At 35.1% G+C, this 56,242-nt stretch overlaps 5 protein-coding genes, 1 long non-coding RNA gene and 2 other non-coding genes across 9 annotated transcripts; 7 read left to right on the forward strand and 1 right to left on the reverse strand.

Annotated features, from left to right (window-relative positions):
• Nucleotides 1-17,343: 17,343 nt before the first annotated feature.
• On the forward strand, nucleotides 17,344-18,429 carry LOC131020760 (late embryogenesis abundant protein At1g64065-like). Its single transcript, XM_057949768.1, has 2 exons — nucleotides 17,344-18,124; nucleotides 18,255-18,429. Exon 1 carries the CDS (start codon nucleotides 17,387-17,389, stop codon nucleotides 18,056-18,058), a length of 672 nt encoding a protein of 223 aa, XP_057805751.1. The 5' UTR covers nucleotides 17,344-17,386; the 3' UTR covers nucleotides 18,059-18,124; nucleotides 18,255-18,429.
• Nucleotides 18,430-22,976: 4,547 nt separating this feature from the next.
• Nucleotides 22,977-26,575, forward strand: LOC131020761 (late embryogenesis abundant protein At1g64065-like). The gene is made up of 2 exons (XM_057949769.1): nucleotides 22,977-24,615; nucleotides 26,232-26,575. Exon 1 carries the CDS (start codon nucleotides 23,959-23,961, stop codon nucleotides 24,610-24,612), a length of 654 nt encoding a protein of 217 aa, XP_057805752.1. The 5' UTR covers nucleotides 22,977-23,958; the 3' UTR covers nucleotides 24,613-24,615; nucleotides 26,232-26,575.
• A 4,795-nt stretch (nucleotides 26,576-31,370) lies between these two features.
• On the forward strand, nucleotides 31,371-32,027 carry LOC131023637 (late embryogenesis abundant protein At1g64065-like). The gene has a single exon (XM_057953182.1). The coding sequence runs from the start codon at nucleotides 31,371-31,373 to the stop codon at nucleotides 32,025-32,027; it is 657 nt and encodes a 218-aa protein (XP_057809165.1).
• A 2,086-nt stretch (nucleotides 32,028-34,113) lies between these two features.
• On the forward strand, nucleotides 34,114-35,009 carry LOC131020769 (RING-H2 finger protein ATL67-like). The gene has a single exon (XM_057949777.1). The coding sequence runs from the start codon at nucleotides 34,298-34,300 to the stop codon at nucleotides 34,871-34,873; it is 576 nt and encodes a 191-aa protein (XP_057805760.1). The 5' UTR covers nucleotides 34,114-34,297; the 3' UTR covers nucleotides 34,874-35,009.
• A 1,363-nt stretch (nucleotides 35,010-36,372) lies between these two features.
• Nucleotides 36,373-37,018, forward strand: LOC131020770 (uncharacterized). 2 transcript variants are annotated; one of them, XR_009100763.1, is made up of 2 exons: nucleotides 36,373-36,531; nucleotides 36,637-37,018. It is a non-coding gene; the product is annotated as an uncharacterized LOC131020770 (long non-coding RNA). The 2 variants fall into 2 exon arrangements; XR_009100764.1 differs by having other exon boundaries at nucleotides 36,387-36,531; nucleotides 36,646-37,018.
• LOC131024014 (small nucleolar RNA snoR145) lies at nucleotides 36,840-36,990 on the forward strand. Its single transcript, XR_009101610.1, has one exon. It is a non-coding gene; the product is annotated as a small nucleolar RNA snoR145 (small nucleolar RNA).
• A 1,802-nt stretch (nucleotides 37,019-38,820) lies between the features above and the next one.
• TRNAL-CAA (transfer RNA leucine (anticodon CAA)) lies at nucleotides 38,821-38,904 on the forward strand. The gene has a single exon. It is a non-coding gene; the product is annotated as a tRNA-Leu (tRNA).
• Nucleotides 38,905-44,790: 5,886 nt separating this feature from the next.
• Nucleotides 44,791-46,130, reverse strand: LOC131020768 (uncharacterized). Its single transcript, XM_057949776.1, has 2 exons — nucleotides 45,373-46,130; nucleotides 44,791-45,065 (listed from the first exon to the last, which is right to left on the reverse strand). Exons 1-2 carry the CDS (start codon nucleotides 45,917-45,919, stop codon nucleotides 45,058-45,060), a joined length of 555 nt encoding a protein of 184 aa, XP_057805759.1. The 5' UTR covers nucleotides 45,920-46,130; the 3' UTR covers nucleotides 44,791-45,057.
• Nucleotides 46,131-56,242: the final 10,112 nt, after the last annotated feature.

The raw sequence follows: 56,242 nt of genomic DNA on the forward strand, positions 1-56,242 counted from the left end.
TCTTCTAATATTTGAAAATTTTAATTTCGTAATAAAGTCATAACAAATCGAAAGTTATTATACCAAAATTAAAGTTCACGTCCAATAAATTAACTAAATATTTGTATATTTACGGGCCAATAACCCCAATTCATAATCAATACATCAAATTAAAAATTAATCCTAATTAAGCTAACTTACCCCTAAAAAAAGAAGAAACTAAGCTAACTTTGGGCTTTAACAAAATCAGACAAACACAGAGCACTAAATCGATATGGAAGTTTGCCAAATTAATCGATAAAGATGAATCTAAAAATACGACACGAAATTTAAAAATTCGACGAAATTAAAATATTCGTTGCTATCGCGCTTTAAGCTAAGCCTCACGACTTTAACCACTCAAATAATCGTGAATAAATTCAAACACGTGACGACACTACCGATATAAGCTGTCAATTCACACTAGTGGAAACGGGCCGGGCCGCAGCCGCCCATGGCCCAGTTATTTTACGGGCCGCCGAAATCCAAACCCATTCTACCCGTCATGGGCCCATGGGCCTAGCCCAAGACTGCCAAAGGTTAGGAACACGATGATGTCTGGAAAATTGGCCACACTATTAATGATTCTTTCATCCACACCATTTAATAACACGTGTTTTTCAATTGCATTCTTGTTTTTATTTCAACTTTTTTTTTTGTCATTTTATTTTATTTTAATTTTAATTTATTTGCAAAACACACGTGACAGGAAAATTGTACATGAAAAATCAAATGTGACGTATTCAGAACTATAAAGGGGTTAGTAGATTTCGAACCACAGATTTTTTGACTTCAAGAATACCCACTTTACGCCAACGAGGCCTTGTTCTAATGGCAAAGTTGAGGAAGCAAAAAACTATCATTTATGAGACGTCTTGTATTCAATCCCGTCTGCGTGTGTTGATGTTTTCCCACTTTAGGTGGTGTCGTATTCCCGTCTACGTGCGGTGTTGTATTATTTGGTATTGAGGTCTCACACACAGTCAGAGTTAGAAAATGAGTTAGAAGCTTTACATTCAATCAATAATTCTCCATAATAAACTTAATTTAAGCTTAATAACCTTCACTCCCACACCTCACTCTCCTGATTATCATCCGATATCATTACTCGTATGCCTCATTTCGTCTATTATCTTCTAGCTCCATCCCAAAGGTAAATATTTAAACCTAATTTCATATTCGTATCTTAATTCTCGTTAATTATTCCTAATTTGATGTTAACTTTTGGCGATAATGAACTTCGACGATGCTTTGATAGAGGCACACGACAGTGATAACTTGTAATGCACCGGTTGATACAGAACATCTTTTTTTCTACTTATACTCTTTATAGCAAAAATATATCTTAATTTAGTGTGTCTCAAACCTAAGCTGCATTATATATACATAAGAAATAAGAGATAATGCCAACATCTTAATTACTCTATTATTTAGCGAAGAAGTATTAAATTTTAGTTCAATCGCACTGCAATTAATACAATGATTCAACATGAATAAAAAGTCCATCATAGTGCATTGGGTGAACTCACATTCTCATGCAATAGCTTGCAAATTACGAGATGAAAAATAGACGTTTTTAAATAAAAAATCAAATACGACGAACTTCAATAGCTTGCAAACCCACAAAATGGGTAAAACACATTTGAAAAAATAAGGTATGTCAAACTGAAACTTATAATTAAAGACGTGCAAAATCACGAAATGGATAAAATGGTGGAAGCTGATCAAGGCCATCTGGTCACTGCCGCCGAGTTATGGTGGTGACGTCCGTCAGCAGTGGATGTGGATGTCAAGGAAGGAGGAGAGGAAACTCAAAATGCCACCGCCACGCCCCCTCATAACTCTCAAAGAGTGCCGAAAACCTACTGCAACGACTGTCACCCCACCCCACTATTAATTGTGAATGAGAAATACTTTAATTTCTTGCTTAGTCAAGAAATGCGTTAGTTTTAAATCTTGAACATTACTTGGATAAAGTGTTGATGATTAGTTGTTTTTTCCGCGTAATTTTTTTATATATATATAATAACTATATTTCGTTGCATGTTCATACTTGCATGCTGGGATTTGGGGAATATTACTGATTAGTTTGTAAATTAAGATGAAAGTTAACCTATGACAGAATGGAAACATGTTTATAGTTTATAACTAGTTTTGCACCCGCACGGTAACAATTTTTTTTTTTTTGATCAGAAAAAGGATTTTATAAAAGACCGAAAAAATGGCACCAGAAATGCCAAAGAGTTACAGCGCATGAAGGTCAAAAAACGGTGACATCCAAGATGAGAAGCTAACATCAGCGTTACTCAACTTGAAGGTCTTAATCCAACACCAAAACCTAACCTTAATCTCACTGATTAACGCTTGAACATCCCACGTCTTTCCGTCGAACCGACTTTCGTTGCGGTTCTTCCATATTAACCAAGTAATGCACATCCACATTGCCCGGAGAATCTTCCTGTGCTTCTTCTTTCCCAGATTTGTGAAGGCCTCGAGGTGCTCCGTAATGTCATTTGGTCTTGGTCCGTTGATACCAAGCCACTGTTGGATTCCCGACCACACAGCGTCCGCCTTCGGGCATTCGATGAAGAGATGTTTACAAGTTTCGCTTCTGTGACAGCAAGCGTTGCACCAGGATTCTTCAACGCCAATCTGGATGTTCCTTCTTCTCAAATTGTCGCAGGTTGGCAACCTATTTCTAACAAGACTCCATGTCGTGACTTTTGCCTTATGAGTTGCCGGAGTAGTCCACACTTCCTTGAGGATCTCTGATGTGGGAATGGAGTTGGTGTTTCGAGTCTTTGCGGCTTTGACAATATCGTATGCAGATTTTGTAGAGAAATCACCTCCCTTTGTGGCCTTCCATCTCCAAGCGTCCTTCTTACCTGCAATTGGTGAGGAAGGAGTAATAAAATGAATAAGATCGTTAGCAGCCTCTTTTTCCCTCTCGAGGAGAGCCCGTCTCCACTTTAACTTCCAAAACCAAGAACCTTCTGTCCATTCCCCTTGCTCGCAGACAAAGGCCTCCTTTTTCTCACTCAGTCTGTACAGTCTAGGGAAGATCTCCTTTAGGGGTCTTGTTCCAATCCACCGATGTTCCCAGAATTTGGTATTATTCCCGTCTCCAAGCACCCTCTCGATGTTTTTAGCAAACCAATTTCCCATCTTCTCCCCGACTGTTGACAGTACACTCTGCCACCATCCCCTCCCTCCCCCTCCTTGTGATCTACCCTTTTTTGGCACCCCAATCCCTTCACTATCCCATTCTAACTCCCCGTAAATAGATTTCACAATTCTCACCCACAACTTCCCTTCCCCTCCTATTAAATACCGCCACACCCACTTCGATATTAACGCATGATTGAAGCATTCCATGTCTCTAATCTCCAGACCGCCTTGCTTGAAATCCAAGCTCAAATCTCCCCATTTAACCCACGGTATTGCCCCCGCACTGGCCTTTCCCCCCCAAAGGAACTTACCGAAGATGGAGTTGAGAGCTTTAATGGTAGACTTTGGGATGCAGGTGTAGGAGAATTGATACACCGGAATCGCCACGAGAACGGATTTTATCAGTGTAATGCGCCCAGCAAGGGACAGATTTTTGGACCTCCACCCTTGGATCTTCTTTTTGACCTTATCCACTAAATGATTCCAGTTCACCACCTTGTTTAAACCATTACCGATTTTCAACCCCAGATAATTGAACGGGTTTGAACCCACCTTACATCTCAGTTCGGCGGCCATTCTTTCCACTTTCTCTTTGTCAACACCGAGCCCAACAATGCTACTTTTATCAAAATTAACTGCGAGACCTGAGAGTAACTGAAAGATACCCAGCACATACCGCATTGCCGAAGCGTTGCTTTCACTGTCATCAAGGATGAAAATGGTATCATCCGCGTACTGCAAATGTGAGATCCTAACTTCATCTTTCCCGATAATGGCCGGTTGAACGAGCTTTTTCTCCACTGCTTTTGTCATGAGGGAATGGATGCCTTCGGCTGCAACTAGAAAGAGAAATGGGGGCAGCGGGTCTCCCTGTCTAAGTCCCCTTTCGAGGTGAAACTCCCCAGACGGCGACCCGTTCACCAGAACATTCGCCGATGCCGACTGGAGGCATCCTGAGATCCACTTCCTCCAAACAGGGTCAAAGTTAAAGCGGTCCAACATTGTGTCAAGAAAATCCCATTCGACGGAATCGTAAGCCTTCGCGAAGTCAATCTTAAACACAATTCTGCCCTTTCTATTTCTCTTTGCTTCTCCCACCACTTCATTGAGAATCACGGCGCTATCCAAGATATATCTATCTGTAATGAAGGCACTCTGATTTTCGGCAATGATGGAGTCCATGATCATCCTCATTCTCCCCGCAAGGATCTTAGCGATGATTTTGTAGATGCTTCCGATCAAGGATATAGGCCGGTAGTCTTCAAGTGCCCCTGAATCCTCCTTCTTGGGAATGAGTACAATAAAGGAAGAGTTACCTCCCTTTGGAATTTTCCCATACCTGTGGAATTCTTGCATAACCTTAAGGAAATCGCTCTTAATAGTTTCCCATGAGGATTTCCAAAAATTGATGTTAAATCCATCTGGTCCCGGGCTTTTGCTTCCATCACAACTCCAGATAGCTGTTTTGATCTCTTCTTCGCTGAACTCCCTGATCATCCATCTTTTATTTTCCTCCGTCAGCTTCTTTGCAACAAAGTCGTGTGGTATCTCGGGCATCACTCTATTTTTCTTCTTGTAGAAATTTTCGAAGTAGCATCTGATCTTTTCTTTGAGAGCCACCGGTTCATCTATCCAGACATTGTTAAAAACCATGCCTCCAATCTCATTTTTCCTCCTTCGACCAACGATAGCTTTGTGATAAAATTTTGAGTTGAAATCGCCCTCCTTGATCCATCTCACATTGGCCTTTTGTTGGAGAAGACTAGCCTTGTTTTTTGATTGCAAAAAGATATGAGCTCTAACTTCATTCCTGCGAATAGCCTCGTTTTCCTCCAAGCCAAAGGTATCGTCAATCCGATCCCACCGTTGTAGCTCTTCCTTCAAATCTGTAATCCTCTTGTCCATGTACCCGAAACTGTTCTTGTTCCACTTCTTGAGAGCTTCTTTCAATCGTTTGAGTTTTTCTTTAAGGACGAAGTAGCTCCATCCCTCGACGTCTGCTTCCTCCCACACTTTTTTAACCACGTCTTTGAATTCATGGTGAGAGATCCAAGCATTAATGAACCTAAACGGTTTGGGACCCCAATCTCTAGCTTTGGTGCTAAGCAGGATTGGGCAATGATCCGAAAGAGTTCTCTGTAAACCTCTTCCCATAGTTGTCGGCCAACACCTTCCCCATTCTTCATTCACTAAGAAACGATCAAGTTTGCTTTTGCTCCCGCCGTTGGCTTGATACCATGTGAACTTTCTTCCCTGGATTGGGATCTCCACCAAGTCATTTCCTCGAATGAAACTGTCGAATGCTCTAGCATCCGCCACACCGTAGGTACCACTACTGCCCACCCTCTCCCCCTGTTTTCGGATAGCGTTGAAATCTCCTGCGATACAGAGACACGCCTCCTTATTTTGGTCTGTCACTGTACCAATGACTCCCCAGAGTCTCTCTTTGTCTCTACTGTCAATAGGTGCGTAGATGTTGATGAAGCAGCACTCAACATTTCCATTTTTCCATCTCCCATTCACAATGACAGCTCCCTGAATATCCCAACAGCTTGACGCACAGAAAGCCTCCTTATTCCAAACTGTGATAATCCCACCCGATCTGCCCTCTGCCTTTCTCGCCGCGAAATCCGCATTATCTCTTCCCCACCAATAGCTACAAATGTGCTCATCAAAAGACTCTAGCTTAGATTCTTGAATAAAACACAAATCAACCTTTTCTTTCCTAATAGTGTCCCCAATATCGCGTTGCTTGACCGTGCTCCCAAGCCCTCTTACATTATATGATAAAATAATCATAAATTACCTTTGTTTTCGTCTCCAAGCTTCACACCACCTGTCGATTTTCCTCTCTGGTTCCTGAGGATGATCGCCATTTCTCGATCTGCAACCTTGCTCGAGAGTCCGAGCTCTTTTCCAAAATTCCACATCTTCATTTCGTCTTCCACCTCTTCCTCCGTCTCCGCGGCTTGATGAGTAGGCGAATTTCCTCTCCTTTCTTTGTCAGCTGGCCTTTGTTCTTCCGTCTCTTCTTCAATTTGTGAAATGAACTTGTTCCATCTCTCCTTATCTCTCTTTTTGGCCTTTGCCTTTGTCGTTTTTTTGTGTCTTCTAGAAGGGTCAAAGGACTTAGCAATCCCTCCTCCAGCATCTCCCCTCTTTCCCCCATGTTTCACGTTTAACCCCTGATTCTGGTCTGAAATCTGAATTGTGGGGCTGAAATTGGGGGTGGGCTCCCTATCCCCTTCAAACGTGATTGGGCTACAAGGAGTTGGGCCTGAAAATTCTTGTGTCCCATCTTCTGGGCGCATACTGGAGACCACATGATTACATGGGCCAATAAGGTCCACATTTCCTCTTGCGTCCTTCAAAGAAAATGGGCTCAGCCCAACTTGTGTTGATCCAGACTCGACTTCCACGTGAGCGTCTAAGTAATTAGGAGGCGAACAGTCGGGGCCCGCCTTTGTATGTTTGACATTATGAATGGGGCTTCTCGGGGACAGTGTCGCCGCAAGATCCTTCTTGGGAGACGTTTGGGATTTACCGTTATCATGAATGATTTCTGGGGGTTCGAGAAGGCCGCCTTGGGCATCTGAAACGTCGTCGTCGAGGCTTTCCCCAATCCGGTGAGTGACGGCCTGTGCTTCCGCCGGTGCCCCTAAGGAATCATCCGACGTCCACTGTGAAACTGAAACATCGTCCTCGTCGGACATCTCTTCCAGCGTGGGCGACGGAAAAGGTTTTCGGATTTCTTCTATTCTCACTTGGAAGGAGGCGCCATCAATCCGGCAATGTAACACTCTGTCGATGTTGTTTAAACCGGTGGAGATTTGCACAAGCGCCTCATCAAGTTCCTTTCGCAGCCTTGTGTTTTCATCGATCTTGAGGACCCGCCCTATTTTTGAGCAAGCCAAATTGAAAAATCTCGGGTTCCACGAGTGCATGGGCACTCCGATCCACCTAGTCCAAACGCACCTGTGCACATTAACATCAACGAAACTCCACGGTCTGCACCATTCAAACCAAAAGTGCTTCCATTCGCCTAGCTCATGCAAGATTGTCTCGACTGGCTTCCCAAACGGGCTTTGGATCAAAACCAGATTACCTCCCATTGAAGTAACCTTAAGGGCTTCGTTGCATTCCCACGTGATTTCATCTTTAATTTCTTCCCACAAGAACTCGTTCTTGATGTACCCCGTGAATGCGCCTTTCAGCCATTCTTTCTCCTCTTCGGTTGTCTCGAAGTGGAACACCTCTTCACTCAACGACGGGTCTGCTTTGATTCCGGACAGCGCCTCTTTGAATGAAACTCCCGATCTTCTTTTACTACATTTTGGTGGTGGGGTGCCTTTGCTCTCCTTGATCTGTACTGGTAATCTCCTCTCATCTGTCATGTTTCCATTGTCTGCACTGGGTCTGTCAAATCTTGGCTTATACACCCTCAACTTGTAGCTGCCAATCCACAAGTTATTAAGCTCTGTCAAGAGGTTATCTCCATTTTCGATACCTTCGAAGCGGACGAAACCGAAAGGTTTGCCTTTAAGGTCGCGTTTCTTTGGGCAGAAAATGTCTGTCGGCTTTTTCACCGTGCTGAACTTTCTCCAAAGGAAGTCGAGGCTGCAGTCCTCCGGCAGATTGTTGAAGAAGAAGGTGACCGCATCCTTCTTCCCAATCTGTGAGCAATCAAACCTGACATGATCAACTCTGGAACCACTGTTCTTTGTACAGCTGTACCCTCCATCTGCTCTCCGATATGGAGGTTTAGGTTTTCTACGGTTGGGGTATGTTATATGCCTCGCCGGAAAGCTCTCGGAACGGGATCTTCCTACTCCTCTCTTCCTCACCTCCCTCCACTCACCCTCCATTACTGCCAAACTTGTCCGCACGGTAACAATTATTTAACTAATTTTTTTTAAGTATAAGTAATCTATACTTTTTAAAGTTTAATGCTTTTTTATATTATATAACTATAATAAAATTAGTAATAATTTCATAACTTAAAAGAGAACATTCATAATTTTTTTTAACTTATAGATCACACTAATACTATAATTGTTCAAGGTGACTTTTTATAGTTATATGTGAGTCAAATCAATGACCAATATCTCAATTAACAATATATATATGCTATTAGTACTGTGTATATTTCAGTAGAAATTTTGTATAAGTTATTTTAATATAATGTGTATATATTATATCATCTTTAATTTTGTCATGTATGAACGAAATTAAAATTCAGGGCAAATTTCAGAATGAGCTAAAGTTTATGTATTTATATTGTAATTTTATATAATTAAAAAAAAATAGCAAAATTAACTAATAGTTTGTGAATTTACAGTCAATTAACGCCTCAAAAAAATATATATTATGAAATGCAAATAAGTAAAAAGTAATTAAAAGTTCCAAAAATCCTTTCAAAACTAATAGATAGTTTGAAAGAAAAATATCTAGATATTTGGGTGGAAATTTTTTAAATAGATAATAATAATCGTTAGTTAAAAAAGTTTTTGTCAAGATCTTGATCATTCATTTTATATCCTCCAATTATAAAATGGTTTTATCTTCATTTTAATGCTATTATCTTTATTAGAGCTATTTTATATAATAATATAAGTAACTTATAGAATTTTATTTTCTAAATATAATATTCTAAAAAATATATTTTTTTTACCGTGCATTGCACGGGAGTAATACTAGTTATGTATAGAAAAAGAGATTAAGAGATTTTAGATAACATGCAACTAAAAAAAGTCATTTTTTATAAGTAATGGAAAATTTTATTTTTCAATATATTGAGGGCCTTTTTTATAATTTCCGCCAGGGCCTCATTTTTCTCAAGACCGGCCCTGGATTCAAGAAATGTAATCGTCCTTTAAAATGCGTTTGTTTTTCTCTAATACTTTCTTGATAGTCTTCAATACTTTCTTGATGAATTGTAATGTTGGTGGCAAGTGTGGAATTTGATCCACGAAATGTAATCGTCCTTTAAAATGCGTTGTCTTCAATAATTTTTTTTTTTTTTACATATTTGAAATATTTTTGTGCATTATATAGATATTAACATGTAAATACATAAATTTTTAGTCAATTAAATAACTTGTATATATATAAAGTTTAATTTTGATATGCCAATACATATATTTTCAATTTATTAGGATTTTATCACAAAACTAAAATCCTCAAATTTAAATCCATTTCAAAGTCTATCAAGTTAATTAAAATCCACGACTTTAAGAAACAAGCTAAAACAATCCAAAAAAATGAAATTTTACAAACCATTCTCTTCTAATATTTGAAAATTTTAATTTCGTAATAAAGTCATAACAAATCGAAAGTTATTATACCAAAATTAAAGTTCATGGCCAATAAATTAACTAAAAAATTGTATATTTACTGGCCAATAACCCCAATTCATAATCAATACATTAAATTAAAAATTAATCTTAATTAAGCTAACTTACCCCTTAAAAAAGAAGAAACTAAGCTAACTTTGGGATTTAACAAAATCAGACAAACACAGAGCACTAAATCGATATGGAAGTTTGCCAAATTAATCGATAAAGATGAATCTAAAAATTCGACGAAATTAAAAAATTCGTTGCTATCGCGCTTTAAGCTAAGCCTCACGACTTTAACCACTCAAATAATCGTGAATAAATTCAAACACGTGACGACACTACCGATATAAGCTGTCAATTCATACTAGTGGAAACGGGCCGGGCCGCAGCCGCCCATGGCCCAGTTATTTTACGGGCCGCCAAAATCCAAACCCATTCTACCCGTCATGGGCCCATGGGCCCAGCCCAAGACTGAACAAGATGATGTCTGGAAAATTGGCCACGCTATTAATGATACTTTCATCCACACCATTTAATAACACGTGTTTTTCAATTGCATTCTTGTTTTTATTTCAACATTTTTTTTGTCATTTTATTTTATTTTAATTTATTTGCAAAACACACGTGACAGGAAAATTGTACATGAAAAGCAATAGATGATAAAATTATGAAAATTCATATGAACAATGAGATTACCATTTCACGAAGCTCTGCAATGAAAGATCAGAGGAGAAAGTTTGTTGGATCAAGCTGAGTTTTTTTGATAGATTTTTAAGAAAATGAGGTAAATAAGGCTAATGGGTGAGGTATATATATAGTATATGATGAGCTTGGGAGAAGGTGAATTAACGTGGCTGAAGCAGATTAAACCATATCTAACTATATCATACATATAGTTAGATATGAGCTTGTATAAATAATGAAAAATAAATGAGCTTGTAAAACATATATATATGAATAAAAACACTCTTAAGTGTATAAAATATAAATGATTTTCAGCCCTTAGATCATCAAGATCTACGGTTGATTCGTAACTCTGTTGGATGAATTCGTGGTCCTGAGTTCGAATCCCAAAGGTAACAAAAAATTATTTTTCAGAATTCGTTATCATGTTTGATGAATTCGTAATCATGTTGAATAAAATTCGTACATTAAAAAACGTTTATATTTATATTTTAAGAAGTGTTTTTACCGTAGCCCTCCCATATATATGATAAGTCAGGCCCAAAGGTAAATAGGCTCAAACAAATACTCCCTCCGTCCCACAAATTTTGAGTCATTTCTTTTCGACACGGGAATTAAAAAAATAGTACTCCCTTCGTCCCTAAAATAACTTCTTCTTTGGGGACGGCACATATTTTAAGAAAAAATTGTAAAGTGTATTGATAGTAGTATAAATTATTTTTTTAATTTATTAAGTTGGCCAGGTTATAGTTTTGGGCCTATCATAATTTTTTTAATTATTTTTACATTTTTGAACTAATTTTGTGCATTATGAATATTAACATGTAAACACATCAACTTTTAGTCAATTAATGAACTTGTATATATATAAATTTTAATTTTGATATGCCAATACATATATTTTCAATTTATTATGATTTTATCACAAAACTAAAACCCTCAAATTCAAATCCATTTCAAAGTCTATCAAGTGAATTAAAATCCACGACTTTAAGAAACAAGCTAAAACAAACCAAAAAAAATGAAAGTTTACAAACCATTCTCTTCTAATATTTGAAAATTTTAATTTCGTAATAAAGTCATAACAAATTGAAAGTTATATATTGTTATACCAAAATTAAAGTTCATGTGCAATTAATTAACTAAATATTTGTATATTTACGGGTCAATAACCCCAATTCATAATCAATACATCAAATTAAAAATTAATCTTAATTAAGTTAACTTACCCCTAAAAAAAGAAGAAACTAAGCTAACTTTGGGCTTTAACAAAATCAGACAAACACACAGCATTAAATCGATATGGAAGTTTGCAAAATTGATCGATAAAGATGAAACTAAAAATACCACACGAAATAAGAAATTCGTCGCTATCGCGCTTTAAGCTAAGCCTCACGACTTTAAACATCTTATTCTATTAAATTTTAGTTCAATCACACTGCAATACAATGATTCAACATGCAAACCCACAAATTAAAATGGGTAAAACACATTTGAAAAAATCAGGTATGTCAAACTAAATTAAACTTATAAAGACGTGCAAAATCACGAAATGGATAAAATCTAATACAAAATGGAATCTGAATTGAAAAACACAAAAGTAACCAAAAAAAACTAAACGAATCATCATGATTCATGACATCAACAATGTATATATCCAAGAAAACAATAGTCTTGATTTCTTGACTATATTTTCTTGGATATAAGCAAGAAAGAATCAAAAAAAAAAAAAAATTATACAAGAATTTTGAAGTAGCTAGTACTCATCAACGACGCTGCAGGGTGGGTGCGGTTGGAGTTTTTCAACATGAATGAGTAAGCAGTGTCACAAACCTTCGGCTCCCTCCATCTCGAGACAAACTTCACTGCAGCAGTTGGGATTCGGCCATGCGTGGCGGTGCTCTTCTCCTTTCTCTCTTCTCCTTAGCTTTCAACCAAAGCCATTGCTCATGGAGGTCACCGCCATAAGCCGGCGGCGGTGACTAGAGCGCTTTGATCAACTCCTCAATCGAAGGATGTGAAGAAATATATTGAAGAGTGTAAAAATACGCTCTAAGAGCTTATAAGCTCCCAAAAAAATATATTCATTTATCCAACTTATTTTCTCATTATCTTATGAGCAACTCTCCTTTTACAAAAAATAGTTGTGGAGTTCATCAAACTCATTTTGTCACCGCCGCCGCTTACGACGGTGACCTGCGCCAACAGTGGCTCTAGATGAGAAAGCAGGAGGAAAGGAAACCCCGGCCACCGCCACGCCTGCTGACAACACTAGAAGAACGCCCCAAACCAGCTGCAACCGTCACCCCGCTTTAATTAGACGCCGGGAGCAACCCAAGGTTGGTGATACGACGTATAACTTTTACTTGAATAATTCAAATGTTGGTGGCAACGTGTAATTTGATATAGTCCAAGAAATGTAATCGATTTTTGATATCGTTTAAACATTTAGAGCGTGTAATTTGGTCCAAGAAATGTAATCATTTCGTGCACGAATACTTTCTCGATCAGTTTTGTGAATACTTGATTACTTTCTTGATATCGTTTGATCAGTATTATTGATGATGATTAGATTTTTTTTTCGTTGCTTAATTGCATACGCAAATGTTGCAGCAGTTGGGAATTGGGAATTAGGGTTCAAATTACAATAATGATACTTATTTTGACTTGCCAATTTTTTTATTTTGTTTTTCGTTCAATTGAGATTGCTGCAAAATTGGTATAAACTAGTAATATTTTCATAACTTTTTTTTTTGAAAATGTATTTTCATAACTTAAAAGATAACATTAATAATTTTTCTAACTTATAAATATGATAGATCTCACTAATACTATAGTTGTTCAAATAAAAATGACTTTTATAGTTGTATGTGAGTCAAATCAATGACCAATATTTCAATTAACAACATATTTTATCAACGATTATTATTAGCTAGTTAAAATATCCACCAAAATATCCATATAAATTGGGGGAATAAAGTAGATGAGAATAAAAACAAAAAAAATATTCTAAAAATAGTAAGATGATTTTGGCGGGAAAACATAATTTACTACTATTTATGTAAATGGTTGAGCTTTTATATAGATATAGATATAGATATAGATATTAGATATTAACTTTGTAAATTTCAAACAACTTGTTACTCCCTTCGTCCAAGAAGCATCTTCATAATTTTTCATTTTCATTCGTCCACGAAATATCTTCTTAGTCCATTTTAATTATCACCCTTATAATTTTCACATATTTAGAGCATCCGCATTGGAGTTACATGATAGCCTACTTTATGAGGGGGGGCCACATGGTGTAAAGATGCTGCATTGGGGTTACATGATAGCATTAGTTTTGATTTTTCCATTTTTCATTTAAGTTTAATTTCATAAATTTAAATTACACAATTTATTTCAAATTTAAATTGCATTAATTTTGAAACCCTAAAAATTACATAAAATTTAATAAAACAAAAACAAATCATACAAATAACTATTCCGGCCCTAGAGGTCCGAAACGTGCCCAAACATGCTCCATCAAATCATATTGAAAGGGGAGAATTGTGGAGTGAATGAGGAGAATTGTGGAGTGAAAGTGAGGAAGAAGAAAGAGGAAGATAGAATATGAAGAGAAGAAAAAAAATTCGAACGGTCAAATTTGGCACGGAGACCGAGGCAGCCTAAACAATTTTCAAATTCAAAAATCGATTTTTTTAAGGCGCGTGTAAAACACGCGCCTATTTTCAACCGTTTAAAGGGCTACACGATAGAACGTGTAGCCCTCGTGCAAGTTCGGCCCGCATCGCTTACACGATAACAGACTTACACGAGTAAGCTGCTATCGTGTAGGCGTTGCCAATGCTCTTATGCACATTATGATTAATGTACCCATCAATTTTTTTAAAATAACTTCATTAACTATCATCAATTTTTTCTAATTTATGGGATCTCTTCTCCAATTACCAAATACACAACTTGTTTTTCTTAAACTCGTGTCTACTCCCCCTTAAGAAGATGTTTTGTGAAAGAAGATGAGGGAATAGTTGATAGTTTGTTGTAAGAGAAGGGAGGGTCCCATATTATTTATAGTATTGTGAGTGGAGAATGCAAAGTGTGCACATTCTCGTGGGATAGGCTAATTTCAATAATACCATTTTCACGATATACTTCTATTATACAAGTATTATATATATATATATATATATATATATATATATAAATTAAACAGTTAAATTTTAAATGTTGTATCATGATGTGCACGAATTCGAGACTTTTGACCTCAAACTTTAACCACTATATCGTTAGGCTAAGACACGCACAAATAACTTTACAAAAATAGCTATACCATATCTCTAAAACACATTTTCTATATATTATCTTCGTTTCAATAAAATTGAATCATATTTCTTTTCAGATGGTTCCAACGAAATTAAGTTGTTTTTATTTTGAAAAAACTTGGAAAATTAAGAGCATAATTAAACACACTAATTCCAATTAATTGTATATAATTTTTATATGTGATTACGTGGGATTGTGTATACGTGTGTGTTTGTGATCCCGTTTGACTCAGAGTAATATAAGTTGAACTTGTCGTTTGGTTGGCGTAATCAATCATGATCTTCCAACTCAGAGAAATTAAAATAAAAATAAAATACTTTGATCATTGACTAAAAATGAATGACGGGTTTCTCTTAGCAGTTACATGTCACTCCCAACAACTACTTACCAACAAATGACAAAATTATTTGACGATCATTAATTTGTCTTGAAATTATTTCACGGGTCTGAGCTTCTAGATAATTTTATAAGTGAACTAATAAAATAATCATTCACTAATATGTAATGGAGTATTTGTTACTATACTATTTTACATTTTAAGTGCTCGTTTGGTTCAAGTAGAGGAATAGAAAGGGAATGAATCAAATAAAAGAGTGAAATGGTAACAATAACTATTATTTTTATTGAGTGTTTGGTTAAACAATGGAAATGAATTATTAGTAAGAGATTCTTTTTCTTTTGTTTCCCCTCTATTTTGAGGGGTAATAATTAAATTTGGTGATTGAGTTACCCTTAAGTAGAAGTAATGGTTAACTCATTACTCAAACCAAACAACAAGTAATAGATTCAATTAATTGAATCCCTTTCCAACCTCTAAAAACACTCGATCAAAGGTGGGCTAATTCACCACTTGCATAAAGCAATTCATGGCAAGAATAGGTCCGTTATAAACGATTATATTTAAAGAACAATTCACGATCAAACCTATTATTAATTGTGAAGGACAATTCACAACAAATAAGTTTGGTCATGAATTATTTAATTTAAAATGCAATTCACACAATCAAACATATATATATATATATATATATATATATATATATATATATATATATATATTAGTCATGAATTCAAAAATAGGTTAAGTCTTAAATTCATTAGTTAACGGCAAAGTGAATCGTAGTCAATAACTAGAGCAATCGCCTTACATGACCTTATTTTTTAAAATTAAACAAATTCTAAAGGTAATATTTTTCAAATAAAAAAATGCAAAAACTCTAGAGGAGGGGGATTGTAAATTGTATAGTTCTTGGAAGAAGAATTAAATGTTACTCCCTCCGTCTCGGCCAAAACGCTACATTTACCTTTCGGCACAGGATTTAAGGAGTTGTAGATTAATGTTTTAAGTATGTAATAATAAAGTGATAAAGTAGGAGAGAGAAAGTGATAAAGTAAGAAAGAGAAGGTAATAAAGTGATAAAGTAGGAGAGAGAAAGTGATAAAGTAAGAAAGAGAAGATAATAAAGTGATAAAGTAAGAGAGAGAATGTAATAAAGAAATACTTAATTAATGTTAATTAAGTGTTTAAAATTCCTTATTTTTGCCAAATATAGAAATGTAGCATCTTTGTTGGGACGGCCCAAAAAGGAATATTTAGCATCTTGGGTGGGACGGAGGGAGTATATAATTAGGAGTATACAAAACCGTCATTTTCCCTATCCCGACCGTTCCTAAAATATACTAACAGATAAAATATATAACTATCCTAATATTAATTTAATCGATTTCGTAGACTTTCATCTTTAATTTTAGAACAACATGTTTATCACGGTATCAAAATAACAAAGAAGATATCGATTTTAAGGAATTTAAATATGAAATACGGCGTATTTGACTGAAGGGCTCTTGTTTAATTTAGATTATATTTCAGAACAATATGTCACAATTTTTTGTTAAATTCGTGTTAAACTACTGAAAAAAAATAAAATATAGGTGCCGTGAATAAATAGGAGATTCAAAGAATAAAAATCTACAATTTATACGAATTAATACATGCGAGGAGCCAGGAGTGAAAGTCAACTATCTTGCTTGTTTGCGGACAAGCACAGGCGCCTCACACCATATATATATTTAATTTATTTTTTAAAACGAAATGTAAATTCAATATATATATGGCTGTTGAGATATCACGCCTTCATATATTTTACAAATATGCATGCATGCCTCGTTTGCACGCAATATATTATCAAATAACTTATTGTAGTATTAAGTAATGTTTCTATAGTGTGATATTTACTATAACAATTATTATTATTATTATTTTAAATACTACAGATAATTTATTACTAATTCAATATATACTTTTAAATTTTGATAAAATCAGAATGATTTTGATAAACGGATACCCGACAAATAAATGCATCTATTGATTAATAAAGTTTGACCGACTTTCCCACTATATTATAAAGACACTCTTTAACTAGTATAAAGTGACAATCATTTCTTTGAACTTGTGCATTCAAATTAATACACCGACTTAGAAAACAAGTATAAAAATTTGGACTAAGTGAAAATATAGAGCGCAAAATCAACAAAATTTCCCCTCCCTCGGTAGTGGTGATATTACGTTTCATCAAATAATCAATTGCAAAAATATAAAATACTACGATTATTAGATTATAAAACATGCTCAATACCCAAAAAAAAAAAACATTCAATTCTCGAATAAAATTTATTAATGTATGAAGCCAAAAGAAAAAAAAAAGGTCAATGTCAAAATTAAGCAGAAAATCAACACTGGCATGCCACAACATTTCAAACCTTCCACACTTTACACGATCACTAAATTCACTATATAAACTAATCCAACAGAAAAATATTCCTCCAAAAAAAAAAAATCCAATTCTCTACAAATGGTGGAAACGTCCGAGCAAATCCGGCCGCTCGCCCCTGCCTCGGAGCGCCCCACCAGCAGCGACGACGAGGCCGGCGCCACCGCCGTCGGCGGCGGCCGCCGCAGGCGGCAGCAACTGCTCCGCTGCTGCGGCTGCTGCGGCGCGGTCGTCCTCCTCCAGGCCGTCGTGATCGTGATCCTGATCTTCACCGTGTTCAAGGTGAAGGATCCGGTGATCCGGCTGAACGGCGTGACGGTGGACCGGCTGGATCTGATCAACGGCACCGCCACGCCGCGGCCGGGCAGCAACATGTCGCTGACCGCCGACGTGTCGGTGAAGAACCCCAACTTCGCGTCGTTCCGGTACCCGGAGACGACGTCGGCGCTGTTCTACCGCGGCGCGGCGATCGGCGAGGCGCGCGGCCCCGCGGGGCGGGCGCGCGCGCGGCGCACGGCGAGGATGAACGTGACGGTGGAGGTGATCGCGGATCGGGTGCTGGCGCAGCCGGATCTCGGGTCGGATATCAACTCGGGGCTCCTGACGCTGGGCAGCTACACGGAGGTTGGCGGGAAGGTGAAGATCCTGATGGTGAAGAAGCACGTGAGGGTCACGATGAACTGCTCGTTGACGGTCAACGTCACCAGCCAGGCTATACAGGGGCAGAAGTGTAAGCGGAAGGTCAAATTCTAGTCAGAGTATATTATTTGCTGTGTGATTCTATATTTTAATTTAATTTTGTTTACTATGTATATATAGGTACACCAGAACCGATCACCTACCCACTGTGGGCAAGCATAACGTACCCACCATTGATGTGACAATTTTAATTAGGAAAGATCAATTGCCACATCATGGTGGGCACATTATGCTTGCCCACGGTGGGTAGGTGATCGGTTCTGATATATACACACACATGCTTTTTTTTTTGGTTAGCGAGTTAGATTGGAATGATAGAATTCCATTTATATGAAATAGGAGAGTTTTAATTTGATTTTATCGGGTTTTCATGCATGTACGTATCTTTTTATTAAGCAAATTAATACAGCCCTTGATTTACTGTTTGTGAGTGTTATGTGCTTTTTCTTTGGTTTGATTGTTTTTTTTTTTTTGGATATAACATTAATGGACTATATAAGTATCTTGAAAATTCACTAATAAGCTCAAAACTAATGGGTCTAACAAGATAATTCAAGCCCAAGCCTAGGCCCAAATCAAGAAACTGCGTATATCCTAATTTAACTGAAGATTATACTCCAAATACTCCAAATAGTAATTTTAGTAAATAAAGGATGAAACATAATAATCCAAATAGCAATCCATTATGCCAATGAGGCTAAGCTCAGATGGCAAAGTTGAGTCACCTAAAAATTTTAATTTGTGAGAGGTTCTCGTGTTCAATTTCGCCTGCGTGCGGATAATTTTTTCACTTTTGTGTGAGTAGTGGTTCTGTCTGTGTGCAATCAATTATTATGGTAATTTAGATGAGTTGAATTTCCTGGCATGTGGCACCATCGTAATATTTGAATAATAAAATAAGAGAAAATGGTAAACTAAACCTTTGATATAATTTTTTTGTAAGAATCAAGTAAGCCCTTCAAGTTTTTTTTTTTTTAATATAAATAAATTCTTGGTGTTATAACTTTGAATATTCATGCTCTTTTTTATTGCCACACCAAATTATCGAAGAACTATATCCTTTCATGCTCTTTTTTTGAGCTAGATGGTTGCCACAACAAATTATTGAATTTTACCATGTAATTTTGAAATAAGATAGTACCCAATCCGTCCTTATAAAAAGTATCTATTTGTCAATGACACGGGTTTTAATAAAATAGTTGAATGTGTTGTGAGTGGAGCAAGGGTCTTACTTTATTGTGAGTGGAAAATTTACCAAAAATAGATTGTATACATTTTATGAGGGACTGACGGAAATGACAAATTGGATCCATTTTATGAGGACGGAGAGAGTACTTGTTTAGGGATAAAAATAGTTTTTTAATGAATCACTTCAAAAATTAGAGGGAATGCTTACTTAACCAATTAACAAATGTGATAATTATAAGTATCGTGATGTGGTTTCTGATTAAGGAGCTTGCATGTTTTGGTGTCAATGCACACTACAAGAAAATGCGGCTCTAACGACCGAAATTTCGGTCGTTAAAACCCAAAAATCGGTCGTTAATATTATTAACGACCGATTTAACGACCGTTTTTTTCGGTCGTTGTTTGCATCGTCGCCCGAGTTTTAACGACCGTTTTTTCGGTCGTTAAATTTAACGACCGATTTTTTATTTTTAACGACCGAAATTTCGGTCGTTAAAAAGAGAAAAAAAAAATAAAAATATAAATAAAAAAAATTATTTTTTTTTAATTAACGACCGAAATTTTATTTTTAACGACCGAAAATTCGGTCGTTAAAAATAAATAAAAAAAATATTTTTTTTTTCGAAAAAAAAATATATATTTTTTTTATATATACTCCATCTCTTTGTATCCCACAAGTATTTTTAGTGTATTTCTAATGTATTTTGACCTTAATTGCATACCATTTGACGAACTTCCCAGTAGGTCACCCATCTTACTTGTGCTCTAAGTCAAGCACGCTTAACCTTGGAGTTCCTTTCGAATAGTCACCAGTACAGAACACTCGTATTATTGATATATATAGTACCTATTAATTCATTTAAACTCCAATTCAATATAAAATATCATTAAATAAGTCTAATAATTTATTATAATAAATATAATAATTTATTATTATTTGAAAATAATAATTAAATAATTAAATAATAAAAATAAAAAATAATTTGAAAATAATAAAAAATAATTAAATATTTATATATAATCGAAAAATAATTAAATAGAAAATTAATAAAAAATAATTAAATTTGTAAAATAATTAAAAATAATATTAAATAGAAAATTAATAAAAAATTAATAAAAAATAAATAAATAAATAGAAATAGAAAAATAAAAATAAAATAATAATCGAAAAATAATAATTAAATAATTAATTATTTCTATAGAAAATAATAATTAAATAATAATCGAAAAATAATAATTAAATAGAAAATTAATAAAAAATAATTAAATATTTATATATAATCGAAAAATAAAAATTAATAAAAATATAAATGAACTTTAAAAATTTTTAAAATTTGAAAAATAATATTAACGACCGATTATTCGGTCGTTAATAAATAAAATAAATAAATAAATAAATTAAAATAAATAAAAAATAAATAAAAAATAAAAAATAAATAAAAATAATTTTAACGACCGAAAAATTCGGTCTTTAAAAAAAATAATTAAAAAAAATATTTTTTTTTATTTTAAAAATATTTAAAAAATAAAAAAATAATAAAAAAAATTAAAAAAATAAAAAAATAATATTAACGACCGAATAATTCGGTCGTTAAAAAATTAATTTTTTTTTTCGAAAAAAAAAATTATTTTTTTAAAAAAAATATTTTTTAATAAAAAAAAAATAAAAAAAATATACTAACGACCGAATTTTCGGTCGTTAAAATTAAAAAAATAATTAAAATAAAAAAAAATAATTTTTACGACCGAAAATTCGGTCGTTAAGAAAAATTAAATATTAAAATATTAAAATAATAATTAACGACCGAATTTTCGGTCGTTAAAAAATAAAAAAATTAAAAAATAAAATCGGTCGTTAAACGGTCGTAAATCGGTCGTTAAGGCCGCAAAATTAACGACCGAAAATTTCGGTCGTTAATTTCGGTCGTTAAAGGCGCAGTTTCTTGTAGTGGCAGGTTTGAATATATATCTATTGAGTAATTAATAGTAATTTATTAATTAGGGCGACTTGTGTTAGATCTTATTTCAATTACAAGTGAAAATAAATAGCTATCTATGTGTTGGCTACGGAGATAGCAAGCGCTAAACCTATATAATAGATCGATTTTATGAGCATATATAACTCCTACATTAATTGTATCATTTTGTATGCTTACTCGTAATTGACGCAAAAAGTTATTTAAAAAAAGAAAAGAAAAGAAAAAAAGACATAGTTCTTTTTTCTACGGGAGGGAGAAAGTTGTATTTTATCAGATTGTAATAAAGTACAGGATATTCAAAATTACATTTTTATTCTAATGGCTATTCAAAATTTGTCGTGTGTGTGTGTAAATATTCTTAAAACTTTTCCAGTTTTTTATTATTGATTCGTTGCGGGATTGGTGTCGAATTATTGTTAAAACAAGCATTTGGACCTCATGCAATGAACGAGAAACGTTTTTATATATATCCATAAAATTAATTGATACCAACTCAATTATTATATGTATAAATATAATATTAAAAAATTAACTTAATATATTTGAACTGAATATTTAAAAAGAAAAAGAAAAAGGAAGAGTTCACAATAACAAAAATTAATATTATGAAAAGGCAAAAAAAAAAGGTTAAAACATATTTAAAAACATTGAAAAATAGTTTTACCCAATAAAAGGATAGGAGAAGAGATAAAAATTTCTTAAATTTAATCTTTAAATAAATAAAATTTTACATTTTAAATCAAATATTTACATAAAATATATCAAATTTAAGCTTTTATCGTGATCTTTAATTTGATATGCATATTAAATATTTTATAATTAGTCGAATTTCACATAAAAAATAAAAAAAAATAAGAAGATAAAGAAAAAGGAAATAAAAATGAAAAATATAGTTTACAAATATACCTTCAATTTTATTATAACTACAAAATTATAACTCAATTTTGAAAATAATTCGAAATTGATTTCAAATTGCCTTTTTAATATAGAATAAATGTCTTGATTTTTGCTAGTAATATATCTTTAGAGCTTATTTATTATTTATTTAATATATTTAATTTGGCCACATAGATTTAAAATATCCTTATACAACAAATAAAATCTCTTTTATATATATATATATATATATATATATATATATATATATATATATTGAGGAGAAACGAGAGACCTATTTATTTATCACACGAACATGGAAAAAATCTCTTATATTTAAGTGGTACGAAGGAGGTTAGACTACTTCATTAGGAGTGTTGTTAGAAACCCAAAAACAAGCTTATCAAACTAGACCCATCCCCATCCTAAATGAATACTACTTCATTATGTGAAATTTTTACTTTTTTAGACATGAGAAACTAATTAACATAAATATGATCATGTCAAGCATGAAGCATTCATAATTACTCTTCTATGCCTAAGGAATTAAATGGCGCCGCAAAAAAATTTATATCCTATATCCTATAATTACTCTCCTACTCTATCGATTATATTTCTACTGACATGATATCCAATAATACATTTTCATGTTATACTATTAAAAATCATATTACTATTCTCTAAAAAAAATATCATATTACTATAGCGAATAATATACTAATTAAACAAATTAAATACTCTCTCATTCTCAATATAAGTGGCACAAAACTTTTGGACACACAAATTAAGGAAAATTTATAAATAAGTTAAAAGTGGTAATGACTATAATTTTTACACAGACCACTTAAAAATGAGATAGTTTAAAATAGAATACATACCACTTTTATTTGAACATAATACGTAATATTTATTAACATTATAAAACAGTAAAACACAAATACAATATGAGTAAAACTAAAAGAAATTCACCAAAAAGGAAAATCGGAAGAAAATAAAGAACCAAAGCAAACAATTATACACAACTCAACCAATACTATATGAGGGTGTGTTTTTTTTTGATAAATTAACAGTATATGAGGGTGTTTATGTACTCTTCATGATCATAAGATATACGACTAATTCCAATGTTAAAATTTCACCAATCTCACGCTTTCAATAAAATATAAATTAAATAAAATTAGTTTTAATGATAGTACGTAGTAGAATTTATAAATAGAATTGTGCTATCTCAAAGTTTACGTTTATTTAGGAGGGTAAGATATGTTGTAAAGGTACGTGCATCTATATTTAATGTAACATAAAATAATCACTAAAGAAAATATAAATCAAGTCAAATAAGACCAAAATAGTAATCCCTCAGTCCCATTAGGCTTGTCTAATTCATTTTGGGCACGGTTATTAAGAAAAAAATTAAACTAATGTAGTAAAAGTGTATAAAGGTGTAGACCATATTGTTTGTAGTGTAAAATCATTACCAAAAATAGAAACACGATAATATCAATGGGACAACCCAAAAAAGAAAATAAGACAAAATCAATGGGACATAAAGAGTATTATTTTTATATACTATTAAACTAATACTTAAAAGTAAAGTCCTATTTACATTTATCATTTCTGGTGTTCATCAAAAGTTGAGTACTATTTTCTTTCTTAGGACATTGGTTCGTATCTTTTCATTATATTATATCTTTACAAATACTCCTTAATTATTTACAAAAAACCACTCGACCGCTCAATTTATATAATAGTGAGATATTTTCATCATTACATATAAATCACCAATCATATTTTTGGTGGACGGACGAAATAATAATAATTATCATTTAGTTATATGTTTTTTTTGGATAATTTGGTCTTTGTATATATACAAACAAGCAACCCAACTATAGAGCCAGAAAACTCCCAGCATAAATGGAGAAACCGCCGGAGCAAGTACAGCAGCAACTCGCCGCCGCCGCCGTCGACATCGATGAAGAAAAAGCCAAAGCCGCCCTCCGCAAACGCTACCTGCTGAGATGCTGCAGCTGCGCCGGCGCGTCCCTATTTTTCCTATGCATATTCACCGTAGCCCTAGCCTTCACCGTGTTCAGAGCGAGAGCGCCGGAATTCCGGCTCAACGGCTCCACCGTCAAGCTCGACCTCATCAACGGCACCGGCCTCCCGCGGCCGGGATCCAACGCCACCATACTCGCCGACGTCTCGGTGAAGAACCGCAACTTCGCGTCGTTCAGGCACCGGAGCTCCGCCGCGCCGATCTACTACCGCGGCGCCGCGATCGGGGAGGCGCGCGCGCCGCCGGGGAACCTCCCGGCGCGCCGCACCGAGAGGATGAACGTGACGGTCGACGTCATCATGGATCGGGTCGTGGCGCTGCCGGGTTTCGGGTCGGACGTGGAGTCGGGTTCGGTTACGATGAGCTGGTGCGCGCGGGTTGGCGGGAAGGCCAAGTTTTTAATCGTTAAAAAGCACGTGACGATGAAGATGAACTGTACGGTCACGGTTGACGTGGCGAAGATGGCAATTTTGGAGTATAAGTGTAAGCAAAAAATCAAGCTGTTTAATTAGAAGGTAATAAATTTTATTAAGATTATTGTATGACGATCGATGTCTTTTGATTTATGGAATTTTTTTAAAAGAGGCTAATATTAAATTAATCAATATATTTGCTTAAGTAAAAAATTGATTTAATCACAAAAAGCTTCTCTTGGTAGTTGGTTCTTTGTAAGTTGTAACCACCCTTTTGAGGGTATGTCTTAATGTGTGGAAGAGTCCAAGAAGAGTAAAGAAAAATACTTCATCCATCAAACATCATCTTAGAGGAGGATAACATGATTTTTAATAAAAGTTAGTAATTGTCTATTTAATAAGTGAGAAATAGGTCTCACAAAAAATGAAGATTGTAAAGAGTATTGTTAATTAGTAGAATTGTTTTCAAAAGTAGATTATGAATATGTTTTGGGGACCAATCAAAATAGAAAGAAATGAAGACGTTTGAGGGACAGATGGAATAGAAAACAAGAAGAACATGATAGAAGAATAAGAAAAAAAAAAAAACAAAGAACAAGATATATAGGAGAAGAAAATAGAAAAAAAAAATCGAATAGGAAACAAGAAAAGGAGAAAAAAGGAATGGGTTAAAAATTTAATTATTTTTTACAATTATATATAAAATTTGAAAATCAGTGAAAGGGAATGGGTTAAAAATTTAATTATAAGGGCAAAGTTATTTATTTCCTCTAAAATTGGTTAACATCAATATGTTTTTATTATTATGGCTACCATTAATCTTTTGTTAAGTATATAATGGTTATTAACATCTTTTTTTATTATTATTATTATGGCTACCATTAATCTTCTGTTAAGTATATAAGGGTTATTAACATCTTTTATTATCAGGGTTAATAGTGTTTTATTTTCCAAATTTTTAGCGTTTTTCATAAAATGTTCCAACCTTTTATTTTCTCCTAAAAAATCCTGAACTTTTAGTTTTTTTTCCATAAAATGTTCCGCTATACAAAATTCGATGACGGAAAGATGACAAAAAACTCGAACTTTCAGCATTTTCCAACAATGGTAGTTCCTAATATGGTTTTCCAACAATGACGGTCCTCAAAATATTTCTTTCAGCGAGATAATTCATCTTTTTATCACCGAATTTTGTATAGCGGGACATTTTATGGAAAAAAACTGAAAGTTCGGAGATTTTTAGGGAAAAATGAAAGTGCGTGACATTTTGTGAAAAACGCTGAAATTTCATGACATAAAACACTATTAACCCTTATTATTATTATGACTACTATTAATCTTTTGCTAAGTATATAATGGTTATTTATGGTTATTAACATCTTGTTTAAAAAAACTTGGGGGAGGGGGAGCGGTGGGGTTTGAACCGTAGACCTCACTGTTCACAGATAGCAGTTCGCATTGTTTGGTGTCCCCTTGAAGGTGACGTTATTAACATCTTTTAAAATATCTATAACTCGTTTAAAAAAAAATTCCTTAAAAAAGTAATAGTAAAAAATGAAATTTGATAAGAAAGATGGCTGTTGTATCCAAATTATTGTCACTATGTTTAGTATCTTCATCTGAGAGGTGGACTTTTGTGAATTGTGAGGATGTTCGCGCGAGGCACGACGAGTAAAGATCTGATATTTTCGTATTTTTTAATATAATTTGGCACACAGAACCTGCTCGATCAAATGCGTCAATTAAAATCTTTGGCTCTTAATGCATTGCTGGGCTCGATCGCCATCATCATGCAATCTGTTCGTTGAAATGCTGCAGAGAAGAATCATAAGGATATTGGCGACCAGCTACTTGATGAAATCGCCTAAATTAAAACGCATGCGTGGAACCTGTTCGATGAAATGCCAAGGTGAAATCTTTTGCTCAGAATGTGTTTGTAGAATTATCCATGTGAAAACTCATGGCTGTATCTTTGGATATTAGCTGCTATTTGGGATTGTTTAGTTGTGTAATGATTTCTCACTCTTGGAATATTTAATTTAATTTATTTCTTTTTAACTTCTGCAATATTCATCTCTGCCTAATTACATGTATTTTGAGAGATTTATCGATGCGTCCATGATCATTTATTCTAACCATTCAACCACAATATTTTATATAATTGTTATTTACTTCTTCCATCCCGCAGAAATTAATGAGCACGCTTTGTCATTTTCGTATGTTCAATAAGAGCGAGCACACTTTCTATTCTCTACTCGCAATACTATAAATAATATGGGCCCCTCCTCTCAGGACACACCATCAATTACTCCCTCCTATTCGTTCACAAAACATCTTCTTAAAATGGAGTGGACACGAGGGGTCGGGGCTGTCAACCACCTCGGGTATTACCCGTGACTAAGTATGTAATTTTTATATATTTTTTTTATTATCTAATTATGTATTTTTCATCTAAAAAAAGGGAATGGACATAAGTTTTAAATTAACAAGTCGTGTATTTGGTGAGTGGATTATGGGATACATAAATTAGAAAAATTGATGATAGTTAATGAGGTTATTTCCAAAAATGGTGGATCCATTAACGACAATGTGTGTAAATATGTGAAAATTATGAGTATGATAGTTAAAATGGACTATGAAGAATTTTTTTGGATAAACTAAAATAGAAATGTATAAATATGCTTAGTGTGCCCTTCTGTCTAATGAAGTATTATTTTTCAAGCATAAAAATTACATTTTAATTTTTTTAAGAAATATAGTTATAATAAAAAATACCAAAAATGTCAAAATGTAAAACTGAGCAATAAATTAAAAACATATGAATACCAAAAAATAACAAACTAAACAAATAACATAAGTTACAACCTTAGTGTGTATCAAAATATAACAAATGTGGTATGCATAGAGATTTTTTTATTTATTTATGAAATTTGATATTTTTTTAATTTCTAATAAAGTGTATAAAATATATTAAAATTTTATCTTAATATCTAAAATAAATATATATAACCAAAGCTGATGACAAATGTCAAATTTTAAGTTGAGATCGTATGGTCTCTCATTTGTATCGCTCCCATACCATGGTAGCGTCTCTTCAGTGACTAACAATTTTTTTTTTAACTGTTGTTTTCTTATGTGATAGGTCGACCACATAAAAGAAGGTGGTTCTTATTTGCAGTCACTAGGGGCTACACTAGACTCGATCGAAACAGAGCACCTCGATGTTTACTTTGTGTGGTGTTGGTGAACTTAAATGTCATGTTGCCATCTTACAAACCTAGCTAACCCATACCCCGTGATTACTTTGACTAAATGTTTGACTAATGTCGTTTTGATTTTTTTAGGTGCCGTTTATTTGGCATGATTTAGTATTTTTATTATTAAGAGTATGATTTTTTTTTAATCTCACTCTTCCAATGAGATATGAACCAAATAAAATAAACTTAAATATATAAATAATCAAGAATATTAAGATATTCCAAAGTTCCAATCCATTTAAATAAATAAAGAATTAATCTTACTAATTTTATATAAAAAATAAATAAATGTTCCCTTAAATGGTCGGACCTTCTCACCTCGTCTCCGTTCGTCGTGGCTGTTTTGTCCTTCGGCATGCCCAAATTTAGTAGGTAACTTTTTCATTATTCTTTTTATTTATTTTTTTATTTTTTTCGACCAAGAGTGTTATAAATGTGGAAGTGCTAGGGTGATATTGGGCTACAAAACATGCAATTTATTTAGTGTTTGGTTAAGTTTATTTTAAAGAGCATATAATTAGATATTTCAAAAGCATATAAAATGTGATTTTGTTAAAAGTTTATAAGTTGTCAAATTATTTTGATAATTGAGTTTTTATAAGTTAAAAAGAGAATTTTTAGTTAGAGAGATAAAATCTTTGCTAAAGAGAAAAAATTGAAAATAAAAAATAAAAATAGAATGATATATGATGAAAATTAAAAAATATGTAACTTAAGACAACTTAATATACCCATTTTTCAGATCGGATCCGACCCGAATATGATACTGTAGGGTTAGGACTAAGCTAACCTATACACTTTACACTCTATAATTCTTGTATGTCCTAATTAATTAACTCAACATTTATTTTATTTGTCTGTTGTAATTTATGTAAATAAAGGATGAAAAAATCAAATCCAAATAGTCAATTATTGTGGTTGGATATTATTTAAATTTTCTATATTGTGACGTGCTTTATATCATTAATCGACGCTTAGCATTATGTCCTCACTACTCACTCCTCAATTTTGTGCTCGTGCAATATATAAAAAATATTTTTATATTTTTTGTATATATTTAAATAAATAATAACTCATGTTATTATATAAAAAAAGTATAAATATAATAAAAATATAATTTTATTATAAATATTTAAATAAAATCTCATAATCATTTAATTTAAGTACATATATAAATATTAAGTATAATTAGTTAGTTTCTTTTAATTATTAGAACAAGAGTAGTATTTTAAAACTAAAAGTGCATAATTAAAATGTTTACTTGTATTTTTAATATATATCATGTAAATATAAATTTATATAATATTTACAATAAAGGATATATGTTTGTATTATAGATAATGATAATATTCTAATAAAAAATAGAAACTTGTGTATGTTTTCATTTATATAAAAGGGCTGTAATCCTATTATTCCTTGCGTATTATTAAAAATTTAAAATAATTAATATCTTAAATTAAACTTTGATTAACTTCAATTTAAACCTCACTATAATATATATACAATACATATATATATATATATATATGTAGATTTGTTATATATATTTTCATCAATTTTATATATATTTAATTTCGCTTTAGTGATATTTGATTTTATTCAAGCTACTACTTAAAAAAATAATAAAATTATTTTATAATTAAAATTATCATTAATAATCCAAAAAAACACACACAAAACATTCATTTAAATACATGTGATGTATATTTATCCCCAATACCAGTTTATAAACTTATACCTAATCCTAAATAAATACTCTATTATATATGTCAAATTTTAGACATCATATATACTTTTTTTTTGATGAAATTACATTGTAAATAATACAAACCACACACACACGCCACCTAGTGGTTATTGTGGCCGAGAGTACTTGAACCTGTGACCTCTTGAACAACAGGCAACCACCCCAACCACTAGGCCATCCTAAGGGGACAAACATCATATATACTTAATTTAAGGTCAATTGCGTAATTTAATAAATTATGCATATAATAAATCTAAAAATATATTATGATTTACGTTATATATTTTAATAATTATTAAGTAGTACTATTCATTAGAACTCTTCGTCAACATCCGTTATAATTTTTTATTTAATACTAATTTATAATTACAATACAAATGATTTGGTTATTAATTTTATGAGAAGCTTAATCTTGCTAGAAAAAATTAGTGGTCTATGCCTAAGGACATGGCGCCGAAAAAATTTGTATATACCATGCCAATTTCAAGCACCTCAAGCCTATGCTAGTCCTACACCCTACATCATCGATAATAGTATTTCTATAATATTTAAATAATTTCTCTATATTTCATATCATTAATATTTATTCCAATTCAACCACACTTATTTTAATAGATTTATCTATGATCACTTCAATCACCCAATTACAATATTTTATAGTATTTATTTTTAAACATAAAAATTACATATAAATAAGAATGCATAAAAAAATATAGCAAATGTCGTGCAAAAATACAATTAATATGTTGTTTATTTATAGAGGGAAAAATATTATAAATTTTGATATTTTTCATAGAAAATACGTATATATAGTATCAAAATTTTATTTTAATATCTAAATTAAATATATATAACTAAACTAATAATATGACGACAAATAGCCTATTTTTCATTTATGAAAGAAGAGAGACCAGCTGGTCTCTTCTCTATTGATAGAAGACTGCGATGGATCTGTAGTAGCTATTAAGAAACTAGTATTCTATATTTTGATTAAATCCTACTCCCTCCGCTCATAAAAATAAAACTTAAGGAAGGATGACAGAGATTTAAAAAAAAACTTATGTTGTTTATTTTGTGAGTGGAGAAAGAACCTGAAAATTAAGAAAAAAAAATATATATATTGTGACATATTTTCACGGACGGATGAAAATAATAAATTAAATTTTATTTTTAGGGGCGGAGGTAATATTAAATTACATGTGAGGCCGGCCACATACAAATTGATCGCCGTTGTTTCTAATCTAATATTGGATATCGTATCATTTCATCAATAAATATAATAATTACGCATATACATATTTATTTAACATAATGAATATTGATGAGAGGTAATTAGAATGACGTAATGAAATAGTTATTTATATTTTCATTCTATTCCAATGTTTGGAATGGGATTTGAAATGGAATAACCAGTCCTAATGAATAATGATGTGTGGATAGTCGTTCCTTCCAATATATATGGATTTAGCCATTCTCTTAGGACCTAAAAATTATATGGATTAAAAATGACGAGATTGAATAAATTTATATATATATATATATATAAATTAACAATATTAAATAAAGAAATTCAAAGACTGCGTCAAATAAGACTTGAACTCAAAATCTTTAATCGTAAACATTAATCATTTACCACTTGACCAACACACACACCCCGAATAAAAACAATATTATTCAAGCGTATATCTATGTTTTCTATCAATTAATCATAAAAAGTAAACTCCTAAAATTTTCGACATTAATTCCTATTAAGATAAAAGTATTTCTTATTCCATCTCTCTCTCTCTCTCCAAATATATATATACACGAAAAGCAAGCAACCTAAGTATAGTGCCACGAAACTCGCAGCATAAATGGACAAACCGCCGGAGCAAATACAGCAGCAAATCGCTGCCGCGGCTGCCGCCGCCGTGCTGGAAGAGAGAGATCGAGCCAAAGCCGCAATCCGCAGACGCCGCCGGTTGAGATGCTGCAGCTGCGTGGGTGCTTCCTTCCTCGTCGGAGCCATATTCTCCTTAACCCTAGCCTTCACCGTGTTCAAGGTGAGAGGGCCGGTTATCATCATCAACCGCTGCACCTCCAAATTGGACCTCATCAACGGCACGAGCCGGCCGCGGCCGGGCTCCAACGCCACCATACGCTGCGACGTCTCGATGAAGAACCGAAACTTCGCGTCGTTCCGCCACGGGAGCTCGACGTCGCTCGTCTACTACCGCGGCTCGCTGATCGCGGAGTCGCACGCGCCGCCGGGGAACATGCGGGCGCGTCGGACCGCGAGGATGAACGTGACGGCCTACGTCATGTTGGGCCGGGTCGCGGCGCTGCCGGGATTCGGGTCGGACGTGAATTCGGGTTCGGTTAGGGTCAGCTGGTATTCGCGGATGGGCGGGCGGGTCAAGTTTTTAATCCTCAAAAAGCACGTGACGGTTAAGATGAAGTGCACGGGCTCCGTGGATTTCAAGAAGTTCGCATTGACGGACTATCACTGTAAGCAAAAATTCAAGCTATGAAAGATAAATAAATTAATTAATTAATAGGGTAATAATTTTATTAATACTCCCTCCGTCCACGAAATGAGTACCCATATTTCCTTTTTCGTCCGTTCACGAGATGAGTACACATTTCCCTTTTTGGCAAGTGTACCCCACATATCTCTTTAATTAATACATTCAAAAAGTGGGACCCTTAAACTATTCACACTACATTCCATACATTTCTTAAAACCCGTGCCGTTCACAAATGGGTACTCATTTCGTGGACGGAGGGAGTATTATAGAAGTAGAAATTCTAGCTTAATCACTTTCTTTTCGGCGTTTTACGGAGCTAGTGTTTGCTGTTTAGTGTGTTAAATGTGATGGGCCAAAAAAAGTGAAAAGATGAATAAAGGAAAAATATTTATCATATAAGAAAAGCGATCGAGTTAATTAGGATCGTCCGAAAAGGAATGCTGATCAAGTAATTGTGCTTAAATATGCAAAACTTTTATCTAATTATGGTTTTGTAAATAGATAGTACAGAATTACTTATACCTTTAAATAGACGAAATTTTTATTATTTAGATGAAAATTAGTGTATTTAGATTCAATTAGCACTAGTACTTTTGTCAAGAGGTGGACTCGTGTGAAGATGCTTGTTTTAACTATTGTGGTAATATTTTACTTTCACTATGCAAAATGACTAATAGTATTTTTTCTGTTATCAGCTAATTAAAATATTTTATTTGAGGGAATACTCAGCTAAAATTGACTCCCACTACTAGACGTGTAATTTTTGTAGCAATTACTAAAGAGTGATGTCCGTACAAGTTTGTCAAGGCAAAAATAAATGGTAGAGAAACAAAGAATATGCAATAAATACGAAATTTTTAAGCATATATAGAGAAATTGAGGAATAAAAATAAAGAAAGTATGAGGAATTGAAAGAACAAATATACTCAAAAAATGAAGAGTTGAGCTTATCGTAACTAAAATCATTTATCCCAAGGAGACACCAAGCAATGTGAATTCTTGTCTACAAACAGTGAGGTCGAAAGATCAGACCGCACCGCCCCCTCCCCCAAAGTTAAAAAAAAAAATCATCTGAAGCAATGGAAAATTACTTAAACATGAAAACTCTAAAGATAATTTAAAATAGATTTGTTTTTTCAATAAACAAACTTAAAATGAGTAATAGTGAAAGGATCTAGAAACCGTCAAATCTTATAGTACTAAGGAAAATTATTAATTATGTAATATGAGACGGGATTAGGTTCAAATAAAAATTTATTTTAGAAAATAGATTAAAAATTACTTTTAGTTTTTAGATCATAAAATAAAGATTTACAGTAAATCTATCATTTTTTGAAAGAAATAATGGTTTTGAGTTCAAATATTATTATAAATCATTTTTTATTTAATTTTCACAATAAATTTCCATCATGTTTATTATATAATTCATCATAACTTTATACTTCATATAATTTACTATATTTTAAAGGTTTATAAGCTCACATAGTTTGAGTCATTGAGCCAAGTAAATTATAGAATCGAAAATTCTCATTTCCAAATGTCGAAATTGAAAAATCACAATTCCCCAAAACCCAAAGTCCAAAATTCAAACGGTTGTCTATCTTCACCTCCTATGTTGAAACCCCATCTTTTCATAAGTAACAAAAGAGTGATACTCCCTCCATCCGCCAAAATTATGTAAAATGGCTTGGGCACGGGATTTAATAAAATTGATGATGATTTTGATGTAGTGGAGAAAGGGTCCCACCACTTTATGAGATGTGTGGTTGAGATTGAATTTTGAGTGGGTTTTTTGTAAATAAAGAGTGTTAGTAAGGATAAAATATTAAAGAGGATGGTGGGACCATTGCCAAAAAAGGAAAGTGACATAATCTTGGCGGACGCCAAATATAGTAATTTTTACATAATTTTGGCGGACGGAGGGAGTAATACTTTTCTTCAAAAAAAACAAAAGAGTGATACTAAAAAGTCATAGGGTTCGCTCATAAATTAGTTAAATAAAAAATATATTGATAATACAGTAAAATAGTTAAATTATATTTTTATTTTAAAAATAAATTATAGTGACACCATAGATTTATTGAAAAATAAAATATTTTTTGTTGGAATTGAAAAATAAAATATACTATTGAATATGAAGAATCACCCCATGTTGTTGACCCATTAAATGAGTTCCTCTGTTTCCACATTCGAGTATTAAATGCTGCATCTATGCCCCCAACCCCCACCCACCCCCTCACTCAGATGGCATTTTCCACCCCCTTTCTCTCCAAATGTCCGCCTCGCCACCGCCTCCGCCTCCGCCGCCGCCGTTAGCCCCCTCCCTCTCCAGAAACCTCACCTCGATCGGCGCCATCTCCATCGCCCTCGGCTTCGTCGTCTTCTTCTCCATCCTCCTCCTCGCCTCCTACATCTGCTACCGATCCCTCTCCCGCCGCCGCCGCCGCCACGGAGGCGGAAATCCAAACCCTAGGAATTCCACGGAAAACAGCATCTATCTCCCGCGCATCATCTTCGTCGCCGAGGACGACGAGGGCGAGAACGACGCCGTCGTGGGGCTGGAGCAGGCGGTGATCAACTCGTATCCGAAGCTCGTGTTCACCAAGCGGAGCGGGAATTGGGAGAACGACGCCGTCTGCGCGATCTGCCTGTGCGAGTACAGGGAGGCGGAGATGCTGAGGATGCTGCCCGATTGCAGGCACTGCTTCCACGTGATGTGCGTCGACGCCTGGCTCAAGCTCAACGCCTCCTGCCCCGTCTGCCGGAATTCGCCGCTGCCGACGCCGCTCTCCACGCCGCTGCAGGAAGTGGTGCCGCTCTCTCAGTACTCCGATGGGCGGAGACGGTGAGGAAGGAATTGAGTTTTGTCAATTGTGGCCTTGTGGGGGTCGGGCTGTAGTTTCTTCATTTTTTAGGGGGGGAAATGTAAGTTTTTGAAAATTTATAATGAAATTACTTCAAAAATCTACCTAAGTCTGGATTTTATTCGATTTCTCATCGAAATATTATTGTTTTCCCAAACAATTATTTTGTTTTGCAATATTATCAAAACGTCGAGTGCCTTAATTGCGTATAAATGAGGTGAAAACGTATCAAAATTATCATCGTGCAATGATAATATGTTAATTAAATTATTCGATCATTGTAGCTCATTAGTAAAAAAACGTAAATTTTGAATATGTTAGCATTAAAAATATAAATATATCGACTACTGTAATTTTGTAAAAAAAAAAGTGCTTTATTACTCGAATCGTATTGGAGATCGTAAACGAGATTTTATGGTAATGCCAAAATCAAGAAAATTGTTCTTCAATAGAATAGTTAGAAAATTAAGTTTATGCGTCACAATTATAAAGTGCTGTTTTGGGTGTTCGATGACGATATGTGGACTTTTTGGACATGCAATCATGAATGATTAGACTTTTGTTCTTTGACTGAAAATTGTGTTCATACTTTCCCTTCTAATTATAAAAAAAAAAATACTCCCTCCATCCCAATAATGAAGTCTCATTTCTTCTGGGCACGGGTATTTAGAAGAGTTAAAATAGATGTAAAAATAGTAGGAACTACATAATTAATACTCCCTCCATCCACCAAAAATATGCCATAATTTCCTTTTTCGTTCGTCCACAAAAAATATGCCACATCCATTTTTAGTAGTAGGGTCCACACCATTCCACTCACATTTAAAGTGGCACCCTTACTCCACTATCAACTTCACTCACATTTTATTAAAATCCGTGCCAAAAGCAAAGTGACATATTTTTGATGGACGGGGGAGCACTTTAATACTTTAATTAATGTTTAATTTTCACATAACACTTTATTGTCTTAACTTTATATTTTCACCTTTATGGTGGGACTTAAATTCCACTCACTACAATATCCACTAATTTTCTTCTTAAAACCCGCCCCCCACAATGTGGAAGCAATATCGCGGATGGAAGGAGTATAAAAGTGTTTGTGAGTTAAAAAGATGTCTCACTTTATGAAAAGTAGAGATGAGAAGTAAAAGATTGTGGTGGGATATTGTACAAAAATAAAAATATTTATATTTTTATGAGATAACTCAAAATAACAAAATGTTCATATTTTTGTGACACGGAGGGGGTAATTTTTTTTGTTATGTTTAATTATACACTATTCAAAAGGGATCTTCTCATACTAAGCTTAGTGGGCCTGACTAATTAATTTTTAATGATACTTTTTGTATAATTATAGGTTTTCGATTATATTTTAATTTATAGGTAATGGGCTTTCTAGATGTTACTTGGTCAGGCCCACTAAGCTACCCAGCTTGCGGAGCTCTCACCATAAATATGAGCCACAGCAGCTAACCCTAATATCCAGCTTTCAGATTTCGTTTCTTTCCTTTGCAGTCATTCATTGTTTCTTTTTCCTTTTATTTCTCGTTGCATAATTTTGAAAATGTTTATATCTGTGATGAAGAGAATTACCTAGATCCCGATTGCAGCATCTCTTGCAGCAGCGTGAATGATTCTATTTGGTTCGTATTCACTGAGCAATTTCTTTCAATTTTCCCCTAATTTTCAATTTGCATCGACTGCAAATTTCTAATTTCGTTGCTAAAACTCTATCCATGAAATCGAAGGACCTATAGACGAGAGGCGTTTATGTGAATGCCGATTCTGTCAAGTTTACCTTCGGAAATAGATATTCAATTGCTGAATTTTGATCGCCGATCCGGATCTGTTTGTTTCGGTTAGGTTCTCCATATCTTCAGATATTTTTCGTTTTTAATTTTCCTTTTTCGATTGATTAGATCTCCAATTTATTCTGTGATGGATATTTGAAACGCGAAGGTTCCCAGCGGAGAGGAAGAGGTCTTGAACGACACCTCTCTAACACTTAATTTACACCTTCGCAAATGGAGATTGGCCATCTTAAACGGCGCTTCTGAAAATTATAATTTTGGATGCGTTTTGAACCCTTTGGCTATATTTTTTTTTTCAATTTTCATTTTAAATACTCCATTTTTTAGAGCTTCGTAACCCATTATGAGAATTTATTGATTTCTAAAAAAATCGATCAGCGTTACTAGGAATTAGCTAAGTCCTTTAAATGTGATGGCACTTTTTATAAAACAAATAAATTAATTAAAATGAATAGTGGTTGATGATCATGGTAACAGAATATCAATTAGAGAATTTGTAATGATAAGAAGAAAATTACTGGATTATCAATAAAAATAATTTATAATACCTGAATAAAATGGAGAACATTGCTGGATTATCAATAAAAATTATTTACAATACCTGAATAAAATGGTTCGAGATTTCAATTAAATCATTTTGTAATGAAGGAATTTCAAATGGAACTTGGTTGTTTAAGAATCAAGATGGAAATTTATAAGGAAGCCCAAATAACAATTTCCTAAATTGTGGGCCCAATTTAACGCTTGAAGGGTTTTGATACTAAAAAACTTATCTAATTTAATATAGTAATGTCTTTTATATCAAATCAACCAAGAAATAGAGAACTTGAAAGTTGGAACTTGGTAGCGAGAAAGACATACAAGTGAAATTAAATTATTAATTAATAAATCAAATTATATTGTTTAAGTTTCAATTCAATACTCCATAAGGTTTGATTTTTGACGTTAAGAAATCAATATTTTTAGTAAAATATGGGTGAAATTAACTTTTTTTTGAAGTGTCTATTTGTCGAAAAAGTAAGAAAAAGAACATGAATATATTATTTTTTAAAGTGAAATGAGAGATAATCATTCGTGAGCCCACTTAAATTGGGTGTAAATAATGAGTTATGGATTAATTTTTTATTTTAAGAAGTGATCTATTAAAATAATACATATAAATAAATAAATAAAACCTACTATTAAATTGGAGTTGAGAAATAATAATGAGCCATATTGATAAAATTGTAAATAAGCGTTAAAAGTGATGATAGAGATTAGTGGATTGCGAACTAATCGTATCGAGCCGAATATAGGTTGTGTGTGGGACGAACGTAAAAAGAAACTGAGCATACTGTTCTATGACGGAGGGATATTATTATTGTACTACCACAACTAATATCGTCTGTCCTAAAATAGATCGCAAACTAATCGTATCGAGCCGAATATCGTGATTTTATATTTGTGTTTGAATTGAATATTAATAGAATTGAATCAAATATTTCTCAAATAAATATACTAAAATTCAAATATCGAATCAAATACTAATTATTTGATTAGCTTATAACTACAACAGTGATGTGAGAAGTGTGGTTTGTGGTGGAATAATGACTTCAATTTGAAATTTTAGTTTAACAAGTGGTGAAATCTTACCATTTGAACACTAAAAATTTGTCATTATGTATGTAGATGTGTTTCGTTGCTTATTAGATTTTCAAATTGATAAAAAAGTACTAGTATTTTCGTCCTATTAAGCACGACTCTATTTTTTTTTTGGACACATACATTACAAAGAGTTTGATTAAAGTAGACGAATCTATTTTTTTAGATGCATGAAATGAAATACACTTTATTAGAGAATAAAGTAGATCGACTCATTTGATTAGAGGGTAAAGTAGATAACTCATTTAATTATAAACCCTAAATTATTTTCATTTTGGGAATGAGCCATTATAAACAGGATAACTCAAAATAAATTTTGTGTCACACTTATTGAGAACCAACGAGTATTTAATTTGTTATCCAATCATACATACATAAATAGCTCTTAAATTATATGCTACAAATCACCTAAATTTGTTTTTTAAAGTTTCCATGTTCACCAAATACCTATTCAACTTGAGCAAGATTAAACAAAACATAGTCAGGATGGCCGAGTGGTCTAAGGCGCCAGACTCAAGTTCTGGTCCTCTTACGAGGGCGTGGGTTCAAATCCCACTTCTGACATTTTTTTCTCCAAAATTTTCAAACATTTTTTTTCCATAACTCTTTATATACTTAATTACTCCATATAACATGCAATACTGAATTATATTTCCAAAATTTCCAAATATTTTTTTTGTTTCCATAACTCTTTATATACTTAATTATATAACATGCAATACTGAATTATATTTCCAAAATTTACAAATCCAAAAACATTAACTATCCCATATGCAAGCCAAAATCCTGCACCACATTTTTGAGGGGATGGTCCCAAAATGAGTGGACACAGATATATTACTACACAAATTGTTTTTTCACACAACAACATGTTGTTATACTTATGTGTCACGATTCACAATCTTCTTGCATCGCAGCCTCTCTCTTTGATTGGCACTGAGACATCAAGTGTGTGTTGTGTGTTTTTTTCCAAGTGCAGAAAAACAAAGGCTGAACGACGAGCTTCTCCGACATGCCTGCTGCTCTCTACATGCCCTTGTCTCTGGTCCCCTAATCTGTCTTTGTTTTCACCCACTCCAACGTGTGTAACCTTTGATTTTTTCCTTCTGCAACTTGTCTTCATTTTGTTTAATTTTTGCACAATTGACATATGATTTTCTTTTGTGTGATATTCTTCTGTTTGGTCACTCTCGAGCTCACACTGATCACTAACGTTTCTAGGCGACTCGAACCCCTCGAGTTACTGGTTGATTGGAGGGGGCGCGTCTTGCTGATTGAGCCGCGCTTCGTTGTATGAGAGGGCTGCTTCTAACTAATCTCGAGAGCATATAAGTTAGGAAGAGGAGATTGTGAGTTAGATTCCGACTTAGAGAGAGAAAATTGAGAAGAGATGAAACTGAAAAAAACGTATATTTTGCAAATAACAAACAAAAGAAAGAGTTACTTTTTGTTGAGAATAAGATTCCAAAGTTAGTCAAAAGAAAAAGCAGCATGTAAAGTTAGTCAAAAGATAATCAAGGATCCCTTAATTATAGGGATCCTCATGATGTTGTAGGGATCCTCATGATGTTTTAGAATATCAGCTCCCTTCTTAATACTATAAAAGGGGATGATTGTATAAGCAAGAAACATCAAGAAAAAAAGAAATATACAATCTTCTTCTATCCTTCTTCTATCCTTCTTTGTTCTCGGTTCAATCCTAAAATGATAATACTATGTTTTAACATGGTATCAGAGCAGGATTAACCATGGAACTCAGTTTTTTTTTCATCATTGTTCCTATACCTTCTACAAACCTTTGTCTCGAATCAAGGCTGAACAGCCCCCCTTCCTGAAAAAAAAACAGAACTCCCACAACATGTCAGAGGGTGAGAGTGAAACAACAACAACAAATCCAAATGAGTTAACGGTACAGATTGCAAATCTGGTACAAAACTCAAACAACGTCTCGCTGGGATTCAAGCTGGACGGCAACAACTATGCCGTATGGGCCCGTCTTATGAAGGTGGCCATAGGGAGCAGAGGCAAATCCAGTCACATAACCGGCAAACCACCACCACCAAAAACAACGGATTCCGACTACTACAAATGGGAAGAAGCAGATTTGTCCGTGTTTTCATGGCTGCTACAGAACATGGAAGGGAAGTTAGTACTCAATTTCGCCCAACACCAAACTGCTAAAGCCGTATGGGATAGCTTGGCCGTTACATATGGAAGTGGAACTACTGATCCACTCCAGATTTATGATCTGGAAGTAAGAGCAAACAAAGTAAATCAAGGGCAACTAACATTGGAGGATTATTGGAACAACTTACAGGCGATTTGGCTCAATATCGACAGAAGAGAACCTAATCCCATCGATTGTTGCGAAGAGGGAATCACAAAGTACCGGAAATTGATTGAAAGCCGGCGACTTTTCCAATTCCTATCGGGATTAGATGCGAGATACGATAACATCCGGCGAGATATCCTCAAGGAATCTCCCTCTCCCTCAGCTGAATCGGCATTTTCTAAAGTAAGACGGGAGGCCGCCCGGCTACTGATTTTGCAACCGGCAACCAACCACGCCGACTTGGAGATCGCATCACAGGGAGGAATCGGCACGGGTCTTGCTGCTGCTCGACCCCTGTTCTCACGGTCAGAAGGACCGCCACCAATCAACCGCCACCAATCAACTGCTCGACCCCTGTTCTCCGGCGCCCCGTCGCAACGAAAGAAGGAGGACAAGTCGAAACTTTATTGCAGCCATTGTGGGATGCAGAGACACACAAAAGAGATGTGTTTTCAGATCGTGGGTTATCCCGAATGGTGGGACAAAAACCGAGGAACAGCTAAAGGGAAGGTAGCCGTGACCGTTGACAGCCAAGAAATCGCCGGCTCGGCAGTGGCGGTGGGCGGCAGCCATCATCCGATGGGCGAGAAAAGGGGAGCAGCGGCAGTGGCGGTGGGCGGCAGCCATCATCCGATGGGCGAGAAAAGGGGAGCAGCGGCTGTGAGGGAGGCGGCGCAAATGGGAGAAGAAGAAGGTATAGCGGCGCAAATGGGGGAAGAAGGTATAGGGTTTGGTGGATATCCACTAAACCCTCCAACTTTTCGAAAATTCCAAAATAAACCCCATTTTATTCCCTTTCGGTCCACAAGTTTGAATAAATCACAAAATGCACCCCATTCAAATTATTTTGAGCCCCTAAATTCAGATGAATTACATAGAGAACCCCAAGTTTTCAACAAATCTGAAAATGACCCATATTTTTACATAAATTCCATAAATACCTCTCGTGCCTACCAAGTATCAAATAAAACAGGAGATAGGGATCAAGGATGGATTTTTGATTGTGGTGCCACAGATACAATGACATTTGATAAAACCGATATCGTTGAGTCATCACAATCCTTTAGAATCCATGTCCAAACTGCTAGTGGTGAATTGACTAAAGTTGAAGGAGCCGGAACTATAGAAATTACTCCCGTTTGTGAGGTCCGAAGATCAGCTCGCTGATATCTTAACCAAGGCTGTGGACTTCAAAAGTTTTTCAGAAGTTCTTTCCAAGTTGAGTATCGGAAATCCCGTCACTCAACTTGAGGGGGAGTGTTGAGAATAAGATTCCAAAGTTAGTCAAAAGAAAAAGCAGCATGTAAAGTTAGTCAAAAGATAATCAATGATCCCTTAATTATAGGGATCCTCATGATGTTGTAGGGATCCTCATGATGTTTTAGAATATCAGCTCCCTTCTTAATACTATAAAAGGGGATGATTGTATAAGCAAGAAACATCAAGAAAAAAAGAAATATACAATCTTCTTCTATCCTTCTTCTATCCTTCTTTGTTCTCGGTTCAATCCTAAAATGATAATACTATGTTTTAACACTTTTGAACCTTGTTTGTTGTTTATGAGATTATGTAAAAATAAGATGAGACTGAAGCTAGCACTGTCTAGTGAATTGAGTTTTTGTTTCAATAACCATTATGAAAAAACGAGATAATGAACTAACAATTGAAGGAGTTAGGTTTGATGGCTTCGATTACTTATGAATTTATTAGCTTGAGTTCCCTTTTTATATCCTACGAATAACTAAGTATAAAACTAAAACCTAATACCAGGGGTCCATTAATGAGGGTCTACTGGCTCAAGCCTCGTTAAAATCTCTCTGGCGAAAATTCAATGAAAAAAACACAAGTAAAGGAAAAAAGAGTACTTAGTCTATACAATGAGCTTATATTCAAATATATAACTATACTCAAGATAAGCTTGCATATATTTTAACTTTTAGTTTTGATCATAAATTAGAAATTGAGCTTTTAAGCCTCTATTTCATAATTAATCTTTATGGAGCTGATCCCAACAAAGAGATGCACAAAACCGTCGACATCACTATTTTTTTCAAAAAATTTAAGTTTATAAAGCTTATTTTCAAATCTTAATGCCCTCTAAGTTACCTTCAGCTTGTATGTCCAATAGGAATCGTTCAGCAATATTAAAGTTAAATTAGTCTGGTTGCAACTTTATACTCTCTTCGTCCACAAAAAAGAGTTCACATTGATTAATTATCCAATTAATTCCTTTTGAGTGTTTGCAATTGTTTTTTTGTTACGTCTATGATTTCTACACCCAACCAAAATGTGTGAGAATGTGTCTTTGTGTTAGCAGTTGGCGTTTGAAACAATTGAAAAGTTAAAATGACAAATAGAAGGGAGAAAAAGAAAACAAAAGAACAAAATAATAAGTGGCAAATTAAAAAGTTGAACATGCAAAGTTGGAACTAGAGATATTATAGTCCCTAAATTTGGTACATTAGAGATTGAAACAAAAACAGAGCATGTGTTTTATAAATAATGCAATCTATAAAGTTACATATTGCTTGGGCCTAGATATAGGCTTTACTCATAAACTGCCAAATTTTCTAGAATTATAGACACCCAAAATAATCAAAATGGTTTATTATTGAATTCTTGAAGGGACAACAAGTACACTATTGAAAAGATCTAGTTAACGAAGCATCAATACACCTATATATGATAGTTTTTGAATAATATGATATTGCAAAATCATAGTATTAAATTTCGTTAGTATCGATCTCTCATGCTCGATATCAAGCTCAGATGTCGACGAACACACTTGCAATTGGATTTCATCTACATCATATGAATTAATGTTGGGCTAGTGAAAAATATGATTTTGAAGAATATAAAAGTTATGTCAAAGGTATATCTGGCACTTGCCTTTTGAATCGATATTACTATTCTGGTTAATGATTTTGATCTGCATAGTACAATCGAACAATTTATCTTGAGAAATAATGCACATTCATATATAGGTGACACATAGAAACTGCATACTACAAAGAGTAAATTTTAACTTATCACAGTATCATGAGAATCCCAAGAGTCATTCCACGAACTGCTAATCAATCAATCAACATTGCAATTCCTTCACAGACTCCGCAACGTGTTTCTCGAAACATCGATAATAAATTTCTCCAGAACCCGATGGCGCGTATGTTTCTAGATTACAAACTACACTCTAAAAATAAGGTGTGAGGATTAAATTTGTGACATCTTCTTTATCATGATTGACATTATATATTTCCCATTTTTAATTAATTTATGTGGAGTGAAATTAGGGCACAATTAACCCAAGTTGAGGTTCGTTAGGTTGAGAAAAGGATGTAATAACATTTAGATAGGACAAGTAGGATGTATTGGAGATTTGGAGGGGTTGGTCCCCCAATCATATCCATGGCTAGTTTGAAATACACATGAAACATCAAATCTTAACTAGTAATTGTCTTGCCCTAATTCTATATATCTTCCATAGGGATACGGTTGCAATAAAAGACAATAAAATTTAGCATTTGCATATATGCATACAAAAAGTGATTGTCTTAATTATATGGACCCTATTTGTCTATTTCTTGCAACCAAATTAATTAATTAAGTTTGTATAGGCTGAGGATTTGGATATCATTAGAGTCTATGGTTTGCTAACTAATTATGTCTTTGTTAAGAGGCGAATTGAAAGACTATATGTGTAGAGTAGGAACCGAGCCTATCATTATAGCTACCTTTTGATTTAATATAATAGAACAAAATAGAGAAAAAATAATATCATAAATGGATCTCAATCTTGCATACAATTTGCTTTGCATTGTTCTAGCACACAAAAATTAATGATGTTGCAATATTTTTTTAGTAATACTTTTTTAATCTATTGAATTCCCAATAAATTAATATTTTAACAGACCATATCCTTTTTACCTTTATTTTCTTGGGAAAATTAAAAAATGCTATTATTATTATTATTATTATTATTATTATTATTATTATTATTATTATTATTATTATTATTATTATTATTATTATTATTATTATTATTATTATTATTATTTATTTTTTTAATTGTAACATGTGGCCCCTCTCACCATGAAAATAATTGCAATATCAACATAGAAAATGCCAATAAGTTATCCTATCTGATAAGGGAATGCTCCCTTCTTCTCACAAATGATGATATCCTTTCCCAAAACTGTTCGAATTATTTCTGATACAACAACTGGAAAAAAAAAAATCTACTGCTACACACTAATTTCCTATGTAAAAAAATAATTTATTCACAATAATTAGGATCGACAATATATCAATCTCTTGATGAATCCCTAATTCTTAATCAATGCATGCATTAATTATCTCAAATCTCCACCGCCTTGCATAAAGCTCCTTTATTTCTCTGAAAAATATGGAAAAAAGAAGAAGATCAATATCATAATATAATTAGAGAAAAACATATGAGTTTAAAACTTTCTATGATCAGACTTACAAAAATATGCCAACTTTTTTCGGACTTTCAAAATTAGGTCAAATATTATAAATTTCGACGTTTTATACCATATTTGGTCAATTCGGTATTTATAGGTCACATGTGAGCCCAAATATGACCCAAAATAGTCCGATTGGCCCAAAAAAATGGCTCACGAACTCCGAAATTTGAAATAATTGGTTTATTTTTGCAATATACACACAACAAATTAACAAACCTATTGATCTTTTGCAGTAGAGAATAGCTTCACGGATTGAGCTCTCATCAGCATTATCATCATCACAACAAACGTAACTACTCGTCGAAGTCGGAGAGCTTCTCCAACTATTCTTGTCCATTTTCAGACAGTAATATTCATAATCACAACCACCCAAATCCACAATTGAGGAGGAGGGTGGCGAAGAAGCTTCGAGAACCTTCCGTTGAAGATCATCCACTCTGCTGCTTTTGCTCGAGCACCGCACGAACCCTAAACACGTGCGCAAGAACTTCTTCGACCACTTTCCGACGATGCAACAGCGGTTTCTGTCCGCCGCCGCCGCAGCAGGAGCAACGGCTGCGGCGGCGGCGGCCTCGGTTCTGATCCGCCCCTCCGAGAATATTTCATCTGCATTCGCGAATTCGGCAGATGAAGGGACGTCGAAGTGGAAATTGTCGTCGTCGCCGCCGCCGTTTTCGACTCGTCTGAGGTTGGGAGGCGGCGGCGCGACGACCAACCAGCTGTAGGAAAAGCTCTCTGTGGCTAATGCCTGAGAGTTTTCCATTAATGGAAAGTTTTGAAGGGATTTGGAGGAGAAGAAGAAGAAGAATGTGGTGTTTGAAATTGAGATTTTTGGAGGGTTAAAAACTTAAAATTAATTTGCTACAAATTAGACAAGCGTGGAGCATATAAATAGTGAGTTGAGCAACAACACATGGCATGTTGAGGTAAGTGATTTGGAATTTTTTGCTATTTTTATCGACAATTGACAAAGAGACATTGTCAATGTCAGCCATATAAAAGTCGGCAAAAATAAAAAAATAAAATAAAAATTGAATTTAATAAATTAAGTATGGGTCATATGAAGTCAAGATTATGCAGCTAGAGAGGGGATTGAAGGTTGCTAAATGCGGTAAATGAGTTAAATATATTAATTAATATAGGAATATTAACTCATAAAAAATAGAAAATTAATATAGGAATATCAAATATGCCTTTCTTACTTGTGGTATTATACTTTTTTGGTGATTAAAAAAAAGTATTATACTTTTATGTCATAGCTCGATGAAGCATACTTTTAAGGATGCTATGCGCGTGATTTACAAAAATGGCAATCTTGATGGAAAGCCATGTCCATTATTTAACTAGCCATATCAAATTATCAATCTTAAATTTGGTCAAAATCTCGATTAATAGTAAAATCGATTAAAATAATAATTATTCGATAATTATCACGCTACATTTTAAAGTTTGTATGCTAAATCAGAATGTGATGAAACTTCAATAATTACCACACTATCTTCTAAAGTTTATATACAAAATCAAATTTTGATTAAAAATCAGTATTTTACAGACAATTAATCTCTATTAAAATGGGAGTCTTTTATATCACTCAATATATATTGATTGAAGTATCAATATATGTTAGAGGCTTAGAGCTAGTGGGGAGAAGAACTGCAACAAACTCAATATTAAAAGCACCACATCAACTAGTATAGTCTATAGTCTATAGTCTATAGCATATAACAATAATTAATATATGCATGTTGTGATCACACAAAAATAATTGAAAAGAAAGATGGGAACATGTGTGTAGAAGATATTTTAATGTGGGCAATAGGACACATATATAATTGAAGTTCAATTCCAATATATATATATATATATATATATATATATATATATATATATATATATATATAAAAGTAAAGGGCCATCCATGTCCATATTATTTCCAGGAGGTTTTATGGGAAGGATTGAAGCAAGAAGCTGTCAGAATAAGCCAAGGACCATGCTTCAGACAATGAAATTCTGTGCCTCAAAAATACATTTAAAAATATGATCACAAGCTGCCACTTACATGCTGCCAAGCTTGGCAAGACTTCACCTATCCTCTAATTAAACAGGGTTTACAGCTGTGCCTCAACACATTAATGTTGGCTTGAATAAGCCCAATGGCTTGGTCCGAAACCCTAGCCTCGAGAGTCGAGACCCCTTCGGATGGCCCCCACACTCAACGATATATATATCTTTCTCGTACAATATCTTCTGAATTGATCTTGAATAAGTCGGTGGCTCGGTCCAAAACCCTAGCTTTGAGACTCATTCTTATAGGGGTCTCGAGTCGTGTGGACCACACACACCTTTGTTGGTGATACTGAATGGTTTTCTAGCTAATCGTACAGTATCTCCCAAATCTTGAATTGTTTCTCGATGTTGGGTTTGAGAGACTCCGTGCTCGTCGTGACATGATTGATTATTAACATTAAAATTCAAGAGCCTCGAGACCACTTCGGGATGGGCCTCAGAATTGATCTTGAATAAGCCAGTAACTTATAGTTCAAAACTCTACACAGCCTTGTTGGTGACACTGATAAAACGGGTTAATTTTCTATCGAACGTACTGTTGGAAATATGGTTTTAAAACCATATCTGGAAATTATTATTTAATTAAATATTTATTATTTAATTAAAATAATGATTGGATGTTAATCTACATCTCGAGTAGATCAACGTGATATACTTGAAGTCTCAAAACCGATTTCCGATGAGTGAGATATTGTATGTCAAAGTTTGGATGTTGAAGAGGGAAAAATAACATTTGTTATGTTATCCCACATTGGAAAACATAGAGATGTTTTTCATGTATAAGAATAGCAAAGCACATGGAGTTAATAAATTGACTTGTGGGCTTGCTAGTGGGCTTGATCTAAGTACTAGCCTCGCGCGCACACACACGCGCGCCGCCGCCGACGACGATCGATCGGACGGACGGACGACGACGTCGCCGCCGCCGGACGGGCGGGTCGGGTACGGGCCGCGGCCAAGGACTTGGATCTTGGCAATTGGTGCTTTGGGGTGGTGTTTGGGGCCCAAACTATTTTTTGGACCAACTCCATTGGGCTTTTATTTTTTGGCCCAACAAAATTATTTTATTGGCCCAACAGGATTTAATTCCCAAGCCCATCACCAGCCCACCAGCAACAGTTGTCAGCAGCAGCAGCAGAAGCTGGAAACAGAAGCACGCCATTACGACTTTTGCATGGCAACTTCAGCACGCCAGTACGACTTCTGCGCCCACCGGCCAAACTCTTCAACCTTCCAGCCGTAGGAGTGGAATTCAATGAATTGAATTCATACTCACCACATGCCTATAAATAGGCCTATGGAGAGCATGCAGAAGAACCACGAAAAATCCTGCATTCTGCCATTTACAAACCACTCTCCCTGCAAACACTTGTGCTCAGTTCTTCATCCTTTTTAGTTCGCCGGAGCTCGCCGGATTGTGGTGCTACATCCGACGAGACGTAGTCGTTTTACCTTTGGGGAAGATACGCCAAACCGAAGAGCACTACCGGGGCGATAATCTTCTTGCGGGAAGAGATTTATCTCGACTCGACTTAGTTTATACGTATTATTTATTTATACAGTGTATTACAATTGTATCTAATTATTTGAGTTGTAATTTCTCAAATTATTTACTTTGTAATATTTTCAATTATTTTGAGTCGTAATTTCTCAAAATAAATATTTTGTAATATCTCGTTCGTGTACCCGGTTCTAACAATCGCAAGAAGATTATTTTTCTCTGCCGTTGATACACGTTCGAGAAATGGCTCACACCGACGTCAATATGGATGGCTCCACCACCTCTGCAACCATCGGTTCAACCACGTCGTCAATATTTTCCTCGTTTGCATCAACGGGGGCTTCTTCGTCAACATCTAGAACTATTGGTCTTGCCGAGAAACCATCAACGTTCTCAGGCAAGAACTTCAAATATTGGCAAGAGAAGATGCTATTCTACCTCACAACCGTGGGGTTTGCCGGATTCTTAATGGAGGATAAACCTCCAACCCCGAGTGAAGGGGAAGGGGAGACAAGCCAAGAAATTCGTGCCGGATATTTGAACTGGTGTCGCGGCGACTACTTGTGTCGTAACACCGTTCTCATGTCTCTGGACGAACGGCTCTACTGTGTTTTCAAGGTTCATGAAACCGCGAAACAATTGTGGGAGGCCCTTGATCTAAAGTATCAAGTGGACAAGGCGAATACTACCAAGTATGTCGTTGCCAAATGGTTGGAATATAAAATGGTTGACTCCCGACCATTGATGGACCAAGTGGAAGAATTCCAAAATCTTTCACATGAGGTTCAAGCCGAAGGGATGCCCTTGGCGGATGCATTGCTCGTTGCAATCATCATAGAGAAATTACCTCCTAGTTGGAGGAAATTTCAAAACCTTTTGAAGCATGAGCGCTCGGAGATGTCCGTGCCGATATTAATATCCAAGCTTCAAATGGAGGATCACGTGAGAAGTCGTGATCAAAAGGGAAAAGCTCCAATGGAGGCAAAGGCCAATCTCACCGAGAAAGGCGGTCCCTCCAACAAACGTGGTCGTCCTAACCCTAATTATAAGGGTAAAGGAAAGCAAAGCGGTAGTCAACCATCAAAGTTTGATGGTGTATGTTATAATTGTGACAAAAAAGGTCACATGGCTAAGGATTGCCGCAAGCCAAAGCGGAAGAAGGCAAAGAGCAACGTGAACAACGTCGAGAAGGACTTCGACGATTGGAACCACGATGACTTTGCTGCCATGATCTCCGAGGTGAATCATGTGGATAATCCTAACGCTTGGTTCGTGGACACCGGCGCTACCGTCCATATATGCATAAATCGTGAGTTGTTCCACAACTACAAAGAAGTGGAAAACAAAACGATAATGGAGGCTAGCGAGCGGACATCCCAAGTCCTTGGCATGGGAGATGTGATTCTTCAACTCACGTCGGGCGTGGAGATCACATTAAAAGACGTATTACACGTTCCAACTGTCCGAAAGAATTTAATTTCGGGCTTTAGGCTTACGAATAAGGATTTTGAATTGTTTTTCAAATCCGACTATGTTGTAATACGCAAGTGGGGAAAGTTCCTAGGGAAAGGCTATGCCTCCGAAGGACTTTTCAAACTTGGTGTAAGAGCTTGTAAGCCTGCCAAGGCTAAGATCAATAAAGATGCATCAACCTCTTCTGCTTACTTGATTGAGTGTTCAGATTTATGGCATTGTAGACTTGGACATGTTAATCTAAATGCTATAAAGAGATTAGTAAAAATGAATTTACTAAAAGTTGATGAATACAACTCACAAGAAAAATGTGAAGTTTGTGTTGAAGCCAAAATGGCTAAGTTACCGTTTAAATCGGTAGAGAGGAGCACTCAACCTTTGGAACTTATTCACACCGATGTTTGTGATTTAAAGTTCGTGCAAATAGAGGTGGCAAGAAGTACTTTATCACCTTTATAGACGATTGCACAAAGTATTGTTACCTTTACTTATTGAAAAGTAAAGATGAGGCTATTGAAGCTTTTAGAAACTTCAAAAATGAAGCCGAGAATCAACTTGGATGTCGAATTAAGATGGTTCGAAGTGATAGAGGTGGAGAGTATGTAGCTCCGTTTGCTGAATTATGCAACGAAAGTGGTATAATCCATCAAACGACGGCTCCTTATTCACCACAATCTAACGGCGTTGCTGAACGCAAGAATCGAACTCTTAAGGAGATGATGAATGCCTTGTTGATTAGTTCAGGATTACCCCAGAACATGTGGGGGGAAGCTGTCTTAACGGCCAACTATATCTTGAACAAGATTCCACTCAAAGGGAAAGAAGTAACTCCCTATGAGCTATGGAAAGGAAGGAAACCTTCGTATAAATACCTCAAAGTGTGGGGGTGTTTAGCCAAGGTAGAAGTGCCTTTACCAAAGCAAGTTACAATAGGACCTAAAACGGTGGATTGTATCTTCATTGGTCATGCACTTAATAGCAGTGCCTATCGTTTTATAGTGCACAGATCGGAGATACCTGATATACATGTTGGGACAACGATAGAATCAAGGAATGCTATATTCTTTGAAAATATCTATCCTAACAAGGATAAAGGTACATCGAACTCTAATGATGGAGTTGATGGTGATGCTACAGGTTCTAAACCTATGGAAGTAGCTAGTAATTCTACTCAAGTAGATTATGCCACGGGTTCTAATCATGTACCACCTAATAGGAAAAGACCAAGGTCTAAACCTATGGATGTAGAACCGAGACGTGGGGAACGAGTTAGAAAAGCTAATGTCTATGGACCGGATTATGTTGTCTTGATGCTAGATGGCGAACCGGTGACGATTAAAGAAGCTATGTCTGGCTCAGATGCAGCTCTCTGGAAAGAAGCCATCGATATTGAGATTGATTCCATTATGCAGAATCATACTTGGGTGTTAGTGGATCTACCACCTGGAAGTAAAGCTTTAGGATGCAAATGGATCCTAAAGAAGAAGTACAAATCTGATGGTACTATAGATAAGTACAAAGCCCGACTTGTCGTTCAAGGTTTCAGGCAGAAAGAAGGGTACGATTTCTTCGATACCTATTCACCAGTGACCAGACTAACATCTATTCGGATGCTTCTCGCTATTGCTGCCTTGCACAATCTCGAGATTCACCAAATGGATGTGAAAACTGCGTTCTTGTATGGCGAGTTGGAAGATGAGATATATATGAAGCAACCTGAAGGGTTTGTAGTACCTGGGCAAGAGCACAAAGTATGCAAACTTCAAAGGTCTTTATATGGGTTGAAGCAAGCACCGCTTCAATGGCATTTAAAATTTGACAGTGTAATGTTGTCAAATGGATTCAGAATCAATGAGTGCGATAAATGTGTCTACATTAAGAATTCTAATAACGGATATGTTATTGTTTGTCTTTATGTAGATGACATGCTCATCATGGGAAGTAATTCCCGAGTGATTCAAGAAACCAAAGGCATGCTAAGTAAAAATTTTAGCATGAAAGATATGGGCTTAGCTGATGTTATCCTTGGAATTAAAATTCTAAGAAGACCTGATGGTATTACTATAACACAATCTCACTACGTTGAGAAAGTGTTAAAGAAATTCAACGCTTTTGACAAGCCAATAGCTAAGACACCATGGGAACCTAGTGTGCATTTGAGTGTACACAAGGGAGAACCTGTTGACGCGATAGAATATGCGAAGATTATTGGGAGCTTGTTGTATCTAACAAATTGCACTCGTCCCGATATAGCATGCTCGGTCAACAAGTTGGGCAGCTTTACAGCTAACCCTAGTAATGAACATTGGAAAGCTCTTGAAAGGGTTTTGAGATATTTGAAATATACTCAAAACTATGCGATTCATTATACTAGGGAACCCTCTGTACTTGAAGGGTACTGTGATGCAAATTGGATATCTGATGCCAAAGACTCGTTTTCAACGAGCGGTTATGTATTCACTGTGGGGGGTGGTGCTGTGTCTTGGAAATCCAAGAAGCAAACATGTATTGCTAGATCGACCATGGAATCAGAATTCATAGCTTTGGATAAAGCTGGTGAAGAAGCCGAGTGGCTTAAAAATTTCCTCGAGGATATTCCATGTTGGTCGAAACCTGTGTCGTCCGTGATAATTCATTGTGATAGTCAAGCTGCTATCGGACGAGCACAAAATCATTTGTATAACGGTAAGTCGAGACATATTCGTCGACGTCATAATACCGTGAGACATTTGATCGCTAGTGGAGTTATCTCAATTGATTATATAAGATCAATTGATAACATAGCGGATCCTTTGACAAAAAGTATCCATCGAGATCAGATGTATAAACTGTTAGGGGGAATGGGTTTAAAGTCCACAAATTAAGGATAATCATAGTGGCAACCCAACCATGATGACTGGAGGATCCCAAGAACTTGGTTCAATGGGACAACTAAGCTATGAAAATCCGTGTGTTGAACACTCGAATTGCCTAGGTTCCCATGGTGTCTTAGCTATTGGCTTGTCAAAAGCGTTGAATTTCTTTAACACTTTCTCAACGTAGTGAGATTGTGTTATAGTAATACCATCAGGTCTTCTTAGAATTTTAATTCCAAGGATAACATCAGCTAAGCCCATATCTTTCATGCTAAAATTTTTACTTAGCATGCCTTTGGTTTCTTGAATCACTCGGGAATTACTTCCCATGATGAGCATGTCATCTACATAAAGACAAACAATAACATATCCGTTATTAGAATTCTTAATGTAGACACATTTATCGCACTCATTGATTCTGAATCCATTTGACAACATTACACTGTCAAATTTTAAATGCCATTGAAGCGGTGCTTGCTTCAACCCATATAAAGACCTTTGAAGTTTGCATACTTTGTGCTCTTGCCCAGGTACTACAAACCCTTCAGGTTGCTTCATATATATCTCATCTTCCAACTCGCCATACAAGAACGCAGTTTTCACATCCATTTGGTGAATCTCGAGATTGTGCAAGGCAGCAATAGCGAGAAGCATCCGAATAGATGTTAGTCTGGTCACTGGTGAATAGGTATCGAAGAAATCGTACCCTTCTTTCTGCCTGAAACCTTGAACGACAAGTCGGGCTTTGTACTTATCTATAGTACCATCAGATTTGTACTTCTTCTTTAGGATCCATTTGCATCCTAAAGCTTTACTTCCAGGTGGTAGATCCACTAACACCCAAGTATGATTCTGCATAATGGAATCAATCTCAATATCGATGGCTTCTTTCCAGAGAGCTGCATCTGAGCCAGACATAGCTTCTTTAATCGTCACCGGACATTGGAAAGCTCTTGAAAGGGTTTTGAGATATTTGAAATATACTCAAAACTATGCGATTCATTATACTAGGGAACCCTCTGTACTTGAAGGGTACTGTGATGCAAATTGGATATCTGATGCCAAAGACTCGTTTTCAACGAGCGGTTATGTATTCACTGTGGGGGGTGGTGCTGTGTCTTGGAAATCCAAGAAGCAAACATGTATTGCTAGATCGACCATGGAATCAGAATTCATAGCTTTGGATAAAGCTGGTGAAGAAGCCGAGTGGCTTAAAAATTTCCTCGAGGATATTCCATGTTGGTCGAAACCTGTGTCGTCCGTGATAATTCATTGTGATAGTCAAGCTGCTATCGGACGAGCACAAAATCATTTGTATAACGGTAAGTCGAGACATATTCGTCGACGTCATAATACCGTGAGACATTTGATCGCTAGTGGAGTTATCTCAATTGATTATATAAGATCAATTGATAACATAGCGGATCCTTTGACAAAAAGTATCCATCGAGATCAGATGTATAAACTGTTAGGGGGAATGGGTTTAAAGTCCACAAATTAAGGATAATCATAGTGGCAACCCAACCATGATGACTGGAGGATCCCAAGAACTTGGTTCAATGGGACAACTAAGCTATGAAAATCCGTGTGTTGAACACTCGAATTGCCTATTCCTTGTAGAACAGTGAGTGTTCGGAAACCTGCACGTGGTGAGGTTAAGTCTTTGACTTTTAATGACTCTAGAACTCCTCGAAGAGGACAAGTATAGCAGGATACTTGAGTTAAGAGTCACCTATGTAAGTGTGAAGTGGGGCCGCTTCGATTGAAACACTTATGAATCCAAAGAGGTGTTCCAAGGCCAGTAATGGACACAAACGTGAGAACGAATAAGGATTGAAGCAATATTGTGTCAATATTGTTGACTCAGTATACACCGAGGAGGACTAGTTCAAGGAACACAATCCACTAGGCCGCCGGTATACTCGATAATATTGACTATGGCAGGTTCAAAGCCACAAGCTACCTTTCCAAATGCAATGTTGTATCTTAAGAGGACTGAGCTAAGTGTTTGCATACTTCGCATACTATTTTCTCACTCATGTGGGGGATTGTTGGAAATATGGTTTTAAAACCATATCTGGAAATTATTATTTAATTAAATATTTATTATTTAATTAAAATAATGATTGGATGTTAATCTACATCTCGAGTAGATCAACGTGATATACTTGAAGTCTCAAAACCGATTTCCGATGAGTGAGATATTGTATGTCAAAGTTTGGATGTTGAAGAGGGAAAAATAACATTTGTTATGTTATCCCACATTGGAAAACATAGAGATGTTTTTCATGTATAAGAATAGCAAAGCACATGGAGTTAATAAATTGACTTGTGGGCTTGCTAGTGGGCTTGATCTAAGTACTAGCCTCGCGCGCACACACACACGCGCGCCGCCGCCGACGACGATCGATCGATCGGACGGACGGACGGACGGACGGACGACGACGTCGCCGCCGCCGGACGGGCGGGTCGGGTACGGGCCGCGGCCAAGGACTTGGATCTTGGCAATTGGTGCTTTGGGGTGGTGTTTGGGGCCCAAACTATTTTTTGGACCAACTCCATTGGGCTTTTATTTTTTGGCCCAACAAAATTATTTTATTGGCCCAACAGGATTTAATTCCCAAGCCCATCACCAGCCCACCAGCAACAGTTGTCAGCAGCAGCAGCAGAAGCTGGAAACAGAAGCACGCCATTACGACTTTTGCATGGCAACTTCAGCACGCCAGTACGACTTCTGCGCCCACCGGCCAAACTCTTCAACCTTCCAGCCGTAGGAGTGGAATTCAATGAATTGAATTCATACTCACCACATGCCTATAAATAGGCCTATGGAGAGCATGCAGAAGAACCACGAAAAATCCTGCATTCTGCCATTTACAAACCACTCTCCCTGCAAACACTTGTGCTCAGTTCTTCATCCTTTTTAGTTCGCCGGAGCTCGCCGGATTGTGGTGCTACATCCGACGAGACGTAGTCGTTTTACCTTTGGGGAAGATACGCCAAACCGAAGAGCACTACCGGGGCGATAATCTTCTTGCGGGAAGAGATTTATCTCGACTCGACTTAGTTTATACGTATTATTTATTTATACAGTGTATTACAATTGTATCTAATTATTTGAGTTGTAATTTCTCAAATTATTTACTTTGTAATATTTTCAATTATTTTGAGTCGTAATTTCTCAAAATAA

Source organism: Salvia miltiorrhiza, chromosome 4 (assembly GCF_028751815.1).
Source record: "Salvia miltiorrhiza cultivar Shanhuang (shh) chromosome 4, IMPLAD_Smil_shh, whole genome shotgun sequence".
NCBI classification, from domain to species: domain Eukaryota; kingdom Viridiplantae; phylum Streptophyta; class Magnoliopsida; order Lamiales; family Lamiaceae; genus Salvia; species Salvia miltiorrhiza.

Excerpts from the sequence above, each read along its gene's own strand:
- LOC131020760 (XM_057949768.1), top strand. The coding sequence starts at position 17,387 with ATGGTGGAAACGTCCGAGCAAATCCGGCCGCTCGCCCCTGCCTCGGAG.
- LOC131020761 (XM_057949769.1), top strand. The coding sequence starts at position 23,959 with ATGGAGAAACCGCCGGAGCAAGTACAGCAGCAACTCGCCGCCGCCGCC.
- LOC131023637 (XM_057953182.1), top strand. The coding sequence starts at position 31,371 with ATGGACAAACCGCCGGAGCAAATACAGCAGCAAATCGCTGCCGCGGCT.
- LOC131020769 (XM_057949777.1), top strand. The coding sequence starts at position 34,298 with ATGTCCGCCTCGCCACCGCCTCCGCCTCCGCCGCCGCCGTTAGCCCCC.
- LOC131020768 (XM_057949776.1), bottom strand. The coding sequence starts at position 45,919 with ATGGAAAACTCTCAGGCATTAGCCACAGAGAGCTTTTCCTACAGCTGG.